The sequence below is a fragment of the Cnephaeus nilssonii genome (genome assembly GCF_951640355.1).
Source record: "Cnephaeus nilssonii genome assembly, chromosome: 1".
In the NCBI taxonomy this organism is placed as follows: Eukaryota; Metazoa; Chordata; class Mammalia; order Chiroptera; family Vespertilionidae; genus Cnephaeus; species Cnephaeus nilssonii.
This window is the reverse complement of record NC_137072.1, coordinates 72,184,517-72,256,605: the sequence shown is the minus strand read 5'-3', so window position 1 is coordinate 72,256,605 and position 72,089 is coordinate 72,184,517. Positions and strand designations below refer to the sequence as shown.

The 72,089-nt window shown below is 38.2% G+C and overlaps 3 protein-coding genes across 3 annotated transcripts; all 3 read left to right on the top strand.

Annotated features, from left to right (window-relative positions):
- Positions 1–25,093: 25,093 nt before the first annotated feature.
- Positions 25,094–25,507, top strand: LOC307103620 (nuclear nucleic acid-binding protein C1D-like; the record flags this gene model as incomplete). Its single annotated transcript, XM_079778044.1, has 1 exon — positions 25,094–25,507. The coding sequence occupies one exon, from the start codon at positions 25,094–25,096 to the stop codon at positions 25,505–25,507; it is 414 nt and encodes a 137-aa protein (XP_079634170.1).
- A 12,480-nt stretch (positions 25,508–37,987) lies between these two features.
- LOC307115277 (interleukin-8-like) lies at positions 37,988–41,431 on the top strand. The gene is made up of 4 exons (XM_079798439.1): positions 37,988–38,108; positions 39,585–39,720; positions 40,006–40,089; positions 40,522–41,431. Exons 1-4 carry the CDS (start codon positions 38,045–38,047, stop codon positions 40,541–40,543), a joined length of 306 nt encoding a protein of 101 aa, XP_079654565.1. The 5' UTR covers positions 37,988–38,044; the 3' UTR covers positions 40,544–41,431.
- A 26,300-nt stretch (positions 41,432–67,731) lies between these two features.
- On the top strand, positions 67,732–68,160 carry LOC307101335 (nuclear nucleic acid-binding protein C1D-like; the record flags this gene model as incomplete). The annotated part of the gene is made up of 1 exon (XM_079774176.1): positions 67,732–68,160. The coding sequence occupies exon 1, from the start codon at positions 67,735–67,737 to the stop codon at positions 68,158–68,160; it is 426 nt and encodes a 141-aa protein (XP_079630302.1). The 5' UTR covers positions 67,732–67,734.
- Between the last annotated feature and the right edge of the window lie 3,929 nt (positions 68,161–72,089).

Here is a 72,089-nt window from a genome sequence, read left to right as displayed (position 1 = left end):
CAATATAACTGTGTAATGGCCCTGTGAAAGGTTATATTTATGAGCTGCTGTACTTTAGTTTTCATAATAGGTCAAGTCTCGGAAATTATGGACTTCTATAAAGAGATGAGGAATTAAAGGGATTTTAGAGAATCCAGTTAGAATTAAAATGTCATTGAGGCAATTTTAGAGAATCCAATTAAGAATAAAATTTCCCTTTACAAGAAATATTCTTAGGCAAGAGGGATAATTTAACAAGTATTTCTATTAATGATTTGTGAATTACAGCCATATTAATGCAATCTTCTATAGAAAAAGGGGGTAAATGAGAGCCATTCCACACCTGTCCTGTACCAGCCCTGCCTCCATTGCCAACATCATGGACTTTGAAAGTCTCTGCTTCTGTTTCCTCATCTGTTATAGGAGGAAGTTAGATTAGGCCAGTTGTCTACTATAATACAGATCTAAACTTCTTATAATAAATTCTTTATGCTATTCCCTACAAAGCAAAAATAAAACACAGAAGCACTATAATCACTTTAACACATAATTTAGTGGATCTCAGTATAACATCCTTTCCATAATATAGGGAAGAAATAGAGGGAAAGTAACTTATAATTAAATACTGTGTGTTATATATAAATGTCCAAGCATAGGCACACTAGAAGTCAAGGTGAAGCAGAAGGACACATGTACCTACTTACATTTGAGCGAAGTGAATAATTCAGAAGCCACTCCATTCAAGAAGCACACAGAAATGAAAGCCCAGGAGTCTAAGTGTGAACACTAGAATAAAAACAATGTTAGGATAAGTAATAATAGACCAGGCTGATTTGTAGGTGATAAAGGAAGGACAAAATAAGAAACTATGATACTTCTTTGACTACTTTATTCGCTGTTTCTTTATGAAATGTTTATTTAATCTCGATGGTTTTATGGATTATTTTGAAAAGAAAAAGTCTTGGAAGACTGAGTAAGTTGGTTAATTCAAATACCATGGGGAGGTGAGAGGAATAGAGAGCACTAGGGGATATCTGTTTTTTTATAGTGCAGTCAGAAGACTTCTCTGGAGAGGCATGCTTGCACAGAGAACAGAAGGAAGCAAAGAAGATCATGCAAAGCACAGGAAGACTCTGATGGGCCGTGCTTAGAAAGTGAAGCAGCTGTAAGAAGGTCAGTTCAAGAAGGACACACACTGGTAGGTCAAAGGGTAGGAGTGGCAGAAAATGAGGTCAGAGAAGTGCCACAGGAGACCATGTAGGGACTTGAGAGAGACTCTGAGGACTTTCAACTTTTGTCTTAGTGAGATGGGAAGCCACTGGAGATAGTGAGCTGAGCAGTAACATGATGAGACTTGTATCTTCTTTTTTAAAGATTTTTAAAATTTATTTTTAGAGAGAGAGGAAGGGAAAAGGAGAGAGAAACATCAATGTGAAAGTAGAATATTGATCCGCTGCCTCCTGCACTCCCCCAACCAGAGATTGAGCCCGAAACCTGGGCATGTGTCCCGGACCTGGAATCGAACCAGCAACCCTTCAGTGCACAGGACCACACCCAACCAATTGAGCCACACTGGCCAGAGTGATACTTGCATCTTAATAAAAGCCTTTCTTTCTTTATTTCTTTCATTCACTCAGAATGAATATGTTCCAATTAAACATAGAATTGTAAGAGAGGAAGTAGGTAGACCAATAGACCAGTTAGGAAGTTATAAAAATTCTTCAGATGAGAGATAATGGTGGCCTGGGCTTAGCAGAAGAGGTACTGGGAAGTGGCTGAATTTTAGATATATGTATGCTAAATAGAGAGTAGATAGAAGTTGCTGATTATTGGATGTAGGAGTAGGAGAAAGGGAATAGTCATCACTAAAATCAAGACTTTGCTTGAGCAATCTGAAGAATGGGTTAGATATTTACTTTCTGAAATGGGGAGTAGTAAGTGTGACTGAGGAAATGAATTTAAAATTTTACTTTATTATGGTTAATTTAAATAGTTGTATGAGCTGGTGGTTACTGAATTGGACAGCATAGCTCTAGAGAGAGGAAAGTTGGTGAAACAGACCAGAGAAGGTCAATTGCTGGAGTGACGACCTTGAGTAGCTGAAAGAAAAAGGGATCTCATACAAAGGTGTAGGCGGGTTTGGCCTTGAAAGGGGCTTGGGCAGTTGATTCATTGTAACAGAAGGGATGGCATGTGGGTTCAGATACAGGTATGTTGGTCAATGTGGTGGTGGAGGTTTATGGAATTTCTCTTTTGATTGCTTCTATGTGTTCAGTGAAATAAAGTATGTGTCCAGGAAAATTGCACATGGCAGGGTTAACAATGCACTCTTTCACTTGTGCCTGGAGGAAGACAATAGCAAATTCCCAGTCCTGTTCTTGCATTACTTCAGCCTGTAAGGCTAGGTTTCCTAATGCCCCACTGACCTACTAACATTCCTGAGGTTCTGAGCAGTGTCATAGGATCACCTAAATAATAGTTACCTGGGAGATTAAGTCCCAAAGGCGGAAACACATTTCCGCTTCACTGAATTGTGTTGTGATCTCATTGTAATGCTACTTTGAATGAAGACAAAGATCGTTCTGGGAAAGAAAAACCTAATTTATGTGGCTCACAACATAAGCGTTACAACAAAGGGAAAACATTTTGGACTTTGTGAATAGACCCAAACAAGGAACTCTGGAGTTCTGGTGGTCCAGACAGAGAGGTGTGGATTCTGATCTCACTCTCTCTCTAAGGAGCTTGCAGAGCTGAATTTCCCACCTCCCTCGGGAGTGCTGAGGCCCATGTTTTAATCTGCCTGATCAGCTTTCTCTGCGGCATGCCTTTCGGCACCTCAGAATCAACTTGTCTGAACCAAAACTCATCAGTAACAGGATGAGCTTTTAACATTCTTTCTCTTTCCTTCTGGAATTGAGTTCATACAGGCTGAGATGACAAAGAGAGACAGACCACGAGATTGTTAATCTGAGGTGTGAAAGATTTGATTATCTTGCAGGTAGCCCTTTTCTCCAGAACATTCTCTCTCTTCACTCCTTCGTGATTCAGCAGGGAGAGATTTGAAGATAAAGGTATAGTAGTGAGGTCAGCAGGAAAGGAACCTCTAGGATTCCTGAGAAAAGATGTAAGAGGACAAAGGGGCTTTGAAAGAGGAGAAAGCAGTAGTAGGAAAGGGTAAGAGGTTCCTCAATCAGCTTTAAGGGGATGACCAACTGGGTGAACCAAAGGCCAGCAGCTGTGACACTGCAGAGAAATGTGTGCCCATGGCCAGGGAATAGGGTGCAGAAGCCTCTTTAGACTCCAAGTTATTCTCTCCTTATAGTTTCTTTGCAACTTTTCCAGCTAATTTGTCAGAGTTTTATTTAGGCCATGTGGGATAAACTCTGTGCTGATCCTTCTTGTCCTGGATATGGGCACAGTTTTGAGGCTTCACCTATATTCAGTTTACCAACTCTATAAATATGTGTTAATCAAGTTTCAGAGCAGGACTCTGAGAAGCACAGAGAAAACAGTTCCATCTATCACACTGTGGCTGAGGAGATAGGCAGGTCAATAGGTGAGGATGGTGCAGGGCCTTACTCAGGCTCTGGGTTAGGTCTGGGAATGAAAGAAAGGAGAACTCATGACTTTCTCTTTAAGGAATGTACTTAGTTCAAAAGGGAATCAAGAAAGATAAGGAGTGTTTCCTGGTATGTACAACTCCTCATAAGGTTGAGGTAGGGGAGTGCTAGATGTGGAGGAAGATTTGAAAAGGAATTCTGGAAGTAATCGTTGAAAAGCTGTTTTGAAAAGATGTAGTTAGTATATTTGCTATTTTATTATCTTTTTGAAAAAAATATATTCTCACAGCTTTCATTGTATAGTGCTTTGAACCCATCACATGTATAATAAGTTGGGGGGAAACCTTTTGAGGAAAAGACTGAGGTACAGTTTCAATGGTTTAGGGCTCCCAGATGAGACAGCTACACCCGGAGTGTAAACATATATTTCTTTCAAGTATGATGACTTTGGGCAATTAATAGAATAAAATTTTAACTTAAATCATTTTATGATAGCATAAAATAATGAGACATGAGCAGGAAAAATGAAGGATCATAATCTCATCTGTCTTGATTTTTCAATGGATTCTTTAAAAAAATTGCAACATGAGGTAGACTCATTGTTTGATGGTTTAGGAACCTAACTCCTCACAACATTTGCCAAGACACTTAATCTGTTTGGTTTTTTTAAAAAAAAAAAACAAACTTTTTTTTTTTTACATTGTTAATACAAAGAATAAACTTACAGTTGTTTATTAAAGAGATTCTAAAGTGTTGGAATGTCAATAGCAGTAAACTCACTTCCTAACTTGCACTTGGCACTTAAGAGGCATCAAATTGTTCATGAACTAATAGCTGACAGCTATTGTTATTTCCTGGTGGAGATTTCACCGTGAGGGCAGGAGAAGGCTGAACACTAGATGCTGTTCATCATGTGCCTTCGGATATATGTATTTGAAGGTCTGAACTTTACATTGAACATATAGGACCAAATGTCACTGAATTAAGTAGAGAGGGATCTGTATGAGAGAATAAGGCTGTGAGTCACCTGTGGTTCCAAGCATCTGCTGGATTTGAGCTTTATCTACAACTTTTTTCACATGCACTAACTCAGGAAATGCTGCTCATGGGATGAAGCTGCTTGTCAGGCTTATGACGCAAGAAACTGAAATATTAGCCAAATGAAATGTTGCACCATCTAGGCTGTTCACTCATAGCACATACAATTTTGAACATGATCATCTGTAGCCTCAGATCTGCCAGCCTAGAGACCACTAAGAGGAGCAGAAATGAACCACTCGGGGGAACAGACTGACGTTGGCTGCAAAGGACAATAGGATGCCTGCAGACTCAGATCATGTTGTTTCCTTTCTTCTACATGGCACGTCATGACAAAGTTATGCAAATATGACATGAAGAAATAATTTCTCAAAGGCACTTTCTTTGTGCCAAATAGACGCTGGATAATTTTAGAGTCTAGCTCTCCCAATTTTCCTACAAGCTAGAGCCAGGAAATGTTTATTTCTCAGAAAGGCTTAGGCCCTACAAAGCAGGGCTTGGAGTGAGAGAGTCCCCAGGGCTGGGTGAGAGCAGGAGGCAGTTTCATGGATGTCAATTCCTTTCTTTGCCATGGCCTCCCATCTGAGTGGCTAGGGTTCACATAAGGAATAATAATTATCATCTAAACTTAGGGACAGAAGTGCCTGGCACTGAAGGGTAAAACCCCATCATTTTATTCAAGCTCCCACTCAAAAACTCTCTCTTCTTGACTAATAGGATCTGAACATTGACTCCCTAAAGTAAAAATGCAGTGACCACTAGTACATCAGAAGGAAGTGTTATTAAAATAAAACAAATATCCAGAAAAAAGTAAGTATTTTACAATGGGAGAATTGTAGTCCCTCAGTTCTATTGTTGGTAAAAAGTGTTTCCAGGTGCCCTAGCTGGTTTTGCTCAGTGGATAGAGCATTGACCTGTGGACTGAAGGGTCCCAGGTTTGATTCCGGCCAATAGCACATGCCTGGGTTGCGGGCTCTATCCCTGGTAGGGGACGTGCTAGAGGCAGCTGATCAATGATTCTCATCATTGATGTTTCTCTCTCTCTCCCTCTCCCTTCCTCTATGAAATCAATAAAGAAATATATTTTAAAAAGTGTTTCCAGGTATCACTTACAATCCCCTGAGTTCTACCTGCCATACTCTGTGAACACACTGCCCCCAAGAACTTTGCCCTTCACCTAACTGTTCTCTCCCGGTAGCTCCATGTTCTCCCTGAGCTTTCAGATCTCTGGCTTTACCCATCCAGGTAGCTCTCATGGCAGAGGATGTTTGTCCTAGGAGTTTGTTCTCACTGGATTGATTGGGAAACATGATTCTTTTGACATTAACCAAGGGTCTAGAAACAAAGTGTTAAAAGATCAAGAATTTATTCCTTCTGGAATAGATATTCCTTCCCAAATGTCCTGGACTGGCAGAGTATTCTGTATTCCTAAATTACTGTGTGTAGCCTCGAGGGAGGAGTTCTCAGTGATCAGCTCTGTGGCCACTTTATTGTCCCCACCCCATTTCTACCAAAAACACTTCTCCAAACAACAACGAAAGAAAGTTGGCATGCCCTGGGATAAGATGTGTTACATTATCCTAAGTAAAGATGGAGAGAGATGCCATTTTACAAATGGAAGGGACATAAAAAATAATCTATCCCAATTCTCAATTTTCTGATAAGCAAAAGAAATGTTCAGAGAAGTCACACATTTAAAATTGCTTGTTAGTGGTAAAATTGCAAGTACCCGATTTCCACTTCTGGGCACTGTTCATTATGGCATGATGTCTATTATATTAACACTAGAGGCCCAGTGCACGAAATTCATGTACTTGCGCGGTGGGGTCGGCAGAGGGGAGGGGGATCCCTCACTCCAGCCTGTGCCCTCTGGCAGTCCGGAAAATCCTTAGTGCTGCCACGGAGGTGGGAGAGGCTCCCGCCACCACTGCTGAGCGCACCAGCCGTAAGCCTGGCTCAGGGCTTCTGGCTGAGCTGTGCTCCCCCTGTGGGAGTGCACTGACCACCAAGGGGCAACTCCTACATTGAACGTCGGCCCCCTGGTGGTCAGTGTGCATCATAGTGACCGGTCGTTCTGCCGTTTAGTCGATTTGCATATTAGCCTTTTATTATATAAGATTATTATAAGGGCCACAAAAAAGTGCATTCAATCCAGCACATGGTTATTGAGTCTCTACCATGGGCTATTGCAGCTTATTACGTGATAGTCACAGACTGAGGTGCTGAGTGCACCCATAAAGACCCTGCTCCCCCAGAGCTCACATTTACTGGCAAAAAGATGATAAGGAAAACACTATTTTTATTATGGTTATGACTTTTAGGTGTCATACTGCACAATGAGGTAATTTTCACTGACAATGGATGGCTGAAAAGTTATTCTATAAGCAATTGAACATGTTTGTCTTTTGTGACATTCCCAATTGAAAACATTCTGGCTGTAAGAGTGCACACCTCAGGGTAGCTCTCCCGTTCTCTAGTTTTGAGGTGTAGTTAAATAATTATGACAGGAGATAGGGGAACTATTTAGAAGGCATGCGAGAAGGGCAGTTATTAGCACAACTACAGAAATCCAAAACAGAAATTGACCATAATTGATTGGGAAAATGTGTCTTACAGTAATTATTATTATTATTATTATTATTATTATTATTATTATTATTTTGCTAAGAGGTTATATTAGGTCAGAATTTCCTATGAATATTTCTGCATAAAAATTCACTTTTGATGAACATTAATTATCTCATGAAATACAAGTATAAAAAAGAAGTTGGGAAGCTGGGAAGAAACTCTAGCAATGAGGTCACTGCAAGGTGAGCTTTCATTAGAGGCCTCTCCCTGACCTGGGTAAGACAGCCCACAAACCTTCCATCTCCTTTGTTTTGAATCCAACTTTTTTTTTTCTAAACCAACATTCTGTTGACTGGATTACAGGTTAGAACACTGGCACTCTAGATTTTATAAAGAAAATGTTACCTATGCCACAGTGTATGAGCCAAATTATCTAGCTTCTTCTAAGAAGGAATTGTGCTTACAAAAGTGAATTAATAACTTAGTAATTTCTCAAAGAGAAGTCATTCATGTATCCAGTAAATGCCATGCTAGTTATTTTTTCCTCAAGAAGCAAGACCCAGCCCTTGACCCAGACCTTTACAGTCCACATGGGGAGACACCATGATATGGACAACTCTTCTAAATTTAATAGGAGTTCAGACTGAGAGTCAGATCACGGATGTCTGGGATTTGTGTGAAGTCAGTCAGAATCCTATTCATGTGAAGTAGAATATTCTCATTAAAACAATCATAGACCGACATCAGTATTGTCATTACTAGAGGTAAATGGGAATAGTGAGAGGCAGGAAAGGGTAAAGAGGGAATAAATGATGATAGAAAGAGACATGACTTTGGGTGCTGAACACACAATGCAATAGGCAGATGATGTATTATAGGATTGTACACCATAAATCTATATTATTTTATTAACCAATGTAACACAATAAATTCAATTAAAAAAATAAATCATTGCCCAAAAAATACCACCACCAATCTAGATTGAGCACTACTATGTGACTGGTACTAGTCTAGACAATTAGGACTCCCCTGTAAACTAAACACTGATTACATTTAGTGGAGGCTTGTTTAGTTACCTTGATAGACCCCACAAGGGCTTATATCCCATGATGCTTCATGGCACTCAAGATAGGCCAGGTGCCTGCAGCAAAGGGGGTGAGTTCCTATAACTGTATGGAAGACTCACTCTGAGGAAGTAAGGGCAGGAAAGCAAATATGATTTCCTCTTGCAATTTAAAATCTGGCCTTAAGCATTTCTGTTGAAATTTTCTAAGCCAAATTAATAATCTACAGACCTAGGGTACTTTTTCTTTATGAAAACTGCTCCATAAAGAATAGATTACCCAGTTGTCAAATATTAATTGGCCATAAAAGTATGGGTTTATTTCTTGGCTCTCTGTTCTGTTCCGTTGACCTATATGCCTGTTTTTATGCCAGTGCCATGCTGTTTTGATTACTATGGTCTTAAAGTATAGTTTGATATCAGGTAGCATGATTCCTCCAACTTTATTCTTCTTTCTCAAGATTGCTGTGGCTATTTGGGGTCTTTTGTGATTCCATATAGATTTTTGAAATATTTGTGCTAGTTCTGTGAAATATGCCATTAATATCTTGATAGGAATTTCATTGAATCTATAGATTGCTTTGGGTAGTATGGAGATTTTAATGATGTTAATTCTTTCTATTAATAAAATGGTATATGCTTTCACTTATTTGTATCTTCTTCAATTTCTTTTTTCAGTGTCTAATAATTTTTGGAGTACAGGTCATTTACATCCTTGGTTAAATTTATTCTGAAGTATTTATTTTTAATGAAGTAAGCCAGTCAGAGAAAAACAAGTACCATATGATTTCACTTTTTTATGAAATCTAATGAACAAAATAAACTCAAAACAAAACAGCAACAGACTTGTAGAGACAGAACAGACTGACAGCTGTCAGAGGGAAGGGAAGTTGGGGGGCTGGGTGAAAAAGGTGAAGGGATTAAGAAAAAAACAAAACCTCATAGACACAGGCAACAATATGGTGATTACCAGAGAGAAAGGGGGAGGGGCGGTGGAGGGAGGTAGAAGAGGGTAAGTTGGGGGTAAATAGTTATGGAAGGAGACTTGACTTTGGGTGGTGAACACACAATACAATATACAGATGATTTATTATAGAAATGTACCTGAAACCTATATTATTTTATTAACCAACTAGAGGCCTGGTGCATGAAATTTGTGCATGGGAGTGTGTGTCCCTCAGCCCAGCCTGCACCCTCTCCAATCTGGGACCCCTTGAGGGATGTCCGAATGCCCGTTTAGGCCCGATCCCAGTAGGATCGGGCCTAAACGGGCATTCGCACATCCCTCTCATAATCCAGGACTGCTGGCTCCCAACTGCTCACCTGCCTGCCTTCCTGATTGCCCCTAACCACTTCTGCCTGCCAGCCTGATCAGCCCCTAACCACTCCCCTGCCAGCTTGATTGCCCCTAACTGCCCTCCCCTGCCAGCCTGGTAACCCCCAACTGCCCTCCCTTGCAGGCCTGGTCCCTCCCAACTGCCCTCCCCTGCTGGCCATTTGTGGCGGCCATCTTGTATCCACATGGGGGCAGCCTTCTTTGACTACATGGGGGCAGCCATCTTGTGTGTTGGAGTGATGGCCAATTTGCATATTACTCTTTTATTAGATAGGATGTCGTCCCAATAAATTCAAGAAAAATTTTTAAAAAGAAAGAATAGATCACCCTAGCATGGCTCTGTGAGTGGCTCTGAAGGAGGGAGTGAAGTGTGGCCAGTCTGCTGGACCTGAGCCTGGGGAGCTGGGCCCAACTTCTCAGCTCTGCACCTGAGCAACTTTGTAAAAGACAACTATGTTCTTGGAACCTCAGTTTCTAATTATCTAAATGCAAACAATTTGCAAAGTCTAAATTGTTATACTGATGTGAGTGATTATGCATATTGATGTCTAGATTATTACATTTTGAGACTATAGTAGAGTGAAGGTTACAAATAGGGTGAAAATTCAATCATGTATTGAGAATCTGCTTTGGGTTAGGCAATGTGCTGAGTTGTTTGTGTGTGTGTGTGTGTGTGTGTGTTTCCAGTTACATCCTTTTCATACCAGTCTTGTAAAGAGAAATTATTAGTTTATTTTATACATAAAACAACTGGGATTCAGAGAGTTACCTAGAGTCCCAGAGGCAATGAGCAGAGGGGATGGGATTCTAATTCTGAAATTACTTGACTTCATTCTTGTGCTTTAACTGGGCTAAGTGGCCGCTCATACACAATGAATAGTACTATTGGAGAATCTCTTAGGTAAGTGCTTTACTGAAATGCAGTTTCCCTGCACAATAAAATGAGAGTGCTTTATGGTCAGATGAACTGTTTTGAAACTACAAAAAATACATAAGGATCACTTATTTTTAAAAAAATTCTTATGCTGTGACATTTACCACTATCCTTTCTGAAAATGGGAAACTACAACTGAAAAGTCCAAAACAGGATTAAGGATTTAGTTTGGAACATGACATTTATTTAGATTATAGTTTAATAATAATTGGTGGATTATTCATTTCAGAAGGTTAATTGGATCTCTGACAAACTTTCATAATAATCACTATCATATAATGGTGTTTATTTGTGGCTCAATGTTGGCTGAGGGCATGTTGATCTCACTCCTCCTAGCTCCTTTCTAAATCAGAATTGCTATTATTTCCAGTCTTTCAGATGAAGAGAAGGAGACAGAGAAACCCAGAGGGGAGGTTCCAGTCCAAAAAGGGCTGCCTTACCTGTAAGATCATGCTCTGCTGTCTCTCCTCCTGATTCTAAGACAGCAACAGAGGGATGCTGATGAAAAAAACAAAACAAAATAAAACAAAACAGAACAAAACAAGAGATTAGGCAAGCTTTCTAAGGATCAGGTCCACTCTCACGAAGATCTGATCTTTCTGATTTCTACATTGCTTAAGTTATTAAAAAATGTGCATCCTCATGTTTACTATGACACCAGTAATAAATGTAAGAACATTATGTTTTCTTGCCAGGATGCTGAGTCAGGTTTATGTAATTGTAAAAAGGAAAATGAGTACTTTAACCTGGTTTGCAGAACAACTGCCCAGATGATCACATGTTCTTGAATTTCAGTTGTGATCCGTGTTTTGGGCAATTGGATTTCCTTAGTCTAGGTCTAGGATGACAGAACAGAGTTGTAAAAAATGGAAAGCTTAAAGATATTTTTTTGGAAAAGAACTTCCTTTCTTTTCTTTTCTTCTTTTTTTTTGAAGGGGATGGTATGTGAGGTTACATATTATCAGATAATTATTTGGACTAAAGTTTTCAGTTTCAATCTTCTAATTTAATTTGATTTGTGGTAAGAATGAGTGCTCCCAATTATTCAGCACTAATCATATGCTAGGTGCTTTCTGAAGGTTTTATGGGTATTAACTTAATTATTTACTGACTTAATTCATAACCATATTTTGAGGTAAGTACAACTGGTATTATATTTTAGACTGTGGAAAAAATGAGACATGTCCCAAGTCCACATTGATGGTACTCTTTGGAAATGAGTCTTCATCTCTGTGTTATCTGATGTTATATGTCTGTTTTTAAGCACTATCCTATAAGTTTTAAGCAGCATCTTCATTATGCCATTGAAACAGGTTTCTGAAAACCTTATTATATGTAAAGACCAAAACCAATAATAATAATAATGACAACACTTTCATAATACCTGTGTTAACACACTAACTCCTCAGAACAATATTGTCAGATAGGTAGTCTTTTCATCTGAATGTTGTGAATTAACCACTAACTGCAAGGATTCAAATCAGGCATTCTGTCTCCAAAAGCCATATGCTCTTAACCACAATTCTATTCTGCCTCTCTTATCTATTACTTTAATTAACTACATATAAGTGCAATTATTTTAAAGAATTACTCTGCATCTTTAAAAATTTATACACATATGCATTTCAGGCTTTTATCCATTCTCAGAACCGTTGGTCTGCCAATGAAGATGAGCATTTTTTTATTTTGGATACGTTATGTTTGCAATTTCTATTGTTTCTCAACTGAGATATCAGGTTGGCAGTTGGATGTTCAAGTCTAGACAACTAGATATTCAAGCCTGGAGCCGCTTGGTGTCAAGTAGAATGAATTGATTAATATCAAAGGCTGAAAGCTCAGAGTCAGGAGGCATTAAAAGGCAGACAGAATGGATTTTAGTTTTAGCTCTGTCTTTCACACAGTGGGATCTGGGTCAAGGTTTTTCATCTCATTGAGCCTCAGTTGCTTCCATTATGAAATGGGGATTTATTCAACAGACATGTATTGAATGCCTGCACTGTTCTAGGTGCTGGACATAGCCAGGAACAAAACAAAACATACAGAAATGCTCACTCTTCTTGAGTTTATATTCTAGTATGAAGGGGCAATGTGTAGAGTTAAGTAATAAACCAATGAAAAAGTGATATATCATGTCAAATGCTTGTAAGTATCAAAGAGAACAAGGAAACAGGGAAGGTGTGAGAGATTGTCGGTTAGAATAGAAATGGGGAGCTGAGGATGGTGAAGAGTTAAATTGTAAAAATTGTAAATGATACAAATAGTTTTCTTAGAGCTGTGATAGATAATAACCCAATAAAAATGGAAACAAATAATATATTTTTAACATTCTGTTTTTATCTATAAATCAGGCTGTATGTGCTATTCAACTGTATAAAGATAAAACAGAATGTTATGATTTTTAATTTCTTATGGGTATTCTTAATTATTATCTGGAACTAAAGAAAGATCAGTGAAGACCCCAGTTTAAATGGTCCAAAATTGGTCCAAAACTCTAAGCTGAGCTATACTTCAATTTGGATGTGAGTAGCAGAAGGAAGCATAATTTATCCCTTTAAAAAAAAAGGGGGGGGGGAAGAGCTGCTTTTGTCACACAATTATCTTTCTAATACAATGCTATAAGCATGTCCATAATATTAAATCACAAAAATAACTCTGAAAGGAAAATGGAATATGCAATATTGCCTTCTGTTTGTTTCTGAAGGGATGAGCTATTGTTCCAGATATTTTACAGTTCTATAATAAAAAAGTAGCTGAAAAAGATTTGCTTATTTGACTTTTCTTATTTTAGTGCACATTATTAGGTTATTCACTTTATTTTTTATTTTAAATAGCAAGAATCCATGTATTTATTAGTTTGTTTATTTATTTACATTTAACTCTATTTTGTATTAGTTTCAGATCTACAGCATAGTGGCCAGACAATGATATACTTTACACAGTAATCCCCTTTGCCCCCAGTATTTTAAGTACCCACCTGGCACCATACATAGTATTACAATATTATTGTCCATACTTCCCAAGCATGATTTATTCTGAATGACTTTACTTTTGGAAATTTACCAACTTGTATTGTGAAGAACATTAAATGGAGATAACAATTATGCAAAATAATTGGCATCAAGCCTGGTACAAATAGGCACTTGGAAATGTTACTTCCTGCCACTCCTCTCTAATCCTTTTGCTTCACCACTTAAAAGCCCTGGATCATGACTGTTCAGCTACATTATGTCTGGGTATCATGACCCATGATGTTCCACTCCCTGGAAGGAATGCCTTCTGATGTTGACCCTAAGTATCTCCTTTCCCATCTCACCTTTCTCCTTTCTTTATTACTTCAAATTAGGACATTCAGGTAGTTGAAAGTATATTAATAATGCCTAGGTCACTAGCCACATAAGAGATGTTAACTAACAGTTAAAAAAATTTTTTTAAGAATGAAAAGGAAACCCCCCCCCCACACACACACACACACAAACCCTGAGATGTTTTAGGCCATTGCTAATCTCACATTAGCAGTGCTCTGACCCTCATTTTCCCCCTACCACATAAGATGCCATGGAGGATGGCTCTTTCCCCAAGCCCTTGCTTCTCTAATCAGTGTGCTTGTCCTGTGAATGGGAGCATGTAAGGCCTCTTGCTCCTCTAAAGTGATTCTTGGGAAAGAGTCTTCATGAAGCACCACCCCCAAAAGTAGTGATGGTGGTGTTTGAGTTGTGATTGGAAGCCTCGGGTTGACTTTGACCAGTTGAGCAAAAAAACAACCTAATGACCTACTTCTGCCTCTTATTATGACCTTGCCTAAGTTTTGGGGAAGTTCTCTTTACCAGAAGAGGCTCTGTTGCAAACTTAAGTTCTAGTCAGTTTTATGGGCCTCTCTTAGCTTGCTATCTCTCTGTCCTTACTTGTGACTCTAGGTTTTGGGTTTAGATTTGTTTATCCTCTAGGAACTAAAAGGACCCTCCTTTGTGTTTCTGAACTTAGTGGTGTTACATCTGGGTTAAGATGTTTATTTACTTGCTTTAGTTCCTGATTTCATTTCTGGACTTTGCTTTTGGAAAGAAATGTTTGTCCTTCAAATTGTGTCCCTTAAACCTGCCTCCTTCCTATTTTCCTTCAAATGACATTACTTGCTGAAATTTTCTTCAGTATTCAAAATCTAGTTAAATTGCATTCTCTTCCAAGAAGCCTTTCCCAATCCTCTCAGTTAGAATAAATGTCTTTCCTCTTGGCCCCAGTGTTTTCTGTATTTTGACATCTCTCCAATTTTGCCTTACATGTGAAACTGTCTTGAGAAAAAGGATCATCTTTCAAGCCTCTGCCTCTGCGAGGTAGTATCCTTGATTTACTAAATCGAAGTAAATCATTCACCATTCCACCATTGTAAAGCCTTGTAGTTGTCACAGTTCAAGTGCTGATCATAGATGTCATCTAAACTGGAGCAATAGGACATATGGCAGACAAGAACAGGCCTGTTTACTATCAGGCTTTGTATGGTCAAGTCCCAAACTTGACCATTATTCCAAAGAGGTAAAACAACAACAATAACAACAACAAAACTACTCTATGAGGTCAGATGCAAAGGACAGGACACAAGTTGGAACACATTTCTGAGTACACTTGAAATACTGCTGTATGTAATCATGGATAGAATGCCCATGGATTTGTTTTCCAATTTCTATAAAACAAAGGTGAAGGGGGCACCAGCTGAAGTTGAGGAGGGCAAAATGTAGAGAAATCTAAAGGAACGACTACTTTTTACAGTGAGTAATGTGCTTAATAAAGCCATGCATCGAACCTACCACTCCTTGAGAGGTTTGTGCAAATTCACAACGCTCCTCTAGTATACTTCAGTAAACCAGTTGTGATATGGTAGAAAGCGAGCTTAGTTTGACTTGGAATCAGGCAGTTTGATTTAGGATCTGACATTCCACTACCAGATATGTGAGCATGGTAAAATCACTTAAATACTCTGATCCTCATTTTGTCCCTACAACCTGCAAAATGGGAATATAGTAGATCCTGCTGGTGCTTATAGCTATCATGTTTTCCAGGCCAGTGCACCCAACCTCCAGCTGCTAGGAATGCTGGCTGATCATGGTTCATTGGTGTCTCCTTACAAGGAGAAATGCCTTGTCTGACATTTACACCCCCTTCCTCTGATAGTTCACTCTGTGGTAATTGACATCAATGATGAGAAATAATAATGCCTGTCTCAAAGAGTTGTTAGGATGAAATAAGATAGCATATATGAAAATGCCTAGGATGCTAAAGTAGGTGTTGAAATTTTCTTAAAAAAAGGAACTAAGAAAAATTATAGCCATTCATTGCAAATCTTTAAGAATAGAATCATGATGTCAGAGTATAGTCATTACCTTTTGCACTTTCTAGGTCAGAATTCTTGGTGGAGTGGTTGGCTCATCAAAATGACAGCATTTATGTTCTCATACATGGAAAAGCTTTCTAAATCCTCAGAGGAAATGCTGCATCATGATAGTGCCAATAACATGTAAGAGAAGAGAATGTTGTCCTCAATGTCAGACTGTCTTTCTTAACAACTTCCTGGAAAATTACAAATATTCATACTTTTAGATATGTAGAACATTTGATTTGTCTCATGGCTACTCTCAACCAATGGAAGCTGATTTGAGATTTGGCTTTTAGATCTTCAAAATAAGCAACTATGAGTAATTCTCTCAACAAATAATAATGGTAATAGTTGTAATATTTATTGAATGGCTATTGTGTATTAATTACTCTGCATGCCCTCATCATATTAGTTAATCCTTCAAGGTAGTTATAATTACCTCAAATTTACACACAAGAAACTGTAGACTATCATTTAATGACTTGCTGAAATGTCACAATAACAACAAGTGTGTCAGACTCAGGGTTGGAAGCCAGGTTTCTCTAACTATACAGTCTGTATTTTGTAGAGCTAAGTTAGGGCTGCATGAAGATAAGTTCATGATCACATTTTTATTTTACAAATTAGGCCCAGGCTTAAATACTAGAACATGGAAGAAGGGTGAGTATCATGGCATGAACTGCTTTTAGCTCTTTACAAAGAACCACCAAAAGGTTTGCTAAAGGAGGACTCTCATTTATTTACTGGTGAATCATAACTTAGATATTAATGGCACAATTATTTCATAAAATATGGTAATGTGGGATAACATTAGGGCTTGCAATACTTAGACATTTCACAGCCTGGGGAATAAAAGCCTCCCAACCCTTGGTGCAGAATTGCTCAATTTTTCATCGTCATTGTGTGCACATGGTTCAAACATAGAAGGAAAATGTAGGTAATGATAGGTTTGGCCAACTCAGTGGCTACCAAAGATAAACACAAGCTACCAATAGTGAGATCAGATTAACCTGAGTTCAGGAAGCTAGGTAAGAATGTTATTGCTAAACAGAAATATTTCAAGTCTCCCATGAAATATGTTTGGCATTACCTCCAAATATTTTCAACAAGTGCTCTCCAAAATTGGTTACTGCTTGAGGAATGTTGCTCATTTTCTCCTTCAAATATGATGCTCAAACAATATAGTACCTTCTAATGTGAATTTACTCTGAAAATATACTTTAAATGCACCAATGAATGACCCATGACAATTCTCCCTGAAGTCACATTAATTGTATTCTTATCAATTGCTCAAAATTCATGATGCTGATAATGATTACTTATTAAAGCATATCTGATCTGAGGATTCATTCAGCTTACCTTTACTAGATGGAGTGTAATCTTTCTCTCTTTTTTTCATTCTTTTTTATGTTTATTTTTTCTTAAGGCTAGTCAAATTTTCTCAAGCCATGGGAAGAAATGATAATATCACACAACAGGAAACTGAAGACTACCTGACCTAATAGGGTAATTAAAATAAGTAAGTTTAGAATGAAAATAGAGATTACTGAAAACTTTGCTGATAATGTTTGGTTACCCATTAGAGCAGTATATTTAAGCTTGATTTTATAATAGCTCATGTATCTCAAAGATGTTATGGTTTTAAGATAAGAACTCACATATCAGAAATTTGAATTCTTTCCTGAAATATGCAAAAGTTTACATTTTTAGGAAGAGAGATAACAAAAGCAAACCATATCATGGCCTTGTTATAGTGATTCTTTGAGAAAACTCAACTTTGTGTGGTGATTGGATTGAGGAACTTTCAAGGATATGACATTTACTTTTTCAGACAGTTCCCTCAAATGAGATCAACACTTTTGTGGTTCCATGTGTAAATTCATCACTAGGACAACTTCAGAAAGAAATGATAATGATGACTAACTCCTAGTTTAGTAGATGGAGAGTCTGATGTTCAAAGAGATTGAGTAATTTTCTCAAGAAACCCAGGATGTGACAGAAACCAGGTTCCTGACATCCTGGCCAGTTTACACTACCTGAAAAATTCTTTAAGAAAAGGAGAAATTGACTAAAATTATTTAATAGGTTTAATGAACAGCCTTTAATATTGCAGGACAGACTACAGTATCTGAGGTTAATCTGGTCTAGGGAGCATGTAATGAGATCATTTTAAGAGTTGAGAGCTCTATAAATGTTTCATTGAGGAAAAATAACCCAAATCTCTCAAGGAAAAGGAAATAAAGAGAAATGTATTTGTTTAGATCAGTCCATAATATACAGACCTAAATCTACGTTAGGTTACTACATAAGGATTCTTTAGGGAGGTCTTCAAATAAATTTAATATTTAGAGCCTTTGTCCCACTTTGTTAAGTAGAAATACCTTATTCATGAAAAATACACCCGAATATTTCTAATTCCTTGAATTGTATTTTCATTTTAGGCTCTGAAAAAAAAGCACAATAAAATAAAAATATAGTCTATAATGTAGAAAGTGGACTATGTGACTTCTAAGACAAATCCTAGCTATGCCCTTGAGTAGCCCAGTAATTGCTATTTCTTATGCACACTGGGATTACATATGATAAGTTTACCCATTCTGCTGGCATTATCAGCAAAATGCAGAAAAAATTTCAACATTAATGATGCTTTATTAGTGTCTCCTTATTCCAGAATACAAAAACCACAAAATACAAAAAATATTCTGGAAGCAAAAAGGTTTAGATAAGTCTGTCTCAATTATTATAATGCTGAGAAACTTGGACAAACAAGACACACACCATTTCTTGATTGTGCAGGTGTTGTCTACTGTGCAGTTTCTTTATTATGATGCTTTATGGGCTAATGCTCTTTCATCAGATGGGCATCATGAGTGAATGACAGAGATTTGTAGATTATTAGTCCTGGAAGAGATTTTAGCTCATGGTATGTGATTAAGAGGGCAGGGTCTAGAATTTGATATCAGACTTTGACACTTGCTCAGTTGTTTAGACCTATGGGACCTTGGACAATGCCTCAGTGTTCTCATCTGAGGGAAAATTGAGGATAATAGTACTACCAACTTCTTAAGGCCATTGTGAAGAATAAATGACTTACTACATGGAATGCACTAAGGAATCTTCCTAGCTTGTAAAAAATATATTGTTAAATATTCTCTGCTATAACTGCTCAAGGTTCTCATTTAATAGATGAGGGAAGGGAAATCTATCATGATCAAATGTTTTTTCTTTTTATTTCATAGAATAGAATTTTATCTGCCAAAGATTTAGATTTATATAATGAATCCTAGTGGATTCTGCACTGAGTAATGTTATCTGGTGCTTACAGCTGTTTTGGACTTTGAAAATCACCTTTTCATAAAAAAGTGAGTTCAGTCTGACTCATATGATCCAGCATAAGATTATTTAACATCTGGTGTTGTAAGTTATTGGAATATGTAACCATCTATATGATGTCCCTTTAGAAGAACTGGAAATGCCCAATGACAAAAATAATTTCTTTACACCCACTGACTGAGGCCTGCAATTCCCTTTACTTAAAGGATTTGTTCCCTGTTCAAACATGCATCTTTTATTTTTATTAGGAAGGACACTTCAAGTTTTATTAACCATTCATGTCAAATTGTGGAAGACAAAAAAAATGAGGTTTTGAAAAAGAGGAAAGAAGAAGAGAAAATGAGGATCCTGGGTGTAAGAAGTAGAGCATAGAATTGGAGTGGTTTGGGAACTTTGATAGCAAACTTCTCTACAATTTTGAACAGAATTAACTCTCTATATGAATATTCATAAAGGAACATCAGTCCTGGAATTAATGAAACTTAGTCTGTTTGCAATGCACTAAGCCATGTGTTGGGCACAACGAGCCCAGTCAGATAAGAGAAAGGAAAAAACACATGAATTACAACAAATTGTTTAACACAGCAGAGCTGATGGGTTGAGTAGGAGTCAGAAGGAAATCACAGCACCTCTCAGTCTTGCAACTGAAGTACCTCTGATGGCCATAGGAGAGCACATATGGAGCCTAGGGATTTGGGACCAGCAGTAAAAGCCCAATGGCCCACATAAGTGTGAAATTCCCTGGAAAGCATTTGTTTTAACTGAAAAATTCAGTTAACATCTCCTACTTAATAATTTTTCCTTCATTAGTTCAATGATCATAAAAGTAATATTTCAATTTGCATTATTCCCATTAAAACTGATCTTCCAGGGAGATACCCATCTCAATCCCATGGCTTCTTGTACAATCTGACATTATGCTGTATAACCCTGAAGACCAAGGTACTCCAACCTGGTGCTTGGAGGTATGGAAGCATGCAACCTAATACCTGTGTTCATGTCTTCATTCATTCAATCCCCAAGTTACCTGTATATTTTGTTAAAGGTTGTAACTCATGGATTGAATGGAAGCAAACATTAGAGTGAGCTATCCTTTCTCCTTCCAACACTAATTACAACCTGGTGATATACCAATACTATTTGGATCAATCACTAGCAGAGGGAGGGGAGGACCAGGGAAAAATTAAATCCACGTAGGAGTTACATAGTGATCAAAACTCTTTATAGTTCTTTAGAGTTCTGTTGGGCCTGACTTCCCTATTTTAAACCTAGTATTTATAGGTTTACTCTTTCTGTACTAAGCAGCATAAACAATGAAATGTTAGTATATGATTGGGGAATAAATAAAGCTAAACTGAAGCACAGTATGAGCATTCTCTATTCTTTCCACTCTCCTCCCCACTTTGAATATTGGTCAGAGTTTTGTATAATGATAACATTGTGTGCTTTTATTTGTGCAATAAAGGAGTTCTATAATAATAAAAGCGTAATATGCTAATTAGGCCAGACAGCTGGACGTCCTTCCAGACAACCTTTGGACAAAGCCAGTGCTGTGAGGGCCGAGCCCCTTGCACAAATTTCATGCATCTGGCCTCTAGTATATTATAATTTGTTATAACTTCCAGGCTGAACTAATATGTTATACTTCAAGGTATTTTTTGAGGTTGTATTTAAAATAATATTGATATCACAGGTATCTTCAACTCAGTGTTTAGACATGTCTTATTAAAAATTTTAACTGGCTTGGCTCAGTAGATAGAGCGTTGGCCTGCGGACTGAAAGGTCCCAGGTTCGATTCCGGTCAAGGGCATGTACCTTGGTTGCAGGCACATCCCCAGTAGGAGGTGTGCAGGAAGCAGCTGATCGATGTTCCTCTCTCATCGATGTTTCTAACTATCCCTCTCCCTTCCTCTCTGTAAAAAATCAATAAAATATATCTTTAAAAAAATTTTTAGTGAGCAGCATTCATAAATGTTAACAAAAATTCACTTGTACCTAACACCATCTCTGGTATTTATTATCATTCAATAAATATTAATTCAATTGATAAAAGAAAGAGAAACATTAGTGAGTAAAAGTAATGACAGAATCCCTTTTAAGAGCATAGTGAAAGATAAAGAAAACACTGCCACAATTATATCCCAGGTAAGTTCTTGACATTTTCTATTACTTGTGTATTCTGGCAAATTAATATATAAGATCAAATCATTAAAATTTCAAATAAATGGTGTTGTCACTGTACCTAGAAAATTATTTTTACATTTTAAATGGGCCAAATGAATCATTATTTTTATCATACTATAATTTTAGCCACCTCTCAGTACACAACATTTTGTATATGTGTGTGTTTCTATGTACAGCTTTTTAGGTTCTCTGAATTCCAGCTCAGGGTTGACTAATGCTGTTGAGACCTAGGATATCCCCTTTCAACTAGAGTGACAAGAAAGAACTTCTGAGTTTTTACTTACTGGTTATTGAATTACGACACATGCTTAAGTAAGAGGCTAGAACTCAAGAAAGAGCCACCTGAAATGTTCAAGGTAAATCTTGTCCTCCTTCTGTTTTAGGAGAGAGGGGGAAAGGGACGTGCTTCATCCCCATTCTTCTTATTACTTACAGGTGGAAATTAGTTGAAATGTGTCAGTGTTAGCTATCTTTATTTTTTGCTGATTAAATATCTACAAGTCTTCTAGCTAACTGTCGATTATCCATGTGGTACATAACTCTAAATTGTCATTTTTGAGTACTACCCTACTAACCACATCTAACTTTATACAGATGGCATGCTGAATCTAAACATACATTGACCAAACTCAGGAAAATGATTATTTATTAAACTTCTCATAAGCATATGAAGACAGGAACCAAAGTGGTGCTTCGCTAAAGTGTCCTGGTTTCATTTTTACATGTTAGGCGTATAGATGTTAAGACATTCTTTTAAAACATGCTAATAATTTATAAGTTATACATTTCTATTAAAAGTGCTAATGATTTCTATTGGAGTAGAAGATAAATTAACTCTTGCTGGTTCTATGTTTTCAAAGACAACCATGACAGGAATTTCATTTTCATTAGGCAAGCGTGGACCAGACAGGATGAGAAGTTAACTTTACTTCCCAGTACTGAAGCAGATGGAGCAAGGCTGGAGAAGTGATCCAATTCCCCCAGTTTTATCCCATTTCTCATAATTTCTTTGCAATTGTTGATCAGTCTTTATGGGGCCATCCAACTCTGTTGGTTTTTTTTTCTTTCTTTCTCGTTAACCAATAATCATCAGGCCATAAATTATTTAGTACACGAACTCAAATATAGGGAGCTGAACTCAAAAATGACAGGAAAACAATGCCTTATTTTTATTCTTTGAAGCATCGGCCATGGAAAATTTATGGAGGAACGGGACTTTAGGCGGCGATTTCCAAAATCTTCTGGAAATTCCACATATGGGCAAGGGACTCAGACCCATGACTCCTGGAGAGTGTCAGCAATGACATTGCGCAGGGTTGTCATTGCGTCATGGCTCAGGAATCTCTCACAGGGGAGCCCACAGAGGAAGCGGGCTCTTACGGTCACTGTTACCACTTGGTTGCTGAGCCAGGAGGACACATGGAAGACTTCCTCCATTCGGGAGATTATGTGCTTACCATGGACCAGGATCGTGGGGATCAGTTCAGACCCTGTTTCATGGAAATCACTGTCAGGAGGGGAGGAAAAAAAAATCACTAATAATACAGTACATTAGGCTACAGCAGTGGGACTTAACATCTATTTCCTGAACAAGCAACATCATTTTCACTAACGAACTTCTAGAAATGCAAATTCCTGACCCAACCCCTCTGAAACAGAAACTCTGCGCATAGAGTCTTATAATTTGTGTTTCAACAAGCCTTCCAGGTGATTCTGATGTACCCACTAGGCTCAAAGCAGGTTCATAGAATAAGGGGAGCGCAGAATGGGAGACCTGAACTCAGATGGTGGCAGGTTGAGGGCAGAGGAGGTTGTTGCCTGGACTTTGTAAGGATCAACAGTTTGTTGAGAAAAAACAAAAGAAGGGAATGGGAGCAGTGGAAGAAGAGTATTCCAGAGTGTACAGTAAGCTCAAAGGACAGAGAATGGAAAGACTGAAGCTGAGGGTGGGGAAGGAGACAGACAGATCCAGAGAAGATTCTGGAGAGGTCAGAAGGGGCCCAGCGAAGCAGGACTCTTATAATGGCGAGGGGCCTAAACTGTGTCTTGAAGACCATGGTGTCCTGTAGACATTGAAATTAAATGGCATGGTTATATCTGCATTTTAAAAAGTTCACTTGTCCTAAATGAGTGGATGGAGGAGGAATGAAGCTTGAGGCTGAACCAGTGACTAGATGTCTACGATGATCCAGACCAGAGAAAGGAGGGCTTAGCCTAGTGCGGTGGGGCTAAGAAAGGGGGAAGGGTCCCAAATAGGGGAGATGCTTCAAAAAGTTACTTGGTAAAACCACATATTATAATATGTCACAAATGCTAAAACTCATTATATGTAGGTGCTGATAGTAAAAGCTGACAAGAGAGTGGAAAGTGGAATAAACAGAACTCAAAATTGTATGTACAGTATGACCCAATTTTTGAAATATATGTTCATAAATACATGTACAATATTGGGAGATATATAGAAATGTCTTTATCTCTGAGTGGTGAGATCACAGATAATTTTTGTTTTTTTCTTTATTTCCCAAATTTTCTACACTAAAAGTGAATCATATTTATAATCAGGAACTATAACTTTTAGGGAAGAAAAAAGGAAGAAAGGAAGGGAAGAAGAAAAGGAGGAGGGAAGGATAGAAAGAAAAGAGGGAGGGAAGGAGAAAGAGTCATATTTGAAAACTGAATGGGATAATGTATGGGAAGTCAGAATGGTTCTAGAAATAGAGGTAAATTCGAATACCTACAGGAGCCTTTTAAACTAAACCCGCCTTAAAAAAATTACCTACGCAGCAGGCCTGACAGACTGTGGATGGAGCTCAGATATATTGTGGGGAAGCAAGGGGTGGCAGGGGGAGATGGGGAGAATTAGACATGAGTGGGAGCCCAGTTAGGGGAGTAAGGAGCTTGTGCCCTCCTGGACTGCCCATTCCACTGGTGTAGCCAGATCTACACAAGTCACAAGAAGGCGATGTGAGCCCAGGGAAGTTGCAGTCTTTGAGTCTGACTTCTTGGATGGACGCTATGCTGCTAAAGCTGTGCCAAGGATGGGCTGCCCCGGTCCTGACCCACCCCAGGCCCTGCCTCATGGATCCAGAGCTCTTGGTGCTCTAGAGTGGAAATAAGTTGGTCATTTGTGCTGCAACCGAGGGGTGCTAGAGACCATTCTTTCCCTGCCTTGGCAGCGACTTTTCTTTTTCTGGGGCCATTTCTTTGCTATAGGAGATGACACTCAGTTCTAAAATAATGATGATGATGATGATGTAGGGAATCCATGGGCAATTGGGTTATGCTTGTCAAGGATCCGGGAGTGAGGGTCACTACTGATGACAGAAAGGTTTGGGATCATGTCATTCATGAAGTAACAAGTGGCTAGAATTTCAGGAAACCATAAAAACAATAATGAATACTGTCATTTATCACTATGCTAAGCACTTTACAACATTATTATTAAATCTCACAACAACCCTGTCAGATTGTTGTTGTTGTTTTTAATATACCATTTACAGAGGAGAGAGACTGAGGCCTCAGACACCAGTCATTCTACTGAATGTCAGGGCCTTGCTTTAAAACAAGATCATTTTTATTAAAAAGTCAGTACTAGGAGTTCTGGATTTGAATGTTGATGGGTGCACAACAGTGAGAATGCACTGAATTATCACTGAATGAATCGCACACTTAAGAATGGTTATGGTGGATTGCTTTCCAGACGACAGAGTGGAAGGCCAGTGAGTTGGTCATAATGGCAGAAGAAGAAATGAATGAAGACTATCCAGCAGACATCCATGAGTATTCACCAACATTTGAGAATTCCCTTTGTGCTGTGGGCGGCATGCTGAAGACCATGATGTCTGTTTCTAGAAATGAGTTGTTACAGAAGTTGGACCCACTTGAACAAGCAAAAGTGGATTTAGTTTCTGATTATACATCAAACTCAATGTTTTGGGTTTCTTTGGCAACTCAGGGAGTTAACCCGAAGGAACACCCAGTAAAGCAGGAATTGGAAAGAATCAGAGTATACATGAACAGAGTCAAGGAGATAACTGAGAAGAAGAAGGCTGCCAAGCTAGACAAAGGTGCAGCTTCAAGGTTTGTGAAAAATGCCCTCTGGGGACCAAAACCTAAAAATTCCAGTAAAGGAACTAGTAAAAAATAACCATTTGGTTTTGATGTACACATGTTCAAAAAGTACATCACTTTTATTGTTTAACACAAAATAGATGATTATGTGGTAATGCATGATTTAAATGTATTCTGTATTGAATTCATATATAAATTTACATTTTAATCTATAATGTTAAATACATTTTACCCCAGAAAGATGAAGTTATCTTTATTGATTTTCCTATAGCAAACTGTGAGGTTTTTAACCTTGTGGTATATTGTATATTTATAGTTTACCATCTCTCTTGACAGGGTTCAGGTTTCCTTATATAGGTCAACCTTTCAAGTACTATTTATAAGCAACTATGAAATGTAAGTTAAATGTTCTTTGTAAACATTCGTCTATTTTAAATGAATAATGACTTTATGAGGTATGCTTTCTGAAGTCTGAAGTTATAAATACATCTGTTTTCACTATATACAAGAAAAAGTGAAATGACTTAAATGTGTTTTTTTTTAATGTGTGTTATTTCATCATGTTTTCATGATTTTGGGAATTGCTTCTTTTGATATTTGAAGTGTGACTTTAAGACTTTAAGGTTATATTTTAACTTTAGGCACTCTGCCTCTATGTCCCATTTGAAGTAAAATATATTCTTATTAATTGTGGATGGGAAATGAAGTTGTAATTGATGGCTGAATTTTGGCATAATGGCTACATCCTACCAATAAAGGCTGTAAATGTGTAAAAAAAAAAAAAGAATGGTTATGATGGTGAATTTTATATTGTATTTTTACCACATTTTTAAAAAAGGCTACTTAACTATTGCACAATGTACTATGTATGATGTGCAATGTACTATCATATATCCTACTGCTATATTCCAAAGACATTTTGATGTGATCATTTTAATAATCCTTGGCATTAGGGAAATACCTGCTTTTTGGAGAGAAAAACGGGTGTCTTAGAACCCTCCCTCATTTCTTTCTTTCTCATCTACTTTCTCATCCTTCTTTTTCCTTCCATTTACTCCTCCCAACTTTAAACAAATTATTAGAAGGACAGACTGCCCCCTCTCCCTCAACACACACACACACACACACACACACATACACACACACACACCACACCACACAGGAAATGAGCAAGTGAACTGACACAGTTCCTAAGGAATGAAAAAAGCCTAGGAACCTGTGAAGATAAAACCCTAAAACTCTGGCTGCACTCCCTGAAACTCTCCCAGCCCCACCTTTGAGACAAGTTTGCAGACAGGAGTGTGGTGATGCTACCCTCTGACCACAAGGTGGGGTTTTGTATTTGGACACTTGGATATCACAAGGCTTTCTTTTATTAGCCCTTTCCACTTAGAAACCTTTCTACACTACCATCTAGATCTGATTAAGGGTGACCCATAGAGCTCACTACACATTCCCTTCCCGAGCTGCAAGACTCCGAAAGCACCCAGGATGGAATCTGTGCAGAGCTTAAGACTTGCATCTGGAACACTTACTCATCACAGAAAAGATGAAATAGCTTATTTTCTCAAAATTTCTTTTTCTTTCACCATGATGTATTTATGAAGGGAGGTAGTGCTTTCCTGTGCTATAGGCTTCCTCCACAAAGCCCTGCAAAGATCAAGGTGAGCCTGAGCTCTCTCTCTCTCTCTTTCTCTCTCTCTCTCTTTCTTTTAAGAATATCCATATATTGAAGAAAGGGGGTGAGAAGAAAGCAAAAAGAGGAGGAGGAAGGAGAGAAAATATCAAAATAGGAGTATAAGACTTAAAAATAAATCAACTGCCTATATTTAATAAATTATACTTATAAGATTGTACAAATACATTGCAATGTATTACAATAGATTCATGTTATGAACAATAGTTCTCACTACATGTAAGCCAAACCATTATGCTGTATACCTGAGACTTATACAGTGATGTATATCAATTATATATCAATAACACTGGAGAAAAGATTTTATGTAGTAGGATATATAAAAGACACTTCCTAGTTCATTCAGGCTCTGTGTCCAAGCTAGGATAAAAAGTTCCAGGCTGAATATTTAAAATCTCTGCTTTTAATCCTACCAATATCTCTCTGACTGAGAACATGACCTTATTCAGTGACCACATCAAAGACCAGCTTCAAGATTTTTTGTGAATAGAAAAGTAGAGATCTAATATATAGCATGATAACTAGTTGATCATACTGTATTTGAATACTAGAAATTTGCTAAGAGATTTCAAGTTCTCTCATCACACAAAAAATGGTAACTATGGGAGAAAATTATATGTTCAAGGGCTTAACTATAATAATCATTTCACTTACATGTATATGAAATCACCATGCTACTTTAAGCATATACAATTATATTTTTTAAAAACCCTAGTACAGTGACTGGAATACAATAAATATTAATCTATTATATATCCCGCACCCTCCACTCTCCCTTCCTGCCTCTGTCTTCTTTGCACCAACAGCAATAGCCACCACTTCAGGCAACTGTGCAGTTTGATTGAGAAGCTCCACTCAGAACTTGGAAGTGTTTAATTAAGCCACAATTATCCCATCCCCAAGTAACGTTTTAATGTTAGTAGACACTTGGTCAAGTGTCGAAGTTGATGGAAGTAATAGTTTGAATTGGGAACTGGGTTGTGTATTTGAGAACACACAGAACAGAACCGAACTCTGTTCTTCCAATTGCTTGCACTAAAGTCTTCGTCACCAATGAGTTATCTTTTTCTCACATCTCATACCCAGCCCCTCAGGATTTTATGCTGTTTTTTATATATCCAGAAGCTGTCCATTAGTTACCGTCTGTCTCTGCGGTAACCGCCATGGCCTGCTATAAACAATGACCATGTCTCTCCTGGATTCCCACAATAACGACTAATTGCTCATTGTAATTTACCTCTATCCCCACGCCCCAATTCTTTTGTCCTCTAACAGTCAGAGTGTCAGATCATGTCACCGATTTGCTTCAGACCCTGCAATGATTCCCCACTCAGTGCAAGCTGAAATCCTTCTGCACTGCAAAGCCTCTATGATCTGGCCCATTATTCTCTGTTCTCCTTTCCTATTCATTCTCCCCACCTCACTCCCACCCAGGTACGTGGCCTCCTACTGTTCCTCAAATACACAACCCAGTTCCCAATTCAAACTATTACTTTAAGCTGTCCCTTTGCTTGAAATATTCGCCCACATAATCAGTTAATTCCTATATCCCTTAATTCTATGCTCAATTATGACCTTTTAAGGATGTCTCCCTGGATTCCCTAATGCTGTAATCTGCTCATCTCATCACCCGCGAGACACCTTGTTTTACTTTTAAAAAATATAACATTTATTAACCTATAACATTCATATGTGTAGGCATTTCTATTCATATTATTCATTAACATTTTCTAAGCAACTAGAAAAGTCTTGTGATATAGGAAGTGCTCTGTAAATATCTGTTGAATGAATGGATAACGTATTTTCAAGAGGTATGCATTGAATTTGATGTTTTTCTTTCAAGTAAACCACAGGAGGCTTGCTTTCTTTGAAAATATGTTTCCAACTCCGACCACATGACCTGTTTCACAATAAAGGGTCAACAGTTGAAACTTATCTACAAGTCATGAGGGAACCAAGTAAGAGGAAACTGTCAAGAGAGCAAAGAGCACAGGAAGCATTTCCTCTCCTTTTTGGGGTTGGGGGATAGGAGTCTGAGGACTTTCAATTCTAGCCTCTTTCTGCATTAACTCTTAATTTAAAGTTAAGGACCTTCTCTCAGTTGATAAGAATCTTGCAAATGAGACTTTGTGTTTGCTTGGGCAAATGCAAGTTCTCTTAAAGTTTAGCTGCACAACTGAAGAGTCCTTTCCTGCCACAAATGGTCAAATTTCCCAGAGGAAGTTCTCCATCTCTTTCATATATGCTATACTTCCTACAATAATACACCAGACAGAAGGGACTGTAGAAACAAATTCCCTCATTTTACCAATGAAAACACTGAGGCCTTGACAGGAGGAAGGGTTAGTTCTTCTATTGGATTATATGTTGTCCTCTCCCCCACTATCTCAAGATCCTCTTCTCCAGCCTCCTAACCCTTTTCAGGCAGGAGAGGGAGGGAGAACGCAGGGAAATGTGCTAAACACCAAGTCTGTGAGAATTACAGACACATGGGAAAAACTTTGAGGAGACCCAGAGTCTTTGGACTCTGTTTAGGTTCAAAGCCTAAGTCTGTCTCCTACTTGCTGGGTGACCCTTTGAAAGTTACTTAACCTGAGTCTATTTCCTCATCTGTTAAATGGAAATAAATAATACAAAAATATGGGGTTATTGTGAATATTACAAAAATAAAACATACGATGTACTTAGTAATAAAATCCTATTAGTACAATTATTCTTGAGGGAGTCCTCTCTGCATTATTGCTAAAGTCTAATTAAGTCAAGCTCAGAAAAAAAAAAGTGTCATTTTCATTCTCCCCATTAACCTTGGCTCTCTACTACCTGTTTCAGTTCTCTTTGGGTCTCTTTAGTGTATGCTTTCAAGGTCTTGCTTTTCTGGCTGGGTGTGTTATTTCTTATCCACTTCTCCCCTCTTTGCCCATTTTGCTTGTATTTCTCACTGTGTAGAAGATGGTGCCAGTGGTGTTTTCCAGGTCCATCCCCTTCAGTAGGAGAAAAGAAAGTTCATACAAAGCTCACCCAACAAGTTTGGAGTAGACAGTTTTCCTTTGTTTCAAAACTCCACTAGATTCTGCAAGTGGTGATTTCCTCCTTCCTGGTTTAGGGACCACAAAAAGAGATTTAATTTTGACGAGTAACCTGATGCAGTCCAGAAAGAAAGCACTTGCGATGTGGAAAGTAATAAATTATGCTAGTTGGGAATATAAACTACCTAGACACATAAGGGACTCAAATCTGAAAATCAGAGAATAAAGGGCCCCAGATTAAGTACAAATGGATTCAGAAGCTTCATAGCTTTATTTTGCCTACAGTTCTGTAATTCTGAGACTGCCCACATCTCTAAACCTATACACAATCTGAATTATTTTCTAATATTTTTATACTTGATCTTAGCCAAAAGGTAGGGAAGAGATATCTAATTTTGTTTTCTTTTTATGTGAAGAGATCACACGTTTTTTCTCCAATTATTTATCTATTTGGTGACTTGAAGGAAATTATGAAAGGACTAAAATTTCACCCTCCACCTCAGCTACCTTTTGTTCCTGGCACTGCCTTTAATAGATTAGCTAAGCAGATTGCCTCCATTGAAAGTAGTGTTCAGTTTTCTTTTTGGATGGTTTTGGGTGTTACTTGTTTGTGACAAGAAAACTAAAGGTCGATGATATCTTGAATTCATGGAAAATGAAGAGTCTCTTCCTCCTATTCATCCTTTCCCTTATCCATCTATACCTTTTCTTTTGAGGGCTTGAAGAATTTTTTTCTGAATTCTCTGTTGTGGAAACATCCAGGGACAGTAATCATCAGACAGAACATCATTTCTCTTTCACTTGGGATTCTCTAGTTATTTTCAAATACCATATCTCCAATTTACTCTTTATTGATCTTACTCATTAAGAGATTTTAATGGAGGTCAATAAACTTCCTGAAACATGATATACAACTTCGTACATTTTGGCTTAAGTGGACTTAGGAGTAAGCAGAGCATACATACCTTTCATTATATTTTCAAATAATTAAGTAGTTAACATAAAATGTAAAAGTTAAGAACCATTGAGTTGATACTTCAAAGGGAAGCTGATCTGTTTTAGCCTAGCACCTAGGTTAATTAGACTTAATCTGTGGACACCCATTTATGTTCACTCATTGGCTTCTGAAAATACCACCTTCTGGATGCTCCACAGTCCGTGAAACACAGGCGATGGGAAGAAGGAAGGAGCATAGCCCTTCTCTAATGGCAAATGCCAGTCACTGGTAGTCCTGCATGCAGCTCTCCATACCTAACCTACCACCTACGCCAGCCCCAGGGCAGCCTAGAATAGAGTGTACCATTAATTCACCCAGGGAAGAAATTACCGTCTAGCTGAACTGGTTACTATTTTATCTATGCACCACTAAATGAGACCATGAAGTAAAACTGTAGTTTCCATACTAAACTCTTCTTCATCCATGTAAATAAAGCAATTATCCTTGTGGGAGAACAAAAATAGACAACGATAAGCATTTTCCCTTCCTTTTGTTGATATTGCTCTTGTTGAGAAAGGTTCTGAGAAGTGGGGGATTTGTACTTTCATGCAAGAAGTGTTTATAGAGTGCCTGTTCGGTGAAGGCTCTGGGCCAGAATCTGGCACATAGTATAAATAGGGCAGACATGCTCTCTGACCTCATGGGATTTCCAATCAAGTGGGTGAAACATATATCAACAAACAAGCACCAAGTGGGTTGAGTGCTCTTCTCTTTAATGGAATCCACAAACATGGAAATCGCATTATGGTCAAAATGTGCCTTAAATACATCAACAATCCCTAAGGCCAAAGTGGAGAAGTTAAAATGAAGGTCATATTTTGAAATAAAAACTTTAAAACAATCAAAGTTTTAAGAAGGAGAGTTATGAGAGGCACAATATAGGAATTACAACATAAGATGTTCTTTAAATTAAGCTACTTTATATAAAATAAGATTGTTGTTAGAGTAATAAATTTGACAGTAAAATAGTAGTCAAGTTTTCAAGCTAATTTAAATTGGCTAATTTAAATAAGCAAATATTCTAGAAAAATTAATTGTACTGGACAAAAAGCAGTTCCTAAAGTGTTAACTAAAATTTTTATTGGTAGCTCATTTCATGATAAAATTGCATAACCTGTAATGAACCTAAAACAGTCCTATTATAGTGCAAAAAATTAAAATTTAAAAGCTACCAAGACTACATTATAAAATTTTCAAAAGCCTCTTAATATTTAAATCAATAAAGGGGGGATAGTAGAAGAATATCATGTAAGGAAAAATATCCTTTAAGTAAATTACATCTAGAAAATTTGTACTTTAGAAAATTGATTGTAATGCTAAAAGCAAGACACCCATGAAAAACACACATGGTGTCAAAACAAGCCAGAGGAAAATCATTTAGGCAAAAAATGAAAAAGGATCCCAAGTCAAATTTATAGAAAATATTCCTTTATTAACTTTTGGTCGAGAATATGTTTGTATATTTTCAGAAAACAACTCAGAGACCATGTGTATTCCTGCAATAGAGTGGAATTGACAGGACTGCTCCAGCCATGAAGACAGAAAAGAAGCAGTCCAGAGATGGAAGACGTTGACGTTGCCTTGCCATACTAGCAGTCAGCAGCTGTGCGTCACGGCAGGTTGCCCAGGACCAAACCAGAGAGGGTCGGACCTGCATTACCACCATTTGTCCATCATCCAGAACTGAAATATCATTGCTGACATGTACACATAAGGAACTGTTTGACATTGAAATTGGGACTCAAAAGAACTGTTGGCCCAGAAAGAAACTCACTACAGACTGATTCATTTGCCTTTCAGCATAACCATTATTGCTTGTCTCATTTTCGGTTCTTATAAGTGTATTTCTAGTAGCACATGATTCACTCATCTAGGGGAAATGATGAACAACATACACTGATGAACAAGAATAGACCCAGAGACAAGGAGGCATGGATTAGACTGTTGGACCTCAGAGGGAGGGTAGGGAAAGGTGGGGATAAAGGGGAGAGATCAACCAAAGGACTTGTGTGCATACATATGAGCCTAACCAGTGGTCAAGGACAACAGGAGGGTGGGGGCATGCGTGGGGAGGGGTGTGGAATGGGAATGGGGGAATGAGGACAAATATGTGATACCTTAATCAATAAAGAAATTTAAACAAAAAAATAATAAATTGCTAAGTTTAATCTCAGCTCAGCTTTTTACATTAATTCATGTCTATAAAAACAAAATACCAAAATAATAAAATAACTTTTAAAAAAAGAAAAAATATGATTAAAAAATTATACCATCTTGAATAAGCATTTTTAAAACATTTTATTTTTTCCCCTCCAGTCACTTGACTCAATTGCTTGCATGAATCTTGTTTACTTTAAGATAGAATCAAAGCCACGTATAAGCCCAGTCATTTCTAATATAGCAACTTCCCCTTCTGCCAAGTGATTTCATTTCCTTCACAGGAAAGAAATCCTAGTGACAAGTAATATATAATTGTTGTCATTTCAAAGACATCTTTTATTGTAAACATTGGAGTATACAACCTCTAACTGGTTTTACTTGTAAACATTGGAGTATACAACCTCTAACAAAGAAAATAGGTGTATAAAACTTTGTTTTATAAGTTTAACAAAGAAGAAATAATTACAAATAAATATTTGCATTTGATTTTTTTTTTGAAGACAGGCTGATCTTAAATATCCCGTCTATAATAAACACCTGTTTACACAACCAACCTCTTTCTCCAATTCCATCCTTCAAACTGCATCTCAAAATCTCCATTGATTTGGGAGATAGAATTGGAAATGATACTCATTTCTCTGTGCTATCTGCACAGTACTTTTTTTAAAAAAACACACAAATGTGAATCGAATTATTATTCACAAAACCAGAAAGCTCTACTACTGAAAGAAATAAAAGCAGCTAGATGTAAACTTTAGAGGATATGTTGTGCCAATACACATTTACTTTATGATTGGTCAGCTTTTAAAAATAAATGTGGTTCTCCCACTCCAGGCAAAGTTCAATGTGACTTTAATGACACATGACATTTATTGAGTACATTCTATGTGCCAGGTCCCACTCTTGGCATTTTCCATACAGGCTCTCATTTAACTCTCACTGTGATCCTATGGAACTGGTATTATTCCCATTTTACAGATAAGGAAACTAAGACTCAATGAGATTTTTAAAATTATTTGATTATTTGTCTAATAAGTGATGAAGCCAGGCTTGAAGGCAGGTTTGTCTTTCCTCAACACCTATACTTGACATTGGTCTAAACTAATGCATTTAGCTGTTTGATTCTCCAACTTGTGAAGACTTTGGAAAATGATTTTTCTTTAAATAGTATGACACCTATAGCAGCATGGTTCAAGTTTGCTTGGTATTTTTAAAAATTATTAACTCAAGAAATTTGAATTTAAAAATAGAACTGAAATGTCCTAGAGCAGATTAAGTTTTTTTTTAAAATATATTTTATTAATTTTTTACAGAGAGGAAGAGAGAGGGATAGAGAGTTAGAAACATCGATGAGAGAGAAACATCAACCAGCTGCCTCCTGCACACCCCCCACTGGGGATGTGCCCGCAACCAAGGCACCTGCCCTTGACCGGAATCGAACCTGGGACCCCTGAGTCCGCAGGCCGACGCTCTATCCACTGGGACAAACCGGTTTCGGCCAGATTAAGTTTTTATAGACGCATAATCTGCAAAAATTAAGAACATGTTTTAAATATTTCAGCTAACTCTGTTGACTAAAGTTTTAGGGGAAAGGTATGTTATATTTATGATATTAGCAGTAACAATATTATAGGCAAACTCATTGATATATATAGCATTTGTCTATGGTTCTCTGAACCTCAGGGATGTCTGAGTTGAGACTAATTTCCTCAAAAGGAGAAAAAAATTCCAGATTTAAGTTGAGACTTAGCTACTGGAATTAAGAAATATGGTTCAGATTTAAGCAGCAGCATTATAATATCAAGGTAGAATCAGCTTGTCCAAGGTCTCATGGGACAAGATTTAGACCTAAGTTCATCTCACATAAAAGCCCATGTTTTTTTTCTCACCACATTCTGCTTTGTTATGTAAATACCACTTTGTTTGGATTTACAAAAATGCCCTAATTGTAAAACACATATATGAAGGGGGGTGGGTTCCCTAGGTGGTTTAAAATACCAAAAAGACATTCAGTTTTCTTGTGGGGAGTTTGATGGAAAAAGAGGAGTTATTTATAGATGTGGAAAAAGTAAATGCCAATCTTTGTCTTGACTTTTTCTTGAGCTCTTTCCTTTCTTGAATGATGGATTTGATCCCATGACTATGATGAAAATATCTGAATGTTCCTCTGTTAAGTGCTTCTCATGTTTCAGGAACTGGTAAGAACTTAAACAGCTTACTGGTTGATAGTCCCATAAAGCTTACATTCATCCTTAGTTGGTAATAAAATATCATTTGTATATATGTGCAGCTTTGTTAAAGTTTTCACTCCATTCTGCTCTACTTAAAAGCAGCATTTTTTTCAAATAGGATAATTAGCCCCTTTTGCTCTTTAACCCCAATTGGTCATGCTACTTACTTCAAAGGGTTACCTTTACAGAAGTGGTCACTTTATTTTTGTTCACTATTACCTCTGATGAAGAGAGTCCGAAGACAGAATGCATCAAGGCTACATTGTGAGAAATGAACAACAGCAAAGATATTGGTTTGCCTTATTATTAATGCTCCATTGTTTTAAAAAAGCGAGCATCTGGTTTAAAAGGAGCTCATTAGCTCAACCTCTAAGGTTGGTATCATGATGCAAGTGATACCATGAGAGGAGAAAAGGAGGAGATGAGGAGATGGAATTGGGATGGCAAGGAGGTGGCTATGTTAGTGGGACTCAGAAAAAATACAAAGGCAACCCTGAGAGGCTGAGAAGTTTGCAAATCCTCAGAACTCTGAGCATCTGTGTGGTGCCACTAGATTGTGTCCTGATCATGAGGGACTGAACCAATCACATAAGGTTTGCCCATAGGAAAATATGTCTCCTTGCTGAACAAACCAATATTACTGAAGAAAAAAAAGCGGTCAATTTCCTTTAAGATCCAGGTCTTGCTTACATATCTGGCTTCAATTTTTTCCTCTCCTCATTCCATACACTGCTTTTCATACAATGCTCAACAATGCCAAGAACCCAAATGGACTATGTTCTCTGAAATCTCATTACCTTTTACTTGCTTTTTCCTCCATAAGCAAGGCTGCCACCCCTTCTCCCCACACCATTGGTTTTACTTCTACTCATTACCAATTTTAGATCATAGCTTTGAGGTTGTTTCTTTATAAATTCACCAAAACTGTAGTTGCTTGTGTCACTAATTGTCCATATGTGGCACCAGACTGCAAAATCTTTGAAATCAGAGATTAGATCTTATTTACACAGTAATCACATCTCCTACTATAATACTTGGCATTAACATACAATCGATATATATTAAATAAGTAAAAGAACAATGAAGTTGCTGAAATAGTAGAGTTAAAAGCAAGAGTAACCCTAGCTGGTCTGGCTCAGTGGATAGAGTGTCATCCTGCAGACTGAAGCGTCCAGGGTTCGATTCCAGTCAAGGGCACATGCCTGGGTGGCGGGCTTGATCCCCAGGGAGCATGCAGAAGGCAGCCCATCAATGATTCTCTCTCCTCATTGATGTTTCTAGCTCTCTCCCTCTCCCTTCCTCTCTGAAATATCCTACATAATAAAAAGGCAATATGCAAATTGCATCACTCCGCTACGCCCACGATTGGGCTGGCTGGAGGCGTGGGGGGCGGGACTCAGGGTGGCCGATTGGCTGGCAGTAGGAGCGGGGTGCAGGGACTCGTGAGTTCCCGTTCCCCGTTCCTCCCACAGGCCTAAACGGCTGGTGCTGCTGGAGGACCCATGGGGCCCGCGGAAGACACCGGTGGCAGCGGAAGACTCCGGTGGCGGCGGAAGACGCTGGTGGCCGATTGTGTGGCTGCCGGCACCAGTTTTCCTCTGGCCACCGCCCCCCATCGGAGCGCCTCCCGAATCCCGCCCTCAGCCTTCAGGAGGCGCTTCGATCAGGGGTGGCCAGACGAAAACTGGTGCTGGGAAAACAGGTGCTGGCAGCCAGGTGAAGGAAAGTCTATTGCATGAAACTTCGTGCAACGGGCTTCTAGTATATATATAATATTGTCAGGTCCCTAATGTTGCTTTCTTCTTCTGATAGACCAAACCCTTTAAGAACAAGTACACATTACTGAGAAGTTACTTGATAAATATTTGTGAGACAGAATGAAAAGGCATAAATTTCACTCCATTAAATATACATTAGAAAACCAAATCTTTTGAAAAGTTGTACTTTGTTCCTTGAGAGAAGAAACTTTCCAAAACTCTTAGAAAAGAGCTGCTCATAAAATACGTCCCCAATAAAAGTGGTCAACTCTCTCATCATAGCACATATACTTTACATAAAGAAACTATTGTGCCATAAAAGAATAATCATAAATGACCTTACTCTCACAGCTGGAAGATGGCACTATGATAAAGTTATTTATAAGTATAAAGAATACAACTGACAATTGTATAAAACTGAGAAGCTTCACTGTTTAAAAGTATTTTAAAGCAAACATGCTTTTGAATGAAATTATATTATTTTAAAGATCCAATACAAGTTCAATCGTGCTGAAAATTAGATAAGAAACCAATGGTGACTCAGGCTTGTTCACAAAGAGTGACCGGAAAGCTCCAGGTGGTGGAATTTCCTCTGACCTAATACAAGAATGAGCTGTTGCACAGGTCTCGCTGTTGAGATGGTATAAAAAGCCAGAGGTGCTCTTCATCCAGCACAAGTCCCTGCGGACAACAGAGCTCAGCAGCATCCAGGAGAAGAGCCCATAAGAAACCCACTTACTCTAAACATGACTTCCAAGCTGGCTGTTGCTCTTCTGGCAGCGATCATGCTTTCTGCAGCTCTGCACGAAGGTAAGCACATCTTTCCGATGCAGTTTTCCTGGGTTTAAATGTGATCGTTAGATGGTAAGATTATCCTTAATGCTTTGATTAAAAACAAAGAAACATATTTTGTTCAAAAATAGAAAATAATCTTTGTAGTCATTTAAATGCAATTAATTAAAATGAAGTTTTAATTTTTTTAGGCTGTATCTATACAATTAGAAAAATGTAATGCTTGATTAATACAGACATTCTGTTCTTATCATTTATACTCTGTAGTATGCATATCCATACTAATAAAAGGGTAATATGCTAATTAGGGCAGAAGTCTTCCAGACTATCTTCTTCATATCCTTCCAGTCAAACCACAGAGACTGAGGGCCGAGACTGAGGCAGCCACGGGTGGCTGCGAAGGGCTGAGGTGCAGCTGTGAAGGGCCCAGGCTCAGGCAGGCAGTGGCAGCAGCACTGGGGTAATGTGGGCGGTGACTTCCCCTGATCTGCCAGGTCACCTCCTGCAGGTAGAGGCCAGATTGTGGCTTAGGCCAAGGGCGAGGCAGAGTTGGTTAGGGGATGTCAGGCTGACAGGGGAGAAAGTTAGGGGCGATCAGGCCAACAGGCAGAGGCAGTTAGGGACAATCAGGCAGGTAGGCAGGCGAGTGGTTAGAAGCCAGCAGTCCACAGGGATTGGTCCTAAACTAGCAGTCAGACATAACTCCAGAGGTCCCAGATTGGAGAGGGTGCAGGCCGACCTGAGGGACCTCCCCCCCCCCATGCACGAATTTTGTGCACCAGGCCTCTAGTATTTAATATAAATGTATAAGTTAAAGTGTATCTTTTTGGGAGCCACAGTTACCTATAATATAAATAAATTTTGAGCAAGATAACTCAGGTAATTTTACACTGTGTACTATTTTACTGAAAAGCTTTAGATAGCTATCAATTCCCTTTTGATTTAAGGACACCTTGACAGAACATAGACCTTCTTGGGATTCATTTTATGAAATAAATACAGTTTAGAATGTTTATGATATATAGTTTCTTTATTCTTCTTTTTTATCAAGCATTGAAGATTGTGTTAAGATATAAGACATTTCTGTGCAACTCATTTGTATATTTCTATTAATTCTTTCTGAAGGCAATTTCCCTATTGGTGAATCTTAGTATGCATACTACAAATAGCACTGTGGTATCACAGAGTATTATGAAATTTCTAGTAGAAAAAAAAGTATCTTAAAGATGTCAACATTGCACAAAGACAACTCCAGTCTTTATGTAGAAAGATATTCAATGTTATCAGGAGTGACTGTTTTGAAAACAGAAAAACTGATGTCAGAGGCAAGGAGAATATCCAGCCTTCAATTTCTGGAATGAGTTTGCTAAAGATGCAATGTTTATAAAAGGCACAGTCACCAAGTTATCACATTGGGATTAAAGAGGGAGTAGCTAGCAGAGCCCTCCCTATTGTTGAAATCAATCTATAATTGTTTTTATTTTTTCCCCACAGCTTCAGTTCTGCCGAGAATAGAGACAGAACTTCGATGCCTGTGCATTGGTACACACTCTATACCTTTCCACCCCAAGTTTATCAGGGAACTGAGAGTGATTGAAAGTGGACCACACTGTGCTCATTCAGAAATCATGTAAGTACTTTCAAAAGTGATTAGATATCTTACTTTAGCTAACCTAGAACTGAGGAAGGTAGAAGCATCCAACAAAGTTCTAGGTAGTAGGAATAGAGTAGTGGGTTAAACAGAAGGACATATTCTGGGTATGAATGGCATTCAAGTATGGTAACTTCCATGATTCTTAGCTAAATTGCTTTTGACTTAGATTTCATGCTCATACTGAAGGGACAATGACTTGAGTGGCAAAGGGGTGTCTGAAATGGCTAAACGTTGATTTTAATAATATCTCTGTCATTTCAGTGTAAAGTTGGACAATGAAACATCGCTCTGCCTGGACCCTGAGGAAAAATGGGTGCAGAATGTTGTACAGTCATTTTTAGAGATGTAAGTTGTGTGTGTTTTTTTTAATTTAGAGTTTTCATTTATCCTGAGATATACAGTCCAAAAGTCAGCCTATAAATTTCCTGCTGCTGCCAAAAATATTTTTTAGGTAACAGCCTCTTTAATTCAAAATAAATAACAGCAATAGTGAATTTATTGTAACTCATGACTGGGAAGACCATGCATCTCAGTTTGTCCAGGGAAGTCTAGGTTTATGCCTGGTCCCTGTGCCATTATTATGTTTCTGTTTCATTCTCAGAAGTGTCCTGCTTTGGAGGATGTCTTATCTGATCTCTCTATTTATAGTTGAAAGTACAGAACATTTCTAACATATGACTATTTAAGACTATGTTAGTTTCTGTATTAAATATAAGGACCAAACTTGACTCCTGTTAGAACATTGTTAATCTTTACATTTTATTTGTTTATTTTCAGAGCTGAGAAGAAAGAGCAATAATAATAATAAAAAAAGCACTCCCCATGGTTTCCAAGAATTCCTCAGTAAAGATGCCAATGAAACTTCAAAGAAATCTATTTCACTGCTTCACATACTGTTTGGGTCTGGTGTAGAAATCTCAGATAAAATACAGGATGCCTGGTTAGATTTGAATATTAGGTAAAAAAATGAAGAGTTTCTTTCAATGTCCCATGCTACATCAAGGACAAATATCAAAAAACCAAAACTCATTGCTTACAATAAATTCAAACTTAACTGGAAATCCTGTATTTTTTGGGGGAAGGGGGTTAAATATTGCAACCTTAGTCTGGCAGCCAAAATCCATGAGTCCCTTTTAACTGAGCCTTGGTTTCTTCTTTATTCCTAATCTAGAAAAAAAGTATCAGTCACCATTTCACCTCACTGTGATGTGAGGACATGCGGAAACAATTTAATGTCTTTCATGGTCACGTAAATTATTTTCAAGGGTAAATTATTCACTTATTTATTATTTATATATTTATTTAAACATCAAATAGAGTAATATTTGTGCATGAATTTGGAAAATGGGAAAGGAGCATTGTTGATAGAAGAGTATAATGATGGTTGTGAATTTATATTTATTTTAGATATTAAATAATATATTAGAGAACTGTCTTCATGAAAATTGATTTATTTTGATTGAGGTTGCTAGATTTAGCAAAATTAAAAACAAACAGAATATCCAATTAAACTGGAAATCCAATTTTTGATGCTCCTCATATTGTCCTGTCACTGTTGGCCTTGTGCTATTCTGTGTTGAATCACCAGAATCCTGAATTAGGACTATCTTTCTCAAACCAGCAAAAATTCTTGCTGGTCAATATTTATTATGTACAAATAGAGTCTCATAATTTAATTTAAACAATTATGTTTGTAACACTCACTTTATATTTAACTTTAAGATACTTTTCTGTGCTTTCAAAGAAAATGGCTTTCCCTACTGATTTGATGGTATGGAAATATAAATGCAACTCTAAAACATAATAAAAGCATCATCAAAGGCATCAATTGTTTGTATTTCTTTGGTTCTTTCAAGATCTATTGTTTTATATCTTCAGTTGTATGAAAAAATATTATTTAGAAAACGCAAGTGCTTCTTCTCAGCATTTTTATACTATTGTGGAAAATAGGAACTTTTATTTGTAGAAAAACAGAACTTCTTTCCAGAGAAGGCTACAAACAGTACCCATTGAGAAATGAGAATTTTCTCAACTCCCCAGTGTATTCCACTTTGCTAATAAGGCTGACTTCAGATTTCCAATGAACCAGCCCAGGTGACTGTGAAAGAGGGAAGAAGGTAACATTATCAAGTGCTTTTCAGTTATTTAAGAAGTAAAACTGACACATACAAGGCAAAAAAAAGTTCAAAATATGAATAAAGACCACACATATTTGAAAAAAAAGTAAAGAAAACCAAACTCTTAAGAGTAAAAATACAATAATTTAAGTAGAAAATTCAGTGGATGAGTTTTATAACAGATTAGACACAGCTATAAAGAAAATTGGAGACTAGGAAATAAACCTAAATAACTTTATCTGGAATTTATATGAGAGTCAAAGAGGAAGTAAATTGAAAGAAGAAATGAAAACACACAGAAAATGCAGTGTCTAATTGGATTTTTTACAAGCAGAAGAGAGGGTCAGAGACAATGTTTAAACTGACAATAGCTGGAAACTTTCCAGAAATGGTGAAAATAACAACTGACAGTTTGAAGAAATCCAATGAACCAATGCTTAACTTTACATTCCTAGTCAAAAAACAAGGGTTTTAGAAATTTGATTCATACTTATCCACCTCCAAGATCATTTACTGTTGCTGTTGGGCATTTTAAATGCACTCTTAAAAAATATTTATTGTTGAAAGTATTACATATCCCCATTTCTCCCCCTTTGACCATCTCCAGCCTGCCCCTGCTGTCCACAAGCCTTCACCATCCTATTGTCTGTGTCCATGGCTGATTATCTCCCATGATTATCTTTGGTTATTATCTCCCACCCACCCACCCTCCCCACCTTCCCTCTGAGATGTACTCTTTTTTAATCTCCACAAAAGGAAGTGAGGAAGAGAGTCCTCTATTATTTTCTCACTAGTTACCTCATATTGCAACCTACTTCTCCCCTGTCATTAGCTCCTTGCAATCACTCTGTGTACCTGCAGCTACCATTCTATTTATGGGTTAACATTAGCTGTGGTGTGGAACAAAGCTCATTCTCTATTCTAATTTCCAGTGCACAACAACACTGTAGTGTGCAACATAATAGAATTAGTAAAAAAAAAAAAATTGTAAGTCATATACAAGCAGGAACCAACTGGAAATTCAACACTAATATTTACTACTAGAGGCCCAGTGCATGAAATTCATGCATGGGGGTGGGGGGGTGGTTCCTCAGCCCAGCCTTCACCTCCTCCAATCTGGGACCCCTTGAGGGATGTCAAACCACCTGTTTAGGACCGAACCTATGGGGCATAAAAGGGCGGTCAATCATCCCTCTCACAATCCAGGACTGCTGGCTCCAACTGCTTGTCTGCTTCTGCCTGATTGTCCCTAACCACTTCTGCTTGCTAGCCTCATCACCCCTTAACCACTCGCCTGCCAGCCTGATTGATGCCTAACTGCTCCCCAGCCAGCCTGATTGCCCCCAACTGCCCTCCCCTGCTGGCCTGGGTCTCCCCCAACTGCCTTTGCTTGCTGGCCTGGTCACCCCCAACTGCCCTCCTCTGCCAGCCTGGTCACCTCCAAATGCCCTCTTCTGCTGGCCTCATCAACCATAACTGACCACAACTACCCTCCCCTGAAGGCCATCATGTGGTGGCCATCTTGAGTCCACATGGTGGCAGCCATCTTTGACCGCAAGGGGGCGGCCATCTTGTGTCTTGAAGTGATGGTCAATCTGCATATTACTCTTTTATTAGATAGGATTCTTAGAAGCAGTGCTCCTACTAATAGTGATTTCTCCCTGCTTATGTTCTTTTCAGGCCATGTTGTGGGGTTTCTTCTTCTTCCTCAGAATTCTGCCTAAATTTCATTTCAATATTCTCCAAGCATAAAAAGTTATTTTTCTCAAATAAACTTTAATTTCAAGTTTCCTTGTCTACTTCTGCATCCCTTTGTGGATCTCATACATAGTGAGTAAAACCAATAAAAAACAAGTAATTTTAATAAAATATTGGTAGGAGAGACACATGATTCTTCCAAGGAGAGATCAAGGAGTTATCTAATATAACCACCCTAGATTTCCCTGAGAAAACCTAAGCTACAATGTGAAGGATGAATAGAAGTTAGCCACACAACGGGGAGAAAAATGTGTGGGAAAGAGTTGTCTAGACTGCAGTGAAGTAAATTGTAAACAAGAGCGTGACATGATTTGAGAAGTGAAGAAGTTCAGTGTGCCTAGAGTTTGGCATTGGAACAGAACAAGTACTAACAGATGAAGTTATGCTAAATGGACTATGGAATGGTCTAAAAGGCTTAGAGTTGAATTGAAAACTTTTAGTGAATTTCAAATACCCCCACTTAAATGGTGAACATTATAGGCTGTTCTTCTTTTTGGATCTCCTTACAGAAGAAAGTGGAAAGCCATAGGAGCAACTCAACAGTCTGCTCTTGGGGCTCTTGAATTATATTTGGAGACTGAATTAACAAACAACTCTCAACTTTATAGCAAACTTGTTACAATTAAATACAATTTAATATGATCAGTGTCCAACCCTGAAAGCAAAGTGAAGACATCTGCACCAACTTGGTGAATCTTAATGATGAAGATTTTTTAAAATTTATCTTTTAATTTAATCTTTGGTACTTTTAAGTTGTACCAAATGATTTTCTCCACTCCAGTGTTACTCTGGATAAGACAGAAAATATTTCATCACAAAGGCAATTAAGTATATCAAATTGGAGATTAGGCATTATGCATACAAGCCAAAATGGAAAAAAATGAAGAATAAGAGAGAGAATGTGAGAGATAAGAAAAATCCATCACTTTGCTGAATTGAAAATGTTTAATTCATTTTGCCTAAATGATATTAGTAAAATTAGTTACTATACAGACACAGATTTAGACACAAACTTAAACATGTAACCTGTTATCTCATTCCGTTAATTCATTTTTGTGGATTATAAATTATGAATCTCATTTTACCAAGGAGTAAAATGAATGTAAAGACACACACACACACACACACACACACAAACACATTAAAATAAAGGAGGTATAAAGAGATAATAAAAAAGTGTTCACCTTAAAAATACAGCAATTATATAATTCTATAATACAGCCCATTAGTAGATGAATGGATAAAAAAGCTGTGGTACAATTTATACAATGGAATACTATGTATCTGTAAAAACGAAGGATCTCTTACCCCCTGCAACAGCATGGAAGGACATGTAGACCATTATGCTAAGTAAAATAATCCAGTCAGAGAAAGACAAATATCACATGATCTCACCTATATATAGGATCTAATGAACAAAATAAACTGATGAACAAAATAGGTCCAAGGCAGATCCATGGAATAGACTGACAGATCTTAGAGGGAAGAGGGGTTGGAGACCAGGAAGAAACAAACCAAAGAATTTATGTGCATATATGTGTAGCCCATACCATACACAATAGTGTGGTGCAAGCCTGCGGTGTGGTGGGGGCTGACTGGAGGAGAGAAGAGAGAGGGAGGAATAGGGGACATCTGTAGTAGTATCACCAATAAAAAATAAACTTGAAAAAAGAAAAGACATCTATGATACATATATTTCATATACAATATAGAAAATCAGGTTATTTTCATAATTGTCTTTTTTGTTTACTAGCAATACATCAAGAAATAGATTCATAAGTTGAAGTCACCTAAGAAAAGTTGTTTATTCTCAAGATTTTGGTGAAGAAATATATAATTATTTTTTACTATAATACATCTATTTTGCTGAGCAGGCTATATTTGAAAAGGTCAGAATAAGGATAAAAAAAAAAAAACTAGTTTGATTTTTGCTTGTGGTAGTGATATAGCAAGTAAAAATTGCTAAGGTCTGTATTAACCCTGCAACAACAAAAAAACAAAAAAGCTTAAGAAATCAGTAATTTCTTTATTACTCACTTAAAAAGACAGCCAGACCACAATTGCCTCAAGGTTGATAAACATCAGCTAAATTAGCAGAGAACACAAACAACAAATATGGAATTTTTAAATATAACAGAGTAAATACCAGGCCAACTCCTTTCCACAAGATTTACAGATGGGGCAATCAGGAATTCATCAAAAGATTACTTAAGCATCAAAGAATCCAACTTTTAATGAGTAGAGAAAAAGGTCTTTCCATGCACCTCACATTACCATAGATGAAAATCAAGTTGGATAAATGTTATCATCTATCTATCATCTATCTATCTATCTATCTATCTATCTATCTATCTATCTATCTATCTATCTATCTTTCTATCTATCCATCCATCTATCTACCTATCTATTTATCTATCTATCTATCATCTATCTACCTATCATCTATGTATATCTATCATCTCTATATAGATAGACTTAAAAAGCATAGCATGTTGGAAAATAAGATAGGAAACATTCACAGATATTTCTACCCAAAGTTTGCTTTAGACATATCTAGTGGAATGTTCTAAAGCTTTGTAAAAGATCATGGTGCTAGAACTGAAGATAAGCTTTTAATGTACCTATCAATTCTAATTCATAGAGCATGATTTAGCTTATCCTATATAATCCTATATAATAAAAGCATAATATGCAAATTGACCGAATGGCTGAACAGTGGAACAACCATCAGGATGACCATCAGGGACCATGCTATGACACCCACTGGTGCCAGGCCAGCAAGGCAGGTGCAATGTGATTGGTCAGGGGCCTGGCCATAGCCCCATGATTGCCCTGCTGAGGGAGGGCCAGGCCACAGGTCAGCGGGGTGATCAATCAGGGGGAGGGGTTCCATGATTGCCCCAAAGAGGGAGGCCAAGCTCAAACCAGTTTGGCTCAGTGGATAGAACGCCAGCCTTTGGAGTCAAGAGTCCCAGGTTCAATTCCGGTCAAAGGCATATACCTTGGTTGTGGGCACATCCCTGGTGGAGGTGTGCAGGAGGCAGCTGATTGATGTTTCTCTCTCATTATGTTTCTAACTCTCCCTCCCCCTTCCTCTCTGTAAAAAATAAAAAATATATATATATTTAAAAAAGAGGGAGGCCCAGGCCAATGACTGGCTGGCTGCGGTGGGTGGGCAGGGCCTCCCTTTGCCAGGGAAGCCCCAGTCCCAGCTGCCAGAGGGAAGCTGGTGCTGGCAGCCAGGGGGAAGAAAGGCCTACTCTTGCACAAATTTTGTGCATCAGACCTCTAGTGTTTTAATAGTTATAGTGATTCTTTCTACTGTCTGAATCCTAAATTAATCTTTTGTCATTCAACTCACGCTACTCAAAATGCCTTCATATATTTAAATATATGAGTGTGTGTGTGTGTGTACATATATATGCATATTTTATTGATTTTTAGAGAGAAGGGAGGTAGAAACATTGATGAGAGAGAAACATCAATCTGCTGCCTCCTGCCTGCTCCCTACTGGGGACTGAGCTGGCAACTCGGGCATGGGCCCTGACCGGAAATGGAACCTGCAACCTCTTGGTATATAGGATGATGCTCAATCCATTGAGCCATACCAGTTGGGCTCAAATTTTCTTATGTGAAATTTTGTTATTATTAATTTCATTTACAAGTATGTATATGGGTACTACAAAGTTTGAATGAGGCCTCTGAGCTAACACGAAAAGAACTGATTTTTACTTATAAGTCCCTTTTCTAGAACTAAATGTTTTCTTGAAGGAATCATTTCACTCTCTAGTTTACTAAAATTCTGCTTCATTTTCTTTATTTAAAAATGGAGATAAGGGTTAAGGAAATCTACTTAGAATTTAAATTACACCCTCCACATGTAATGTTACATAGATTTTATATGTGATGTATATTTTTTATTGTTATCTTCTCCAATTATTTAGAATTTTGATGAGATTTTATAGTGAACAAATGAACTCTGATTTTAAAATACAATATGCTCTGTGTGGAATTTATTGGGAAAATACTAAATGTCATTTTTATACTTGCTTTACATGTAATACAGAATGTTAACTTTTATAGGTTGAATTTTTGAAATTTTGACTCTTGAAAATATATGGCATAAGGGGCTATGGATTTGCAATTCTGATCCTACTACACATGTAACTGAACAATTTAATTAAACAATTAAGTAAGTTGTTGGCTGATAGGATCCAGGTCCCTCACTGTTAAGATACAAGTTTTTAGACAAGCAAGGAGAGGAGACTAAAATGATTCATGTAGTAATGATTAGAGTTGGAGACATTAGTATGAATTTATGTTTAGTTTAATATAGATACAGATAGTTAAATATAAAAATACTTGAGGATGTATATAAATGAGTTAGTAAACATGTATGTATTTCCCTCCTTTGTCAGCTGAGAGGACCTAAAAGCAATGAGACTCTGGTAGCAACAAGCACACCTAGCACCCAGATCTTGGTTTCTAAAACCATCTTACCTAATAATAGACAAATATGTAAATTGACCGCACCTTCACTATGCCCACAGCCAATCAGAGTGAGGGAGTATGCAAATTAACCCACCAAAGATGGCGGTTAATTTGCATATGAAGGCAGGGCGGGCAGCACCATGGCCTGCTTTGGGGGTACGGGTCCATCGGAGGCGGAGGAGGCCCTGAAAGCAGCGCCAGACACCGCCCACAAGTAAGTCCATTGGCAGGGGAGGCGGTGGAGTGGGCAAAGCCAGACGGCACAGGAGGGGTCCGGGTCTATCGCAGGCCCCAGGACGGGCAACGGCCTGCCTAGCCGCTCCCCGGGGTCCCTGGGAAGATCATGGCCCCAGGGAGACGAGGCTGGACCGCCTACCAGTTCCCAGGGGTCCCTGGGAAGATCGAGGCCCCGGGGAGGCGAGGCCGGACCTGCCTAGCTGCTCCTGGGGGTCCCTGGGAACAGCGCCGTCCCAGGGACGCGAGGCCGGACCGCCTACCAGTTCCTGGGGGTCCCTGGGAAGATCGTGGCCCCGGGGACATGAGGCCGGACCCGCCTAGCCTCTCCAGAGGGCTCCTGGGATGATCGCGGCCCCGGAGAGGCGAGGCCAGAAAGCCTAGCTGCTCCCGGGGGTCCCTGGGACAATCACTGCCCCAGGGAGGCGAGGCCAGACCCCCCTAGACCCTCCCGGGGGTCCCTGGGAACATTGCAGGCATGGGGTTGCTGAGACACAGACATGGGCCTCTGGCCACAGATTCATAGCTTCACGGAGATGGAGGGCAGGGATCTGCCTCATCTTCAGAGAGACAGAGGTTCTGCAGTGCCCCCAAGACGCGGGTGGGCCCAGCCAGGGATCAAGGGGCATGGAAGGACTCCTGGGCAGAAGGGCAAGGATCCTCACTCCTGAGGCCGGGGTTGAGGGGTGGTGCTACTGCAGTGGAGGGGTGCTGCACTGCAGGGTACTGGACTGACTGACGTGATTCAAAGAAGCTCCCAGTGCTAACGGGCCTCGCTCAGGTGGCCTTCACACTTCAGAGGCGGTGACTCCTGCTCCCGCCTTGACCCAAAAGCAAGCCCGGGGTGCCCTGCCCCATGGCAGAGCATGCCTAGGCAGTGAGTGCAAAGCCTTCCACCTGCTCCGGAGAAGCGGGGCAGTAAAGAATGGGGGGCAGGGGACCGGGAGAGGAAAGAATGTGGAGCATCTGCAATGAAGAGGTGCTCGAGAAAGAGGCTTGGAAGCCTGACTGGAAGGTTTGTTCTGTTTGCCGGGCGGCTGCCTCTTAGGAAGCACAAAGAGCATGGCTCTGAGGGCTTCCTGTGTGCTGAGTCAAGTTCCACAGCCAACTGGAATTGGACTCCAATTAAAATTGGACTTAAATTTCAAAGTTTAAATAAAAGCTGTAAAGGAAGGAAGAGGAGAATAAAAATAGTGTTTTTCATTTTACCACTTCATTAAAAAGACAGTTGTCTTTATATGGTGCTTTTATACTTTTATACTTTTCTAAGTCATTATCTCATTTTAATTTCCGGGCAACTTAAAGACAAGATAATTATTCCCTCCACTATTCAAAGAAAAGAAATCTTGGTGTCTGGTCCTAATGATTCAATCGTCAAGCCCTTATTGTACAGCAGGGTTAGTAAAATTTTCTGTGCAGGGTTATATCTATACTAATAAAAGCCTTGGAGGTGATCAGCCCAGCAGGGGAGGGTATTTGGGGGCAATCAGGCCCGCAGAGGAGCAGTTAGGTGTCAATCAGGCCAGCAAGGGAGCAGTTAGGGGGCAATCAGGCAGGTAGGTGAGTGGTTAGGAGCCAGTGGTCCCGGATTATGAGAGGGATGTCCAACTGCAGGTTTAGGCCCGATTCCACAGGGATTGGGCCTAAACCTGCAGTTGGACATCCCCCGAGGGGTCCCATATTGGAGAGGGTGCAGGCTGGGCTGAGGGACACCCTTCCCAGTGCATGAATTTCATGCACCGGGCCTCTAGTTTCATAATAAAATGAACCAGGGTTCCTTGGAGAAATGTCTGATCATAGGATGGGGGCAGGAAATATGAATCTTGAGCATTTTCCAGTGTCAGAAGATAAGTGACTCCTCCTTCTGAATAAATTTATGAGGGTATGTCAAAGCAGAACAGGAGCCAAATAAAACCTGGAACAATAGCCCCAAATGGAACAACTTGAGAGCAAAATAAATAAAGTACTACTTATAACCCGATATATAAAGCAAATATGTATGTGTCCATACTGATATAAATACATGCTGGGGTAAATAAATACATGGAGAATAGACAAATCCCCCATGAGGAAGAATTCCAAATAATTTACTCCTTCCTCAAGGATTTGGAGCATAAACAAGGACTTGTGAAATGTGAAATTTCCAAAAAATACAGTATGGAATGGGGAAGAGGAAGAGTAACTTTACAATAGAGAGATCCAAACAACACTAGGTTCGCTAAGGTCAACATCAACAGTGGTAAATCATACTAATAGAATGTAATGACGTAATGAAAATGGCACTTTTCCTCTGTGGTCTTCCGCCTGAAACCCCAGGATCTCAGTCTAATCTTGAGAAAAGCATCAAACAAATTCAAGTAGAGAGACATTCTACAAAAAAAAACCTGACAAGTACTCCTCAAAACTGTCGAAGTCATCTTAAAAACAAGAAAATGCTGAGAAACTGTTACATCTAGGAGGAGCCTAAGAAGACCTAGAAACTAAATGTAGTATATTCTGGAATGATCCTAAAATAGAAAAAGAGAGCATTAGGTAAAATATGAAAATGTTCATAAAGCATAGTCTTTGATTAATGTTAATTGTCTTACTTTGGGCTGCTATTAAAAAAAGTCCCATAGACTATGTGGACTATAAACAACAGACATTTGTTTGTTATAGCTCTGGAGGTTGGAAATCCATGCCAGCATGGTGGGGTCCTAGTGAGGATCCCCTTCCCAGTTGCAGTCCACCAACTTCAGGTTCTAATTTGATATGGCAGGAAGCAGAAAGCCTGAGCAAGTTCTCATGTTTCTTCTCGTGGGGGCACTCCACCCCTTCCAAGAGGGCTCCACACTCATGACCTAATTTCCTTCCAAAGGCCTCATCTCTTTATACCATTATATTGGAGGTTAGAATTTCAACATTTGAATTTGTGGGGAGAACACAAACATTCAGTCCATAATAATAATGTATCAATATTAATGCATAAATTGTAATAAATGTACCCTACTAATGTAAGATCTTAATAATATTAGAAATTGGGTGTGTGATATATGGAAATTCTGTGATATCGTGATTTTTCTATAAAGCTAAAGCTGGTCTTTAAAAATGAACTATCAAGAGACAGACTCATAGACAGAGAGCAGGCAGATGAGGATGAGTGGGAGACTTGGAAGGATTAAGCAAAAAGAAAAAAAAGAAATAAAGCTCATGGACATGGACAGCAGTGTGGTGATAGTGAGGGTAGAGGGTGATGGTTGGAGGTGGAAGAGGGCATTGAGGGATAATTGGTGATGGAAAAAAATAAATTTAAATAAATAAAAAATAAGTCTATTTGGAAAAAAAAAAGTAGAAAGATGGAAACCGAAGTAAACTAACAAACAAACAAACCTACAGCGTGTAGTAACTCGTAGTTTTCTGCCAGTAACAATGAATCTGGTTCTTGGTCTCTGAAGCTGGTGTGTGGAAAGCATGTCCCTTAGGCAGTGATAGAGCTAAGCTTATCATTAACCGCATCTGTACAACTTGGTCTTTGCTTCCTTGAGGTCAGCTACTAGAGTGTGCTGGGCTTTGAGACCATGCCAAATCTCTAGACGCATTCCTCAAAATATGTCATTCTGCCATAATGATGATAATCATATTCAGTGAGCAAACAGGTTGGAAAAAATGTATGTAACAGTTAAGAATCATCAGCAGGAGGTCATAGGGACTGTTGAACTGGAGAACACATGGTCTGTTTGAAGTCATAATAATTTAAATTATCCTAAAACACAGAACTTGCCAAACCAAATATTTTTTTACTATCATCAGTTTGGATCACAGAGTTGACTCATAAAAATGAATCCCTCAAAGAAAATTTTTTTTTATCTAATAGTAAAATCTGGCACTGTAGGTATTACTTCTTTAATGAATTCCAGGCCTACTTGATATAGATTAGGATTAGATAATCAGTGTTGGACCACATATGTTAAACACAGCATATTTTAGCATTTTTCTATCTAGAGTGCTAGATAGAGTTGAGAAATACCAATAAAATACTATTCAATAAATATGATTGAAAAGTCAAATTATTCTTTAATTTTATGTGAATGCACAATTAAAAAGAAATGTAACAAAAGTGGTACAGAGACTGAAAGAAATCAAGGGAATAAAATGTTAATGACTGCCCCCTTTTCACTCTGTCTGCTTCACTTTCCCCAAGTTCTTAAGCTAATACTGGCAGGATGAATATATATATATATATATATATATATATATATATATATATATATATATATATATATAATGCAAATTGTCCCTGTGGTAGTTTTACTGTTAGAAGGGGAGACAGATTGCTCACTTTGACATGAGCTGACCAGCAGGGAACAGAGAGGAATGAAGGGAGGCCCTGCCCAGCAGCTGGCAGCTGGCAGCCAAGGAAGGGTAGTCCTGGCCAGCAGTGGAAAGGCCCCAATCAGCCCTGATTGCCTGGCCTCTAGTAAAAATATGAGAACTAAACTGGATTCCTTCAGGAGCAGGTTTTGGCAACCCAGCCAGTACACCATTAGCTCCTGTGTTCCTCTAACTATGTTTTCCAAATAATTTCTCTCAATTTGGTCCTGTAGTAATGTCTCCTTATATATATGTTCTGCACTGGCCTAGACCACAAGACTGAACTTATTTAGTCCTGCATCACTTTGCATGTTCTCAGTAGTTATGCCACCATTTACCTCAGTCCTCTCCAAGGCTTATGGTTCTAGCTTTCATCTCAAGCATTGATTGGACTAACTAGACCAGTCTAGCTCCTGGCAATTTCATTCTTTGAAGCTAAAGACAATTAGTTATTTTACTTGTCCCCATCCCCTCACAGAAATGCTATGACATTTGGACATATTCTTACTCCCAGTACAAACTGATTTATCACTTGGAATTCCATGTTCACTTCAATGGACCTTCCTCTACTATTGACAGTCTGAGGTTCCACCATCCTTCCGACAAAATATCATCAACCATGCAAGTGCCTTCACTGAGATTTGTGGCTGTAGTTGATTTAATTGTCTTCAGCCCTGTGTGAGCTCAAGTGCCTTCTCAGCCACCATCTGTTTTCCACCCTCTCAACTTCCTACGCTTCTCCCTTGTCCAGTGTTGACAAGCCCTAATATGATTTGAGTTGTGATGATGTAGGAAAAAACAACAACAAAAAAAACAACAACAAAAGATAGGGAGAGAGATATATGGAGGTGAATAAATTTGAGGCCTATACATGAACACTAAAATATGGAGACAAAGTTCCCCTTAATAGGACTTTATTTTGACTGACCTACAATTCACTAACACTTGGCCAGCATTCAATACAAGTAAAGCTAATACTTTAGCTTTGTCTAAAGCTTTTTTCTTGAACCATATAATATTTTCTTGCCTTGCACTCTGTTTTGGCAACCTCAGCTTCTGACCATTTTTTCCCTCCTAACTACATTCCCTGATTTTTTCTTTAGATGTAATAATTGAGATTAGATTTCCAGTATTGACCTCTCATTGACTATAATATGTACCTGTTCTTGCACTGTATCTAGCTTAATCCTAACATAACCTTGAGATATTTTATTTATCCCACAAACCACCATGTGACAGAGACATTCTAGAAATATTATATGTAGAGTAGACAGAGGTGAGAAATAGGCAGTGGAATTGAATAAGCTATACTGGATTCCCAACTTAAGAAGCACAAGTTGGAATTCAAGACTGCCCTATGTTTCTTTACCCTTTTAGGAAATACTGTATAATAAAAGGCTAATATGCAAATCAATCGAACACACTAAACACCAGGGGGCAGACACTCAATGCAGAAGCTTCCCCCTGGTGGTCAGTGCACTCCCACAGGAGGAATGCCACTCAGCCAGAAGCCCTGAGCTGGGATCGATGTTTGACTTCCAGCTTAGGCATGGTCCTCATGGAGAGCGGGCCTAAGCCATCAGCTGGACATGCCCCAAGGGCTCACGGACTGTGAGAGGGTGCAGGCCAGGCTTAGGGACCCCCTGAGTGCACAAATTTTGTGCACCAGGCCTCTAGTTTTTATATAATTCTAAAAACCATCTATCTGTCTATCATCTATTATCTATCTAACATTTATCTAACATCTATCTATCTATCTATCTATCTATCTATCTATCTATCTATCCCTATATTGCCTTTTGGGTTTTTTTTTTAATATATTTTTATTGATTTCAGAAAGAAAGAGAGAGATAGAAACATCAATGGTCAGAGAAAACAATGGATCAGCTGCCTCTTGCACACCCCATGCTGGGAATCAAGCCTGCAACCACAGCATATGCCCTGACTCGGAATCAAACCGTGGCCTCCTGGTTCATAGGTCGATGCTCAACCACTGAGCCATGCTGGCCAAGCTGCATTGCCTTTTGTGTTAATACTTTTTTATTGTGATAAAATATACCTAGCAAAATATTCCACTTAAACACTTTTTATGTTTACAATTCAATGGCATTAACTATACTCACATTGTTGTGCACCCATCACCACTATATATCTCTAGAAATTGAAACTCTGTACCCATTATACAACAACTCATACTCCCTTCTTCTCCAGTCCTTGGCAACCACCATTCTAATTTTTTATAGCTATGAATTTGACCACTGTATATACCTACTAGAAGTGGAATCAAATAATATTAGTCTGTTTGTGACTGGTTTGTTTCACTTAGCATTATGTCCTCCAGGTTCATTCATGTTGTACCATATATCAGAATTTCTTAGCTTTTGGCTAGTGTAAATAATTCTATGAATGAAAATTGTGAATAACGTTATGAACAGTTGTGAACAAATATCTGTTCAAGTCCCTGCTTTCAATTATTTTTGTTATATACCCAGAAGCAAAATTTTTGAGGAAACACAATACTGTCTTCCTCAGCAGCTGTACCATTTTACATTCCCACCAGCAATGAATGATATTTCAAATATCTCCACATTCTCACCAATATTTTCCTTCCTTCCTTCCTTCCGTCCTTCCTTCCTTCCTTCCTTCCTTCCTTCCTTCCTTCCTTCCTTCCTTTCTTCCTTCCTTCCTTTCTTCCTTCCTTCCATTCCCTTTCTTTCTTTCTTTCTTTCTTTCTTTCTTTCTTTCTTCTTCTTTCTTTCTTTCTTTCTTTCTTTCTTTCTTCCTTCCTTCCTTCCTTCCTTCCTTCCTTCCTTCCTTCCTTCCTTCCTCCCTTCCTTCCTTCCTTTCTTTTCTCTCTCTCTCTTTCTTTTTCTTTCTTTCTTTCTTTCTCTTTCTTTCTTTCTTTCTTTCTTTCTTTCTTTCTCTCTCTCTCTCTCTCTCTCTCTCTCTCTCTCTCTCTCTCTTTCTTTCTTTCTTTCTTTCTTCCTTTCTTTCTTTCTATTGGTGATCCATGTGAATACCTTGGAGAAAAGTCTATTTGAGTCTTCTGTTCATTTCTGAGTTATTTGTTTCATTCTGTTATTGTTATTTAGTTGTTGGAGTTTTTTTAAAAACTACATTCTAGATTTAACCCCTTATCAGCTATATGATTTACAAAAACTTTCTCTCATTCCATGTTTTACCTTTTTACTCTGTTGACAATATCATATGATGTAGAAAATGTTTAATTTTTACTGTTGCTTGTGCTTTTGCTATCATGTGTTAAAACTTCTATAATATTAGATTTTTCCCCAATTTGATTTAAAGAGTTTATATGATCTGATGTTCTAGACTTTAAGGAAAACATATCTTTATGAGGAAGCAAAAAATCTTGAGAGCCAAATGCAACAAGTTTTTGGATCCATCTGGGATTATTCTCTTGCTCATGGGTGCTTCTTTTATAATACAAGGACCAAGAACTCGCAAGGCAAATATACAGTTACTGAATGAGCTCCCTGAAAAGGCTTGCTCTCTCTCTCTCTCTCTCTCTCTCTCTCTCTCTCTCTCTCTCTCATCAATAAAAACATATCCTCTAGTGAGGATTTTTCTTTTAAATAAAAGGTATTTTAATCTATACAAAGATTTTAAAATTTAAAATTTTGGGTTGGTCTTACAATGTACTATTTCCTGACTCCATGGTGCAAAGTCATCATGAGACCTTTAAAATTTTCCAAGATTCTGCAATACTGACCAGTTATTATTTTTGCTATATTCCTCTAGGAACTTAAGGAGGTCACAACCACTGAGGGAATGTACTGCTAATAGCATTTGTAAACTTATTTCTAAATTCTAAATTTCCATGACAATGGTGAGTAAATATGCTAAATTCTTTATGTAACTACTATATTAGTGTAAAGAGTTAGTAACAAAGACACTATTAATAAAATGTTTTCTTATTTTCAAGATAGATAAACATTTACTCTTTTGAAGAGTACTAATAGTCATGTTTCCCTTTATATAGAAAAAGAGCTATTTGCATTTATAGTTGTGTAAACTAATGGCAAACAGTATTGCCATTAAAAGCTGCAAATAGATAATACTAAAAACTATAATTAAAACCCCACAGAAAATCTTCATGGAACATCTTTTCAGAGGGGTCCATGGGCCACACAAAATTAAGCAAAAAGATTGTTCTAAATGTAAGAAACATAGCCTTAACCTACAAATTTTAATATAAAATGCTGACCATTTGAATATCTGACAATAAAGTGTGTATACCTATGCCTGTTATTTCATTGGTACTTTTATATTCTTTCATTTTACTGCAATGCTTTGGGGCAGGTAACATATCTCATTTTGCAACTGATAAGACTAAAATGCATAAAATTTAACAAACTTGCATAAGGTTACCACAAGCCAAGATCTGGACTTTCTCAGCCCAAAACCAAGTTTTTTTTCATTTCATTATATCACAAGATCTTGTTAGGCTCATTCAAATTAATTTCATAAGAATTCATTATCAAACATCTAGTAATCTCTGTGTTGGAAACTTCGGGGAATATATATGAGTGAGTAAGCCACAGTTCTTTCCCTTTAGAAGTATTAGGTAGACAATAACGAAGTCACAGGTGCTATTATTTGACATGGGAACAGTCAAATGTGCTATGTCACCTATGCATTGGCTAATACCGTGCGATTCTGAGTCCTCATTGAGAAATCCATTTCTGAGTAAGAATGAAATACTATAGCCATTACCTTTATAACCCAGACGTCAGTTGGAATTTTCCTGCCCTTGGAGATTTGGTTAAACTTCACCTAAGCAACATGTTGAAGGCTTTGTGGGAGTCCAGAATCTGCTATTCAAATCCTGTGAGATTTCAGAACTATTCAAATTCTGTGATGATCACAGTGCAAATCCCAAATCTTAACCAGATTACATCCCCAAGCACGCACTAACTCCAGACTGTATGCACGTTTAGAAGTTTGTCATCATACACCCTGGGGAGGAAGGAGGCCCATGGACAACCGTATGGTCTTCTATAGCTCACTGGTTAGTCTCCTCTGCGCTTTCTCTTTGTCTTCAGTTTTTCCACCTTTTCATACAAATTACCTCCACTCACATTTTGCACCCTTTGGAAAACTCCCCTTTCCTCCTATTAGAATATTACAGTATTTTTGTCAAAAATTATTTTATTTTTTATGAGGAATTCTGGTAAGTAAAGTATTTTGTTTTCATTATATATTTCTTCTCCCACCCTCCCTCCTGTCTCTCTGTTCTCTGAGGATATTGCATTTTTATCAACTGAAAGGATTAATATTTAATTTAACTATAGCATAACCATACTCAATAAACCATATTTACTATCTATGGAAAAGTATTGAAATTTATTACAATGGATTTTAATTAGGAATTGGTCTAATTACTAAAAATGCTAAGATAGTAAACATGTCAAGATCATATTTTACCATTATTTTTATTGTGGTGAAGGTTGTGATGGTTGTTATTATCTATTGATTCTCTGACTCACTAGATTGCTTTAAAATGCTGCCCGCTTTTATTAGAGCTTTAAATGATATTTTTAAAGAGAATTTTAAGTCTCTTATTCTGCAATTGTTAAGTATTTATGTCTCTTTTCTAAAAAAAAAAAAAAAAGACTAAAATATGCCAAACATGAGGACTATAAAATAAATAAAACACAAATTTTCATCCTTTTTGGATTTTTGCCAAGCATTGCATCATAATAATGCAGACGTGAAAAGGTCCTCTATAATCATCTAGTCACTTGTTCTTAGGAACACAATCTAAAGAAATGGAACTATCAGTGTCACAAATCATTTGTCTCTTGCTTGGGAAATGTGACATGTGTCTGCCTGGTAAAACAATTCTTCCTGTATGGCTGCAAAATTCCTCTCCAAGCACGTAGCCTGCACTCATTCCGGTGAAAGGGTCATTGTGGGTAAAGGTATATCAGGAAAAGAGCAGAACTTAGTCTGTAATAATTTGATTACTAATATTGGTTGTTGCCTTGGGTCTTGAAAACAAGTTATGCAACCATGTGGAACACCTACATTTTCTTTCTTTTTTAATCTATATTCCTTTTTGGCTAGCTCTGGCTAAAATGCAGACTTTGCATTTGTGGATAGAATTAATGATCACTTGGATACTAAGTAAAAGCGGAACTGTCAGATTTCAGAAACCTATTTCTGATATTCTTTCAATTGTGGAGACAAATTCTAATCCAAGGAATGATAATATTTATGCTTCCAAGTAAAAGTTTTATGCATATGTGATTTATTTTAATAAAATGAATTTGGGCCCTTTTGGAAACAAAACCTGGGCCAATTTATTATACCCATGACTAAATTCTACACTCTGGGATAGCAAAAATCTATGTGCCTCGAGAGAGAGAGAGAGAAGCCAACAGAATTGGGAACCACCTGGATGAAATGCTTATCTTGGTAAGCCTCAGGGCAAAAGAGTAGGAAAAATACACCATTTCTGCCACTCTGTGTGTGGTGGTTATGAAGTAAGTACAGGGACTTTTCCTAGCAGATCATTTCCAAAGAACACATTCAATATATTGTATTTGTTAAAATTTGCATTACCGTTCCATAATTAGAGTACTACTTTAGTAAATAGTAATCTTATTCATCAAGGACTGCAAAGAATTAGATGAAGAATGGAAGATAATTATCATTCTATTCATACCAGAAAGACACAGAACTAGCAACATTTTTTATCAAAGGGTTAGTGGAACTTAATAATAGGGTTAGTAGACAAAGAATCAATAGCAATCACTCTTTGTGGTATAATGGTTAAAAATCAAAGCAATTAGAGATTCATCTATGCACCAACACAACTGTACAGATGTACAATGAGTACCCCCATCAGAACACGTGAAAGAAAAAGACAGAATCTCAAGTATCGGTAAGAATGGGTAGCAAATGGACTTCTAAAACTATGTTGATGGGAGTATAAATGGTACAGTTTGGAAAACTGGCAGCATCTATTAAAGATGACTTACACATTACTTATGACCCAGTAAGTCCTTTCTTAGGTAAACCCAATAGAAACAAGAACATATGTTTCTAAAAAGAGATGTAATAGAATGTTCATGGCAATACTATCTGTAGTGGTGCTAAATTGGAAATTACTGAAAATTGTATCAATAATAGAACATATACATTGACTATGATATATTCTATAAGATTGAAGTATTGAGAATAAACTATAGGATATACACAAAAAATATAGCCCTGGCTGGTTTGGCTCAGTGGATCCAGCGTCGGCCTGCGGACTGAAGGGTCCCGGGTTCGATTCCTGGTCAAGGGCACATGCCCGGGTTGTGGGCTCGATCCCCAGTAGGGGACGTGCAGGAGGCAGCTGATCCACGATTCTCTCTAATCATGAATCTCTCTCTCTCTCTCTCTCTCTCTCTCTCTCTCTCGCTCTCTCTCTTTTTCCCTCTCCCTTCCTCTCTGAAATCAATATATATATATATATATATATATATATATATATATATATATATATATGTAATATATAATATATATATATATTAAAAATATATATAGAGAGATAAATTTCCTGAGCAATGTATTATTGAGTTTAAAAAGCCAGGTACAAAAACCTATGATCCCACTTATATAAAGAAGAAAAACGGGCTAAAAGCAATGTGTGCTTTTGGAAGTCAGAATTATGGTGAGCCTTGGGACACAGAATGTGATTAGAAAGAAACATGAAAAAAGATTCTGGGGTACTGGCAAAGTTCTGTTTCTTGATCTGGGAGCTCACTTAGTTTGTTAAAACTGTTAAAAACTTGTGCGTTGTTCAGAATGCAGGCTAAACTTCAATAATTTTTTTTTTTAAATAATGAGTAAACATTCTGTGAAGAAGTGTAGGAGAGTAGAATTGTGGATGAAAAGGAAAAAAGTGTTCGTCACAGAATATGGATCTAAGATATAGGATTGAGGGCAACAGTGTGTGGAAGAATAGATCGGGATGATGGACTATAAGGCTGTGTCATAATCCTATATAATAAAAGCCTAATATGCTAAGTGTCCAGTCAGCTGGTTGGCTGTTCAACCAATAAAAGCATAATATGCTAATGATATGTTAAGGCTGCTCAACTGCTTGCTATCACATGCACTGACAACCAGGGAACAGATGCTCCAACCAATAGGTTAGCTTGCTGCTGGGGTCCAGCTGATCAGGATTGAGTGAGATGGATAGGAAATGCCCTGGAGCCCTCCCGCAGTCCCTCCCTGGGTGGCCAACCTCCTACATCCCTCCCCAACCCCCATTGTGCACCAGTGGGGTCCCTCTGCCTGGCCTGTGCCCTCTCGCAATCTGGGACCCCTCAGGGGATGTCAGAGAGCCAGTTTTGGCCCAATCCTGCAGGCCAGGTGCAGCTGAAGATGTACATATAACCTACTAGAGAACTGGTGCATGAATTTGTGCACCGGTGGGGTCCCTTGGTGTGGCCTGTGGGGATCGGGCCACAGCAGGTGGACAGGAGTAACCCAAGCCTGGCCTGGTGCTGCACTGTGCTGCTCCCACTCTTCTCTGCCTGCTGCTCCTGCCGTGGGCTCGTGCCCAGTCAGTCCTGATTAAGAAAGTCTGGCGCCCATTGGTCAGCTGAGCAGTGCTCCCACTATGGGAGTGCACTGATCACCAGGGGGCAGCTCCTGTGTTGAGTGTCTGCCTCCTGGTGATCAGAGCGCATGATAGTGACCGGTCAACCAATCAAACAGTTGCTTAGACTTTTATATATATAGATATATGAGTTAGTCCTTACTCTCTGAAAAGCAGATGTCAAGATAGGATTAGGCATGCAAGACATTTATTAGAGTAAATGCACGTTAGAAAAAATGAGAGGTGGCTGGGAGAGACATCAGGCTGTGATGCAGGTCTGATCCCAGGTGAAGAAGGGAGTGAAAGTAGGTTGGATGGAGGCATCTTGCACTGCAGTATTGTTCAAAGCAAAGTCCTGAAGGTCATCATGGAATCCTAGAGCCAAAATCACCAGTTAGAGAAAATCTGCATCTTTCAATAAAGGGTCTACCATGCTTTACTGTCAGCTAGAAGCAACAGGTGGGAAGCCTAGTCTTGGGGCAAAATCACTGGTAGATTTCAGAGCATAACAGCTGAAGCCAACAGTCAGTTAGGCTGTTGGCAGTTGCAGATCTGAGAGGTACAGTTTCATGACCACCACAATGAGGGAAATAGCGTGTGAAAGCATTATGCTGGTAATAACTGTCTAAAATAAAATCCCTGATTTGTAACATTTGCCAATTTCTGAGCTGTGAATACTTTCACCACAGCGCTTTGCAAGCTATCCATGGTTTCACAACTGGCTGGTAAGGTTTCGGAGTGTCTAATAATCTGCTCTCAAAATCCAGTATCAGCCAGCACACCACTGCTTAAAGTTTCTCACCACAAAGGCAAAACTGAAGTTTACAGGAGAAAAAACCTGAGGCAATTTTCAAAATACAGAGGCTTGTGTTTTATCTTTTTCTAGAGTAAGATGATTGGCTAAAAGCTATAAGAAAGAATGCTCCCCTGAGTAGACTGACAGAATGATTAGGAAAGACGGTTGTACATCTTGTGAATTTTCTAGGAAACCTTGCAACTGTCGCATGTACATGAGATGTGTACCTGCAAGTCCTTATGTTGGCATTTTTATCCTAGTGAAGACAGGTGTGCACTGTGCACTCATTATGACTTCTTTCTCTTTTTTTTTTGACACAGTTTAACCACCTGGACATTGGTTCAGAATAATGGCTCTGTAATACCTTTTAAATACTCAGATATTAGAAAGACAGGGAGGGTCAGAACAACAAGAGCAATCACAAATAACAAATATTGGTCTAATCTTAATAAAATATAATGTCTTATGCATTTATTCATCCAACCTTAGCTAACCAAGTGTCCGTTTTGTTCTGATTAATTGACCACTCCACTCAAGGCTTGACCCAGATACAGCAATGTGTGTGCCCATTGCACAGACTCCACTTGGCTAGCCAACATATGCTGGACAATTGGGCCTCTGAAATTTGAGTTGTTTAATTTTTTTTTATTTGGGCCACAGTGAAGAAACAACTCTAACTCACATATACAGTGAATTAACCAATGTGAAGGTCATTTTTTAAACTAGTGGAATCCAACCTGCCAGACCCCTCTAGCCTATTTTGGGCCCTTCTACCCATCACAACATTTCTCAATCCTCTACCCTGCTCTACTTTGTGTTTTGCTGTAGCACTTGTTATCTTTATTGTACGTATAGTTTACATATTTATAATGTTTATTATTAGCTATTATTCCTCACTAGAAAATATTTCTCTATTTTGTTCTCTTTTGTGACCTTGGTATCTACAACTATACAATTGTGCTTAGAAATAGGCAATGATTACTAAGTTTTTTGAAAAAGGGGGGAAAATAAACTTCTGGCTTTGCAAGATGGCAGACAACAAACACACACACCCTTTCCTTCAAATGCTTAGAAATGTTAGATAAATACATAGAAAACCTTCCTATGAGTGTGCACATAAAGTAAAGGGAATCCCCATAAATCTCACATAACAAATGAATCAGCAATGGCTGTGGGTGGAGGAATAAAATTTATCTTTATGAAACCATCTCAGTCTAAGTTGCATTAACCATGACTGAGAACTCTTATAATCCTATGTACAAATTATAGGCTGATCTTATCATGATGTCACTTCTCTCCCATGCTCTCCTCCTCATCTTTTACTTCTTCCTCCTCCTATTCCTTTTCTTCATTTACTGATTTCCCATCATAGGACAGATATTTATGATCCAGTGTCTAAGAGTGAGAGTGGGAGAGAGAGAGAGAGAGAGAGAGAGAGAGAGAGAGAGAGAGAGAGAGAATAGTTAGAAGATGGCAGATAGATGTGTGTGTGTATTTCTTAGAAGAAAGACTTTTACCTTAATCTGCTCTCTTCTAAAGAAGAAGAAGAAGAAGTTGGAGGAGGAGGAGGAGGAGGAGGAGAGGAAGGAGAAGGAGAAGAAATCTGTCAATAGATGGTCAGAAACAATAGTGAGCATGTGACATTTTGTTGATAAGAATGTAGGTTTCCATTATCCCCACCATTTCACATTTCCAAGTGTTAAATATTGAGCACTGTGCTGGGTATTAGAATACAAATGTATATGATTATTCAGCAGGGACAAATAAAAATAAAACAGCATGATGGAAGCCAGAGAAAGGAGCTCTCCCACCTTTGACTCAGGGGTTTCACTGGTCCCACACATCACTTAGTACACAAGATTAAGGTATCATTAGTGGCCCCACATGAAATAGTTGTAAAACACTGACTTTCTTAAAATTTCCCCCCAATAACTGGCCTATTTACTGCCAATTTGCCACAGTCTTTCTCCCTTTTTGGAAGTAAATATAATAATTAATACAATTTTAAAAATCTATCTTTATTTACAAACATTTTAAACAGCACCAATTTACTCTAAGACCAGGTAATGGGTTGAATTGATTCCAACCCTCCCTCACCCAAATTCATACCTCGAAGTCCTCACCCTTAGTGTCTCAGAAAATGACCTTATTTGGTGTAGATAGGGTCATTCAGATGTAATTAGTTAAGATAAGATAAAGTCACACTGGAGTAAGGTGAGCACCTAATCCAATATAACTGGTGTCTTTATAAAAGGGGGGAAATTGGACACACACACACACACACACACACACACACACACACACACGGAAAATTCCACGTGCAGATGCAGACATAGATGGAGGTAATGCTTCTACAAGCCAAAGAATGCTAAAGATTGCCTGCAGACTGCCAGAAGCCAGGTGAGAGGAGGGCAATAAATGCTCTTTCATGGTCCCCAGAACCAGCCAGCCCTGCTGACAACTTGATCTTGAACTTCTAGCCTCTGTAAGCGTGACAAATAAATTCCTGTTATTTAAGCCACCCAGCCATGGCACTTGGTTATAGCAGCCCTAGCATATAAATACAGACTATATTTTTTAAAAGGCAGTAGAAAATACCTTAGTGATAGCAATTCCATGCTCTTGCTATGATGGAGTTAGGTGGGACAGCGCATATTCCTCTTTCCAGGGAACTTGCCATTGTGACACTTTATAATAAAGATAGCAGCTAGAAGTTCTCACAAAAACAAAACAACAGAAGAGATTACAAGTTGAAAATCCTTTCGATTTGAGAATCTTTAATTGCTAAATGAAAAGTAAAAGTGTGGCTGATTTTATTCTCTACTCTTAGAATCAGGTTACAATTATGAAACATTAATTAGTGAAACATTTGGGATTTTGCACAAAAACTGAAATGGGGAAAAATTTTTTAAATTTCCTATATTTCCTTATATGATTTATCATCATTCAAACTGATATTTGAAAGTACATAAAGGTAAGTAACTAAATTTTTGTTTGTAAAAAATTTTTAAATCAGTTTCTTTATTTTGAAATATATTTTTTATTGATTTCAGAGAGGAAGGGAGAGAGAGAAATAGAGACATCAGTGATGAGAAAGAATCATTGATCAGCTGCCTTCTGCATGCCCCACTCTGGAGATCAAACTTGCAACACAGGCTTGTGCCCTAACCAGGAATCGAACTGTGACCTCCTGTTCATAGGTTGACGCTCATCCCCTGAGCCATGCCAGCTGGGCTAAAATTGGTTTCTATAAATCTCATACAATATTGAAAATTATGGGATCTTATAAAATTATTCCACTTGAAAATTTAGGTAAATTTAAAACAAAATTTCTCTTATACATTCTAGTATCAATGTTGATTGTATGTGCTTTGTTGTCAACTTTGATTTTTTTGGTTCCTTAAATGATTTTTATCAGTTTGGACTAATACAAAGTAATAGCAATGCATGCATTTTGTAAACATTTTGTTCAAATTAAAAGTGTTGGTACCTTAACAACCAGGAATAAAAGAAAATTAAAGTAATAATTAAGTAATTTTAATATGTGAAGGTCATTTTGAGCCATAGATAATATTTAAAGAGAATAGTTTAAAAAATCCACTTATATTTGTTTATAGTGTCTCTTGTCATTTAAGATAAATCTTACTAAATGTTAAATATCCTCTAAGGGTTACATCTTCCTAAATACATACGTTGTGTTAAAAGATCACTACAAAATATACCCAGTAAATTTAATTCCAGAAATATTGGTCCCCAAAAATATAAGAATAAAAATATATAAGTTTCTTGTGTGTGCTAGCTATGTATTTTTTTCCAATTTCAGATTGTCTTGGTTCATTTCAAAAATAGTTAAATAATGTGTATGGGCATTAACTTTTTAACCTTTTTATTTTAAAACTGGAAGCCCAATGCACGAAATTTGTGAAGGGCCTTGGCCCCGCCACTGTGGGGACCGCCTCTGCCTAGGCCCCCATCCGCTGCAGCTTTGTCCAGAAGGAAGGACATCTGGAAGGACGTCCGGTCTAATTAGCATATTACGCTTTTATTATTATAGATGAAAGATCATGCAGTGTTCCACAACTCTAATGCTAACATTTTTTATAGCCACAGTACAGTTATCAAAACTAAGAAATTAATGTAAGTACAATTCCATGAACTAAACTGCAGTCCTTTGTCTCACCAGTGCCCTTTTTCTGTTTCAGGATCCAGCCCAGGATACCACACTCCATTTAGTTGTCACGTCTCCACAGGTTCCTCCAATCTGTGATCGTTTCTCAGGTTTTTTATGAACTTGACACTTTTGATGAGTATTGGTCGAGTATTCTGTAGAAGGTCTCTCAATTTGGATGTGTCTGATGTTTTTCTGTGAATAGACTGGATAACAAACTCCAGGTAAAACTATCACAGAAGTGCCCCTGCTTATTACACAATAATGGGCAGGGCACGTGATTTTACATTATCTATATACTAGAGGCCCGGTGCACGTATTCGTGCTGCAGGGGGCTGTACCTCAGCCTCGTCTGGGCCTTCTAGCAATCTAGGACCCATAAATTATTTAGTACACAAAGATGTAGGGAGCGAACGCAGAAATGACAGGAAAAAAATGCCTTCTTTTTATTCTTTGAAGCATCGGCCACGGAAAATTTATTGAGGAACGGGACTTTAGGCGGCGATTTCCAAAATCTTCTGGAAATTCCACATATGGGCAAGGGACTCAGACCCATGACTCCTGGAGAGTGTCAGCAATGACATTGCGCAGGATTGTTATTGCGTCATGGCTCAGGAATCTCTCACAGGGGAGCCCACAGAGGAAGTGGGCTCTTACGGTCACTGTTACCACTTGGTTGCTGAGCCAGGAGGACACATGGAAGACTTCCTCTATTCAGGAGATTATGTGCTTACCATGGACCAGGATCCACTGGTGTAGCCAGATCTACACAAGTCACAAGAAGGCGATGTGAGCCCAGGGAAGTTGCAGTCTTTGAGTCTGACTTCTTGGATGGACGCTATGCTGCTAAAGCTGTGCCAAGGATGGGCTGCCCAGGTCCTGACCCACCCCAGGCCCTGCCTCATGGATCCAGAGCTCTTGGTGCTCTAGAGTGGAAATAAGTTGGTCATTTGTGTTGCAACAGAGGGGTGCTAAAGACCATTCTTTCCCTGCCTTGGCAGCGACTTTTCTTTTTCTGGGGCCATTTCTTTGCTATAGGAGATGACACTCAGTTCTAAAATAATGATCATGTCATTCATGAAGTAACAAGTGGCTAGAATTTCAGGAAACCATAATAACAATAATGAATACTGTCATTTATCACTATGCTAAGCACTTTACAACATTATTATTTAATCTCACAACAACCCTGTCAGATTGTTGTTGTTCTTTTTAATATACCATTTACAGAAGAGAGAGACCGAGGCCTCAGACACCAGTCATTCTACTGAATGTCAGGGCCTTGCTTTAAAACAAGATCATTTTTATTAAAGAGTCAGTACTAGGAGTTCTGGATATGAATGTTGATGGTTGCACAACAGTGAGAATGCACTGATTATCACTGAATGAACCGCACACTTGAGAATGGTTATGGTGGATTGCTTTCCAGACGACAGAGTGGAAGGCCAGTGAGTTGGTCATAATGGCAGAAGAAGAAATGAATGAAGACTATCCAGCAGACATCCATGAGTATTCACCAACATTTGAGAATTCCCTTCGTGCTGTGGGCGGCATGCTGAAGACCATGATGTCTGTTTCTAGAAATGAGTTGTTACAGAAGTTGGACCCACTTGAACAAGCAAAAGTGGATTTAGTTTCTGATTACACATCAAACTCAATGTTTTGGGTTTCTTTGGCAACTCAGGGAGGTAATCCGAAGGAACACCCAGTAAAGCAGGAATTGGAAAGAATCAGAGTATACATGAACAGAGTCAAGGAGATAACTGAGAAGAAGAAGGCTGCCAAGGTAGACAAAGGTGCAGCTTCAAGGTTTGTGAAAAATGCCCTCTGGGGACCAAAACCTAAAAATGCATCCGAAGTTGCCAGTAAAGGAACAAGTGAAAAATAACCATTTGGTTTTGATGTACACATGTTCAAAAAGTACATCACTTTTATTGTTTAACACAAAATAGATGATTATGTGGTAATGCATGATTTAAATGTATTTCTTATTGAATTTATATATAAAATTTACATTTGAATCTTTAATGTTAAATACATTTTACCCCAGAAAGATGAAGTTATCTTTATTGATTTTCCTATAGCATACTGTGAGTTTTTAACCTTAATATTGTATATTTATAGTTTACCATCTCTCTTGACAGGGTTCTGGTTTCTAGGTCAACCTTTCAAGTACTATTTATAAGCAACTATAATGTAAGTTAAATGTTCTTTGTAAACATTTGCCTATTTTAAATGAATAATGACTTTATGAAGTACGCTTTCTGAAGTCTGAAGTTATAAATACATATGTTTTCACTATATAAAAGAAAAAGTGAAATGACTTAAATGTGTTTTTTATGTTTGTTATTTCATCATGTTTTCATGATTTTGGGAATTGCTTCTTTTGATATTTGAAGTGTGACTTTAAGACTTGAAGGTTATACTTTAACTTTAGGCACTCTGCCTCTATGTCCCATTTGAAGTAAAATATATTCTCATTAATTGTGGATGGGAAATGAAGTTGTAATTGATGGCTGAATTTTGGCATAATGGCTACATCCTACCAATAAAGGCTGTAAATGTGTAAAAAACAAAAAGAATGATTATGATGGTAAATTTTATATTGTATTTTTACCACATTTTAAAAAAAGGCTACTTAACTATTGCACAATGTACTATGTATGATGTGCAATGTACTATCATACATCCTACTGCTATATTCCAAAGATATTTTGATGTGATCATTTTAATAATCCTTGGCATTAGGGAAATACCTGCTTTTTGGAGAGAAAAACGGGTGTCCTAGAACCCTCCTTCATTTCTTTCCTTCTCATCTACTTTCTCATTCTTCCTTTTCCTTCCTTTCACTCCTCCCCACTTTAAACAAATTATTAGAAGGACAGACTGCCCCCTCTCCCTCAACACACACACACACACACACACACACACACACACACACACACACCACAGGAAATGAGCAAGTGAACTGACACAGTTCCTAAGGAATGAAAAAAGCCGAGGAACCCGTGAAGATAAAACCCTAAAACTCTGGCTGCACTCCCTGAAACTCTCCCAGCCCCACCTTTGAGACAAGTTTGCAGACAGGAGTGTGGTGATGCTACCCTCTGACCACAAGGTGGGGTTTTGTATTTGGACACTTGGATATCACAAGGCTTTCTTTTATTAGCCCTTTCCACTTAGAAACCTTTCTACACTACCACCTAGATCTGATTAAGGGTGACCCATAGAGCTCACTACACATTCCCTTCCCAAGCTGCAAGACTCCGAAAGCACCCAGGATGGAATCTGTGCAGAGCTTAAGACTCGCATCTGGAACACTTACTCATCACAGAAAAGATGAAATAGCTTATTTTCTCAAAATTTCTTTTTCTTTCGCCATGATGTATTTATGAAGGGAGGGAGTGCTTTCCTGTGCTATAGGGTTCCTCCACAAAGCCGTGCAAAGATCAAGGTGAGCCTGAGCTCTCTCTCTCTCTGTTTCTCTCTCTCTCTCTCTCTCTCTCTCTCTCTCTCTCTCTCTCTCTCTTTTTTTAAAGAATATTCATATATTGAAGAAAGGGAGTGAGAAGAAAGCAAAAAGAGGAGGAGGAGGAAGGAGAGAAAATATCAAAATAGGAGAATAAGACTTAAAAATAAATCAAATGCCTATATTTAATAAATTATACTTATAAGATTGTACAAATACATTGCAATATATTACAATAGATTCATGTTATGAACAATAGTTCTCACTACATGTAAGCCAAACCATTATGCTGTATACTTGATACTTATACAGTGATGTATGACAATTATATATCAATAACACTGGAGAAAAGATTTTATGTAGTAGAATATATAAAAGACACGTCCTAGTGCATTCAGGCTCTGTTTCCAAGCTAGGATAAAAGGTTCCAGGCTGAATATTTAAAATCTCTGCTTTCAATCCTACCAATATCTCTCTGACTGAGAACGTGACTTTATGCAGTAACCACCATGACCTGCTATAAACAATGACCATGTCTCTCCTGGATTCCCACAATAATAACGACTAGCTGCTCATTGTGATTTACCTCTATCCCCACGCCCCAATTCTTTTGTCCTCTAACAGTCAGAGTGTCAGATCATGTCACCGATTTGCTTCAGACCCTGCAATGATTCCCCACTCAGTGCAAACTGAAATCCCTCTGCGCTGCAAAGCCTATCTGATCTGGCCTATTATTCTCTGTTCTTCTTTCCTATTCATTCTCCCCACCTCACTCCCACCCAGGTACGTGGCCTCCTACTGTTCCTCAAATACACAACCCAGTTCCCAATTCAAACTATTATTTCAGGCTGTCTCTTTGCTTGAAATATTCACCCACATAATCAGTTAATTCTTACATCCCTTAAATCTATGCTCAGTTATGACCTTTTAAGGATGTCTCCCTGGATTCCCTAATGCTGTAATCTGCTCATCTCATCACCCTCAGGACACCTGATTCCCCTGCCTTGTGTTACTTTTTAAAAATATAACATTTATTAACCTATAACATTCATATGTGTAGGCATTTCTATTCATATTATTCATTAACATTTTCTAAGCATTTAGAAAAGTCTTGTGATATAGGAAGTGCTCTGTAAATATCTGTTGAATGAATGGATAACGTATTTTCAAGAGGTATGCATTGAATTTGATGTTTTTCTTTCAAGTAAACCACAGGAGGCTTGCTTTCTTTGAAAATATGTTTCCAACTCCGACCACATGACCTGTTTCACAATAAAGGGTCAACAGTTGAAACTTATCTACAAGTCATGAGGGAACCAAGTAAGAGGAAACTGTCAAGAGAGCAAAGAGCACAGGAAGCATTTCCTCTTGTTTTTGGGGTTGGGGGATAGGAGTCTGATGGTAGTAGCTCTCACCATCCCCACGACCTTCAATTCTAGGCTCTTTCTGCATTAACTCTTAATTTAAAGTTAAGGACCTTCTCTCAGTTGATGAGAACCTTGCAAATGAGACTTTGTTTGCTTGGACAAGTGCAAGTTATCTTGAAGTTTAGCTGCATATCTCAAGAGTCCTTTCCTGCCACAAATGGTCAAATTTCCCAGAGGAAGTTCTCCATCTATTTCATATATGCTATATTTCTTACAACAAGACACCAGACAGAAGGGACTGTAGAAACAAATTCCCTCATTTTACCAATGAAAACACTGAGGCCTTGACAGGAGGAAGGGTTAGTTCTTCTACTGGATTATATGTTGTCCTCTCCCCCACTATCTCAAGATCCTCTTCTCCAGTCTCCTAACCCTTCTCAGGCAGGAGAGGGAGGGAGAATGCAAGGAAATGTGCTAAACACCAAGTCTGTGAGAATTACAGACACATGAGAAAAACTTTGAGGAGACCCAGAGTCTCTGGACTCTGTTTAGGTTCAAATCCCAACTCTGTCTCCTACTTGCTAGGTGACCCTTTGAAAGTTATTTAACCTGAGTCTATTTCCTCATCTGTTAAATGGAAATAAATAATACAAAAATATGGGGTTATTGTGAATATTACAAAAATAAAACATACGATGTACTTAGTAATAAAATCCTGTTAGTACAATTATTCTAGAGGGAGTCCTCTCTGCATTATTGCTAAAGTCTAATTAAGTCAAGCTCAGAAAAAAAAAGTGTCATTTTCATTCTCCCCATTAACCTTGGCTCTCTACTACCTGTTTCAGTTCTCTTTGGGTCTCTTTAGTGTATGCTTTCAAGGTCTTGCTTTTCTGGTTGGGCATGTTATTTCTTATCCACTTCTCCCCTCTTTGCCCATTTTGCTTGTATTTCTCACTGTGTAGAAGATGGTGCCAGTGGTGT

Bases quoted from the DNA above. Each gene is read 5' to 3' on its own strand.
- LOC307115277 (XM_079798439.1), top strand. From the start codon at position 38,045: ATGACTTCCAAGCTGGCTGTTGCTCTTCTGGCAGCGATCATGCTTTCT. The intron at 38,109-39,584 runs GTAAGCACATCT...TTTTCCCCACAG, and splicing joins TTCTGCAGCTCTGCACGAAG to CTTCAGTTCTGCCGAGAATA. The intron at 40,090-40,521 runs GTAAGTTGTGTG...GTTTATTTTCAG, and splicing joins GTACAGTCATTTTTAGAGAT to AGCTGAGAAGAAAGAGCAAT.